General features: G+C 41.6%; 2 protein-coding genes and 1 long non-coding RNA gene across 3 annotated transcripts; 2 read left to right on the forward strand and 1 right to left on the reverse strand.

Annotated features, from left to right (window-relative positions):
* Positions 1-1,700: 1,700 nt before the first annotated feature.
* LOC119264730 (B-cell receptor CD22-like) lies at positions 1,701-9,985 on the forward strand. The gene is made up of 8 exons (XM_037543470.1): positions 1,701-1,807; positions 2,141-2,485; positions 6,153-6,401; positions 6,602-6,862; positions 7,129-7,228; positions 8,731-8,764; positions 9,323-9,409; positions 9,524-9,985. Exons 1-8 carry the CDS (start codon positions 1,753-1,755, stop codon positions 9,662-9,664), a joined length of 1,272 nt encoding a protein of 423 aa, XP_037399367.1. The 5' UTR covers positions 1,701-1,752; the 3' UTR covers positions 9,665-9,985.
* Positions 9,986-14,786: 4,801 nt separating this feature from the next.
* On the forward strand, positions 14,787-39,373 carry LOC119264683 (B-cell receptor CD22-like). The gene is made up of 10 exons (XM_037543310.1): positions 14,787-14,936; positions 15,487-15,553; positions 15,724-16,068; positions 17,278-17,526; positions 17,742-18,002; positions 21,858-21,908; positions 36,508-36,843; positions 38,492-38,740; positions 38,955-39,202; positions 39,308-39,373. Exons 2-10 carry the CDS (start codon positions 15,496-15,498, stop codon positions 39,371-39,373), a joined length of 1,863 nt encoding a protein of 620 aa, XP_037399207.1. The 5' UTR covers positions 14,787-14,936; positions 15,487-15,495.
* A 16,805-nt stretch (positions 39,374-56,178) lies between these two features.
* LOC119264749 lies at positions 56,179-56,497 on the reverse strand. Its single transcript, XR_005131188.1, has 2 exons — positions 56,405-56,497; positions 56,179-56,265 (listed from the first exon to the last, which is right to left on the reverse strand). It is a non-coding gene; the product is annotated as an uncharacterized LOC119264749 (long non-coding RNA).
* Between the last annotated feature and the right edge of the window lie 15,592 nt (positions 56,498-72,089).

The following is a 72,089-nucleotide window of genomic DNA, read 5'->3' on the forward strand; positions in this document are numbered from 1 at the left end:
AATCCACAACGCCTGGGGAGCAACTGGGGGTTGGGTGTCTTGCTCAAGGACTGTCAGCACTGGGGATCTAACCGGCAACCTTCTGGTCACAGGGCCAGTTCCCTAACCTCCAGCCCACGACTGCCCCCTTAGGCCTGCTTTCCTACCTAAGACAGCCTGGGCCTTAATTACAATGACTCTATACTCTGTTTTAATAATTTCGAAATTAATGATTACTGCAAACCTTTTATTAATGATGACTCAAGGATATATTTTATCAATAAACCCCTTCACCCCTTTTGGAGGTGTGGCTCCACCCCTGCCTATACCGACACTTTAACACTGCAGACTCATTGCCTAGTGTACAACTTGACTTTTCAGACTAAGGTAAATAAATTAAGTGAGTTTGTCTTCTTAAGCAATTTAATCAAAAAAAACATAGCATTGCATCATGGTAAGCTAATATGCTAGATAATACATTAATTAAGTAATAAGCAATTATAGACTAGTTATAAACAGGGATAAGCTCTAAGAGAACTATGAACAGGCTACTACTGACTGCAGTCTTACTAATCATTAAAAGTAGAGTATATGGCTTCACTGCACAGCCTACGGCAAGCTGATTAGGACATACAGTCTGTACTTACTGAGCTGAAGGACAGCTGGTTTTCGACTGACCACCTGTTGCACAAGAAGAGAACAAGTGAGTAAAAAGCAGAAGAACAAAATATGAAATAAACCACATTTACTTGAACAGCTTAAAACCCCAGAGGCGTTTCTGCAGTCTTCACTTTCAGTTCTCACAGTGTGGATTACACTCCGTACAGCGAAGTAAGAAAGGCTGATCTTTTAATTATTCATTATTTTAATATTTATATATTTGTTTATTAAACATTTTCTGATGTGTTAAATTATCTGGCAAATATACATCAGTAAATAGATAGATAGATAGATGGACGGACGGACGGACGGACGGACGGATAGATAGATAGATAGATGGATGGATGGATGGACAGATAGATAGATAGATAGATAGATAGATAGATAGATAGATAGATAGATAGATAGATAGATAGATAGATAGATGGATGGACAGATGGATAGATAGATGGATGGATGGACAGATAGATAGATAGATAGATAGATAGATAGATAGATAGATAGATAGATAGATAGATAGATAGATAGACAGATAGATAGATAGATAGATAGATAGATAGATAGATAGATAGATAGATAGATAGATAGATAGATAGATAGATAGACGGATGGATAGATAGATAGATAGATAGATAGATAGATAGATAGATAGATAGATAGATAGATAGATAGATAGATAGATGGATGGACAGATGGATAGATAGATAGATAGATAGATAGATAGATAGATAGATAGATAGATAGATAGATAGATAGATAGATAGATAGATAGACGGATGGATGGACAGATAGATAGATAGATAGATAGATAGATAGATAGATAGATAGATAGATAGATAGATGGACAGATGGATGGACAGATAGATGTATAGATAGATAGATAGATAGATAGATAGATAGATAAACAGACAGACAGACAGACAGACAGACAGACAGACAGACAGATAGATAGATAGATAGATAGATAGATAGATAGATAGATAGATAGATAGATAGATAAGTGTCTGTTTATGTCTTTATCTTTCTCCATCTTTCTTTTCTCTCAGGAACTTTAAACTGTAAATTCATATCTCGTTATTGAAGCTCAGCGAAACTCGGCTGTATTTCACCGTGATGTCACTCAGAATGACTCCTCCTCTTCCTCTGGTCTTCCTGCTCATGATTGTTGGTGAGTCAGCAGATCCTACTGTAACATCGTCACTACAGCAGCACGCTGGATATGTTCTCTACACACGTCTGTGATGTAGAACTGCACTGTTTACTTGATAATGTCTAGAAGTTCCCCATATTCACTGTGTTCAGAGCTGCTGATTAGTGCTTCTCCCCAGCCTCCCTCACTCTGATGAAGCACTTTCAGAGCTCTTCTCAGAATCAGCTCAGTGGTGTAGAGTAGCTGCTGGAGTTGGAGAGGAGAGAAGTGAAGCTGTAAGCTACAGTAACTCTGACTGTCTTATGGGCTCCAGACTCTGTAATCAGCTCTTTCATGCATCATATGTTTCAGGAGCTTTTGGAACAGAGTGGAGTGTGAAGTACAAACAACAGGAAATCTGTGCTTTAAATGGATCCACAGTGTTTATGAACGGAACTTTTACTCACCCAAAACGTCTCACAGTGACAAAGACTTTCTGGACTATAGACCCAGTTCCAGGGGTGGAGCCGACTGATCTGAGTAAAGACCCAGTTTATTCAGGCAGAGTCGAGTTTTTCACTGATGATCAGAAACACTTCTCCCTCAAACTGAGTGATGTAGTGAAGAAGGATGAACATCAGTTCTGCTTCAGAATCAAAACATATGTAGAAAAAGAAAGATGGGCAGGTTTTCCTGGAGTTCATCTCAGAGTTACAGGTGAGTTAATCATCCCATTGTCCAGCTATAAGACACAGCTCTGGATTCAGAGTAATGTTTATTCATGACTGCTCTGAATATTCATGTTGTTTTATCATCACTGATTTTATTAATCTGCTCTAATGATGTTCAGCTTCTGTTCTGATTCACTCCTACATCATTCTATCTGGTCTTACTCCTCATTCAGTTTATCTGCTCTTTTTTGACCCTATACATTGTTTTAAACTGAGGGGCTGGCAACTTATGTTCTAGAACTAGGCTGGTCAATCAGCTAACAACAGCCTAAACAATCAGCTAACAACAGCCTAAACAACTCTATTATTAATATCACAGGCTTGAATTCAAATACTTACTGTATGATTTGCTGTAAAATGGCAGTAAAAAAGTCTTAAAATGTCACTTGAATGTTTTACATGCAGTACTGTACTTCAAATGTCCGTATTTCAGTCAGAAGTAGTGCCAAACCCAGGCTGAATCCCAAACAGCCCTGGAGGTTGCAAGCTATGAAAGTTTAGAAATTCTTGCCTCTACAGCCAAATAGCACATTATTTACCAAGTGTGGATGTGTCTGAGTCCCAAACGACTATTTCTTAGCCGTGTGTTCCTCTGATGGGTTGAAGGATCCAGTATTTAAATCCCTACATAGTGCACTATGTAGGGAGCAGGGAGCCATTTGAGATTCAGCCCCACTATGGAGATATTTAAACTTCAGCCAGTAGAGGGAGCAGTGGTGAACCTCCTTTTCAATCTGAAACTTACCCAATGGCAGAGGTGCATATCTCCTTCCCAGATCGGTGAATTCACTGCTCAAACACTCCACTAAGCGTCCAGTTTAGTGGGTATATTTGAGTTGAGGAACTGTGCTGGACACCAGCCCTCCATCACCACAGTTGTGTAACTCCAAAGGTTCTAACCGCTGAAGCACATTAATGCGTGTGTCACGGTTGGCTCCTCCCAGTCCTGTCCATGTGTTCTTGTTTTGGTTTGTAACTCCGCCCCTGATTGTTTTCACCTGTCCCTCATTGTTATGTGTATTTAAGCCCTGTGTTTGCCCCTTGTGTTGGCCAGTCATTGTATCTTTGTATCGTTGTACCTGGTCTTTGTTTGTGTTGGTTCTGGTTGTTTTCGTCATGTCTTACCCTCGATCTGTCCGTGTCGGCTCATTGACCCTGGACTGTTCTGACTACGACCCTGGATTTGCCCGTAATAAATCTCGCTTATCTCAGCGTGTGCGTCCGCCTCCTCGCTCCACGTTACAGAATGACTGGCCCACACAGGACGCAGCAGGTAAGCGAGACTCCGGCATGTGGTTGTTCCGTTGGGACGAAACCCCGGCTGTTTCTAAGCAGCCTGAGTTCGCCGTGTCCCAACGCCACCAAGCCGGAGACAGCAAATCCCCTGGCGCTGAGGGAACACGAGCGTCTCGTCGGTCCCGCAAGAAAGCGGAGGACCTTCCCGCCTTGTGTCCGGGCGGCGAGAGCTCAGGTAAGCGCCTTGGGTCTGCCCGTCTTGAGCGCCACTGCAGGGAGGAGCGACCTGCAGTACAAGACGGGGTCAGACAGAAGGAGCATTCAGATGACCCGTTTTTTGGTACTCGGCTCGTTCGCAAGCGTCACTGCGAGCTGCCAATCGCTCGAGTGAGCTTTGGGAACGGCCGAGTGGGTCCAGTATCTGTGTGTTCCTCCAGGTTGGAGCAGAGGTCCCCAGCCCGAAAGCCCAATCCCGTGGCCGCACCCCGCGGCACTTCTGATCCCGTGGCCGCACCCCGCGGCACTTCTGATCCCGTGGCCGCACCCCGCGGCACTCCTGATCCCGTGGCCGCACCCCGCGGCACTCCTGATCCCGTGGCCGCACCCCGCGGCACTCCTGATCCCGTGGCCGCACCCCGCGGCACTTCTGATCCCGTGGCCGCACCCCGCGGCACTTCTGATCCCGTGGCCGCACCCCGCGGCACTTCTGATCCCGTGGCCGCACCCCGCGGCAAGCCTGCGCCTCCGGACCCGCCGCCAGTCGCCGCGCCTCCGGACCCGCCGCCAGTCGCCGCGCCTCCGGACCCGCCGCCAGTCGCCGCGCCTCCGGACCAGTCGCCGCGCCTCCGGACCCGCCGCCAGTCGCCTCGGACGTCGCAGCAGGCCCCGCGCCTGCCTCCGCTGACGTCGCAGCAGGCCCCGCGCCTGCCTCCGTGGACGTCGCAGCAGGCCCCGCGCCTGCCTCCGTGGACGTTACATCCCCTTTGTTCCCTCCCATCCCGCCCTCGTCGGTGTCTGTTCCCCCTGGGCCCTCCGTTTCTGTCCCTGTTCCCTGTGGTCCTTCTGTGCCTCCTGTGTCTGTTTCCGTTCCTTTGTTTCTGCCTTGTTCAGTCCCTGGTTTTGTCCTGTTCCCTACTGTTGTGTCTGTCTCGGTTCCCGTTCCTGTTGTGGTTCCCGTTCCTGTGTCTCCTTTTGTTTCTGTTCCTGTTTCTGTTTCCGTGCCCGTTTCCGTTCCTGTGTCTGTCTTGGTGCCTGTTCCCCTGTCTTTTGCGTGGTCTGTTGTTCGTTCTTGTTTTCCTCGTCCTGTGTCTCCGGTCGTCTCTCGGTCGGCGTCGTTTTGTGTTGTGCCTCCTCGTCCTCCCTCCGTTTTTTGTCCTCGTTCTGTTTCGTCTGTTTCTGTGTCTGGTCCTGCCTCTTGTGTCCCTGCCTCTGTGCCCGTTTCTGCCTCTGCTCCTGAGTCTGTGCCTGTGGTTTCGTGTTCTCTTGCTCCTGTGTCTTTGCCTGTCTCTGTGTAGTTTGTTTCGGTTTTTGGTCTCCTGTGTCTTTGCCTGTCTCTGTGTAGTTTGTTTCGGTTTTTGGTCTCCTGTGTCTTTTTGTTTTGGTTCTGTTTTTGGTTGGCACGCCTCGGTGTGCGTGCCTTTGGGGAGGGGTACTGTCACGGTTGGCTCCTCCCAGTCCTGTCCATGTGTTCTTGTTTTGGTTTGTAACTCCGCCCCTGATTGTTTTCACCTGTCCCTCATTGTTATGTGTATTTAAGCCCTGTGTTTGCCCCTTGTGTTGGCCAGTCATTGTATCTTTGTATCGTTGTACCTGGTCTTTGTTTGTGTTGGTTCTGGTTGTTTTCGTCATGTCTTACCCTCGATCTGTCCGTGTCGGCTCATTGACCCTGGACTGTTCTGACTACGACCCTGGATTTGCCCGTAATAAATCTCGCTTATCTCAGCGTGTGCGTCCGCCTCCTCGCTCCACGTTACAGCGTGTAGTTATGAAGACATAAAAATATTAGTGATACAAATGCAAACTTAATAGTAAGTATCACATCAAATGTTTATCTTATGAACATTGTCATTATTAATTGAAATCTTCAAATAAAATTACTTCAGGAGTTGATAAATATCACCACTCTGAGACCATTCTACACGCAGAAGGTTGACTAGCCCCAGATGAAGAAACTTCTTAGGAAGGATGTTCTTGTTTGGTGTGGACCTATAAAATGTTTTTTTCTTGGTATTTTCCTTGATTTTGGCACATGGATCTCAGAATGTATTTTCGGCCACACTTCAGCAGTTATTATTGCACAGCACCAAAGTACTGCTTGATGTATCAGAGTATGGAAGTTTCGTGAATCAGTTTTCTGAGTATTTTTAAACATTTTACAGCTTTTCCCTTCTAATCTGATGTTCCTCTTATTGTCTTAGAGCTCCATGTAGAAGCTCCTGAAGAAGTGACAGAGGGACAAACAGCAGATCTGACATGTAAGACCACCTGCAGTCTGACTGACCCAACATTCATCTGGTACAAAAATGGACGTCCTTTAACCACAAAGACCATCAAGATCAACCAGCTCCACCTGCAGACAGTCAGCAGTGAGGATGCAGGCAGTTATAGCTGTGCTGTAGGAGGATCTCAACACCTCCGCTCTACTGCTCACAGCCTCAGAGTCAGATGTGAGTTTAACTGTTTATTTTTCATTTTTTCTTGAAAAAATTGAAGATGACACATCACTCAGCAATACTTACAGAAAATGAATGAGAGATAAATGTCAATTAGACCTTCTTTCATGCTGACTATATATAAAAGAAACCTTTAATTACTTGTTTGCCAAGGACTACTGACTTTTAAGAAACCCTGTCATTTCTATCTGTAGATCCTCCAAAGAACGTCTCAGTGTCCATCTGTTCCTCTGGTGAAATAGTGGAGGGCAGTTCAGTGACTCTGACCTGCAGCAGTGATGGAAACCCACCTGTGAAGATCTACACCTGGTTTAAAGAAGGTGGAACCTCACCTGTAGGATCTGGACACAGTTACAGCATCATCAGCCTCACTGCTGACCACACTGGACTGCACTACTGTGAAGCTCAGAATGATCATGGAGCTCTGAATGGAACTGTGATGGTCACTGTTAAGAGTAGGTGGTGAATAATTAGAGAAATACATTTCTAATTATTCTTTAGTGCTTTATTATTGTTCATATTCTTTCAATAGTTATTAAAATCATTATGCCATTTTTAGTATCTGTTAACTCAATTACAATGTAACACTTCATTGTGTATGTCTGTGTGTGTGTGTGTGTGTGTGTGTGTGTGTGTGTGTGTGTGTGTGTGTGTGTGTGTGTGTGTGTGTGTGTGTGTGTATCTGTGTGTGTGTGTGTGTGTGTGTGTGTGTGTGTCCCAGCATGTGGTTCAGTGGTTCTGTATTCAGTGGTTCTGTATGTCATTGTTGGAGTCAGTCTCTGTGGAAATGCAGCTCTGCTCACTGTGGTTTTCTGGAGGAGGTGAGGTTCATATTATTTACTTCTTCTTTCCTTTAATCTTTACTTTACTTGCTAATACTATCAATCAATCAATCAATCAACCTTTATTTTGACTCGGAAGTACATTGAGGGCAACCCTCATTTTCAATGTAGCCGAGCATTTACAAAAACAGGGATTGACATGACTACAAAATAATAACTACATTTAATCATTTTAAATTAAAAGAAAATTTAAAATAACAGTGAATAAAAGATAAAAGTAGATAAAAATAGAACTTGAGATTTTAAATGGTAAGAAATTAAGATCGAAATAGATAAGAAATTAGTAAAGTAATAGTACAATATCACAAATTAAAAAAGTAATCATAAAAACTTAAAATAAAATGAGAGGAAATAAATAAATAAATAAAAAGAGATAAAAACTAAGGAGAACTAACACAAAAATAAAAGTTACGAATAAATATAATTAAGTAAAACAGGTGCAGGCTGTCTGTAGGTGGTTTGATATTAAAAGTTTAAAATGACTGAGTGACACCAGTGAGCTGAGTTTTAGTGTTTCCTGTAGTGAATTCCAGCTGGTGCTGTAACTAAAAGCAGATTTTCCCAGTTCAGTAAAAACTCTTGGTACCTGGCAGCTGATCCAATTACTAGAGCGAGTCTGATAATTACTGTTATATGTAATCATCAATGAGGTGATGTATTCTGGCAAATGACCGGAGAGTGTCTTATAAATAAAAATCAACCAGTGTGTTTCCCTTCGTACCGTTAAAGAGGGCCACCCAACTTTCGCATGCAGCTCACAGTGGTGAGTTCTGTACGGATCTCCAGTGATGACCCTCAGGGCAGAGCGATACACTGGGTCCAGTAATTTGAGAGAGCTGGAGGGAGCATATTTATAGATAACGTCGCCATAGTCCAGCACTGATAGTAAAGTTGATTCAACTAGTCTTTTTCTGGCGTGCATGGGGAAACAGGACTTATGTCTATAAAAATAACCCAGCTTCTGTCGGCATTTACTGACTAGTTTATTTATGTGTGGTTTAAAACTGAGTTTATCATCCAGCCATATGCCAAGGTATTTATATTCTGTGACTCTCTCAATAGTGGATCCTGCCAGGGTAGTAATATTTACAGTACTAAAATCAGTATTAAAAGATCTGGAAAACAGCATGAACTTAGTTTTCGTGGCATGTAAAACTAGTTTGTGCTTATATAACGCCACCTGCAGAGCATTAAATGAGCTCTGTAATTTTCTTGTTGCAGCATGAATAGAATCAGCTGAGCAATATAAAATTGTATCATCTGCATAAATGTGAATTTTGCAGTCTGAGGTTGAAGCAGAGGTAGCTATATCATTTACTATACCCTTTATCAAATGCAACCATGATTCTTTTCATTAATTTATTACCCAAATGTATCTTGTCTGAAAGACAAGCTCTGTATAAAACTATATGTATGGATTTTTCACTCTGCATGAGTAAAGTCAGTAATGAACATATTCATACAGATTTTCTTTTCTTTAGGGGCAAAAGAAACCTGAAAGAGCGAGATGATGAGGTGAGCTTCAACAGATTCATAAACACACTGGTCTTAATGCACAAATTGTTAATGACTGGTTAATAAAATGGTATTAAAGTGGTAATATTGTGGTAGTAAGGTGTATAAACTAAAAATCACATTCACTTTGTTGTGTTTAATGAATATTACATTATTAATTGTAATAGCAACAAATAACAATTAAATAATTAGTTACCAGATAACAATAATACAATTTGCATGCAATTTTTAGATTAGTTGCCTGGTAACCTGTTTATAATCAAATCATTACCCACATATGACTGAACAGTGAAGGAAAATCTAGTAAAATTTGTATGTAATTACAAATCATTTGCACAAGATGGCTCAATAAGACTGAGACAATAAGAATGAGGTTTGTGTGATGCAGCTGTGAGGAGGTGCTGGTGCTGTTTAAAGCTACAGAGCTTCAGTTCTTAGTCAGTAAATCATGATGAGGTTTATTTTCTCTATTCAGTAAAAGTTCTTACAGTAAACTTATTTAATGACCCCTGAACTCCTTCAGTCTCTCTACACCTTCTCTACCCATCCTCTGTCCAGAACGCTGACCCTAATGCTCAGGACAACACATACACAGCTCTTCATCCCTCAGCCAGGTCCTCTGATGATGTGTACCACACACTTGCAGTAAGTGTCTCCTCACAAATCCTCCCTCTATATCCGTGAAGAACTCTTACCTCAGAAAATAAATGGAGTCTTTATTTCTCCTCCTCTGCTTCATTCCCTCTTTCCCTCACACAGGCTGTTCAGTCCAGCTCTCCTGATGACACGTACGCAGCTCTGGACCTTCAATCCTGTTCTCCTGAAGACCCGTACACAGCTCTGGACCCTCAGTCCAGGTCTCCTGAGTATGACACTCTAGCAGTGAGTTCTACACGTTAAACTGTGATCCTCAGTAACAGAGAAGGTGATAAACTCCATATACCATGGATTCACTTTAGATCGCTGCATCATGATCCAGGGTGAGGGAACAAGGTGGATTAGCACTAAGATTAAGGATGTTGTAATGAACTGTGTTTGTGGATGTTTGTTCTGAGTTTGTCTGTTTCTTTGTTGTTCATGTTTCTCTATATCTGTGAGCTCAGTGTTTCAGGATCTCTAATTATTTGGAGATACACTTAAATGTCAGATTGTATCATTTGTTAATGTTCAACACATGAAGATATCTCTATTTTAGCTTTTAAATTAAAAAAAATCCTGCTAACAAGCAAAACTACAACTGGTCTTTTCTGTATCTGTACTTATTTATAATAATATTTAATGGCTATTAAATAAAATACAAATAAATTAAATAAAAGCTTCACATTTTAACTGTCTTTCTTAATTTCTGTAAATCCAAATATCTGATTTAATATATACACCGCCTGTTTCCAAAAAATTCCATGCACAACAGACACAGTCATGTACCCTGCCCGGGAGAGGGTCACTGGGACCTACCTCTTGAGCCAGGCCTAGTGGTAGTGTTCTTATACGAACTCCTGAACTCCTGGAGGCTCGGCAGCCCATGTAACCGAGCTGAGCTCAGCCCGAAGAGGCAACATGGGGAGAACATGTGGGCCCACCACCAACACAGTCCAGCATGGGGGAGGAGTGCAGTGCCATATATGCAGTGGGAGATTGCAGGGAGGCACTTGGTGGCCTAGGCCCATGTGGCAGAAACTGGTATGTGGAATGTAACCTCACTGGGGGGGAAGCCGGAGCTTGTGCAGGAGGTTGAGCGGTACCAACTAGATATAGTTGGGCTCACCTCCACCCACAGTGTCAGATCTGGAACCAAACTCCTGGATAGGGGTTAGTCCCTCTCCTACACAGGGTTGTACAGGGTGAGAGGCGCTGGCAGGTGTGGGGATATTCACGAGTCCCCGAGTGCGACCATGCAGTTGGAGTCACCTCAATGAGAATTAAAATCGCGAAGAAATCTTTGAATGTTGTCTGTGCTTATGCACCTAACAACAGGTCAGAGTATTCGGCCTTCTTGTAGCAATTGGGCGGGGTTCCACCATAGTCTAACTGGGAGAATTCAATGCTCATGTTGGCAATGACTGGGAGACCTGGAGAGGTTTGATTGAGAAGAACGACCTGCCTGATCTAAACCTGAATGCTGAATTGTTATTGGACTTCTGTGCCAGGCATGGATTGTCCATAACAAACACTAAGTTTGAACACAATGATGCTCTTAAGTGTACATGGTACCAGAGTTCCTTGGGTCAAAAGTCAGGGATCGACTTTGTTGTCATTTCATCTGACTTGGGACCATATGTTTTGGACACTCGGGTGAAGAGAGGTGCTGAGCTGTCAACTGATCACCATTCAGTGGTGAGTTGGATCAGATGGCAGGTAAGACTGATGGTCAGACCCAGTAGGCCCAAGCGAATATTTAGGGTGTGCTGGGAATGACTGTCAGATGCCCCTGTTCGGAATGATTTCAAATCCCACCTCCGGGAGAGCTTTCTCATATCCTGGAGGAGGTAAGGGACATGGAGTCTGAATGAACCCTGCTCAAAATCTTCATTGTGGAATCTGCCAGGTGTAGCTGTGACCAAAACCTTGTATGTGCCTGTCAGGTCCCAAAAACCTCCTGGTGGACAGCAGTGGTAAGGGAGGCTGTCAAGTTGAATAAAGAGGTATTTAGGGACTGGATGGCCTGAAGGACTCCTGACTCAGCAGATAGGTGCTAAAAGCTAAAAAAGGTGGCAGCCACAATGGTGGCAAAAGCAAAATCCAGGGCATGGGAGGAGTTTGGTGAGGCCATGGAATAAGACTTTTGTTCAGCCTCAAGGAGGTTCTGAACAACTGTCCGGCGACTTCAAATGAGGATATTGTCAGTCAGTGGAAGGAGCACTTTGAGCAACTCCTTAATCTGGGAGACCTGCCTCCCTCATGGGAGTCAGAGCCAGAGGTTTCTGGTGTGTCAAGTTCCATTTCCTTGGTGGAGGTCACTGTGGTAGGTGGCAAGTTGGCAAAGGGGTGGATGAGATTTGTCCAGAGATGCTTAAGGCTGTGGATATTGTGGGGCTGTTGTGGCTAACACGCCTTTGCAATATTCCATGGACCTCAGGAACAGTACCCTTGGACTGGCAGACTGGGGTGGTGGTCCCTATTTTTATGAAGGGGGACATGAGGGTGTGTGCCAACTATTGGGGTATCACACTGCTTTCCTTGGGAAAGTCTGTGCCAAGATGCTGGAAAGGAGACTTCATCCCAGCTGTGAAAAGATGGACAAGCTTTTTACCCTCTCACATATTGTTGGGGGACATAAGAGTTTGCCAACCCAGTCTACATGTGTTTTGTGGACTTGGATGACCAACAGGTCAAAACCAGCTCTAAACAAAGTGACCGCTGGGCCCTGATTGGTGCTCTGGCTTTGCGCTTCTCTCGTTTTGACATATTATGTTTTTATACACACAGAAACCAAAAGGAACAACAGATTTCTCAAAATGTAGGAGGAAAAAGTCGGATATTAGACTCTGAAATGTAGTGGAGTGAAAGTAAATACTTCAGTAAAGTATAGATACATGAAAAAAACTACGTACTACATACAGTAACAAATTAACAGATAAACAGGTGTGCACCTTTCCAAATCATGTCCAATCAACTGGATTTACCACAGGTGGACTCCAATCAAGTTGTTAGAACAACTGAGGGATGATCAGTGGAAACAGGAGGCACCTGAGCTCAATTTTGAGTGTCATGGCAAAGGCTGTGAATACTTATATACGTGTGATTTTTTTGTTTTTTATTTTTAATAAATTTGCAAAACATTCAAACTTTTTTCACTTTGCCATTATGGGATATTGTGTGTAGAAATTTCAGGGGAAAATAAATTTAATCAATTTTGGGATAAGCCTGTAACATAAGAAAATGTAGAAAAAGTGCAGCACTGTGAAAACTTTCCAGATCCACTGTACATCAACAACCTGCTTACATAAAACTAAAAGTTAAACATTTTTACTTTTTTATTTTTATTTTATTTATTTATTTATTTATTTATTTATTTTATTTTAAAGGAGTGTATTTGTTATAGGAGTGTTTTTTTTTCACATGTATTCATCAGCATTTTAGTCCTCTGTGTTGTTTTATCTCCACTGAAGTGACTGCATTAGAACAGCAACACAGTTTAAGGCCTTAATTTCACATAGCAGATAAAACAGCGCCCTCTTCCTGTTAATTTACAAACTGCAGACAGACAGTCCAGAGACCAGTGATGATGTCAAGCCCTATTGTCTCTTAAAGTGACAGCACAGACACTGAACAGACTCCTGAATGGAGGAACTGGTAAAAGAGGAACAGAGATCAGATGTGAGGGAGAAGAGAGGCTGTATGTACCTACTGTGAATCACTGCTTTGTATGAATAACCTCCTTTTTCTTTAGATCTGTGGTGTAATGAAGCTTCAGCAGTCAGTTTTTACAGACGGACACAGCAGATTAAATGTTTTGGTTTTGAAATATTAAGAATTCTATTATGTTGACGTGGATTATAAGCAGCTTTATCTACCTCTTTCTTAAGGAAATGCATCAGGTTACTGGACAAATTCTGGACAAATGATGAAGCTGAAGTTGATACTTGTGTTCGGTCTGTCTTTTGTCCATCTGAGGTCTCATCTAATTAACTTCACTTGGCCTTATATAGTGATGATGAGATGTCGACATGCAGGACATCGTATACCTGTGTTGAAGAGGGTATCAATGATTCTTTGGTGTGTTCAGATCAGTCACTGTGTTCTTCAGATGATCTGATGGTGTTTATTCTATCAGCTGGGTAACACTGTACTGAGATCAGCTCTGATAAACACACCAATGATACATACAGTATACAGATACATACATACAGTATACAGATACATACAGAAGAGGAACTGGTCCTGCATCGTTACATGTTTAATATAAAATAAATGTAATATTGTGCATGAAAAGAAAACGACATTACTCAGAGAAACTCCAGTTGCAGAAGCTTAAAGTTAAGTTCATGTCTTGCTGCAGCTAAGAAAGTCACATGCATCCTGTAAGAGGAAACATCATTTAAATGAAGCTGGCCATTTCTGTTCAGAGCAGCAATTTACAGTTAAACGTGTATAACCACATGTTTAACATCTCTGTTCTGTCCACTTATCATTTGCCTGTTGGAGTCCTGAGTCACATGAGGGAGTGAGGGATTCTGGGAAATGCAGTCCTAAGCAATAAGGCTGTAGCTAAGGCTGTAGTTCCAGATGAGCTGGAAGCAGTTGTGGCACTTTAGAACTGTGGTGTAATGTGTATATTTTTGTTTTCTGTAGCTGTTTAAACTTTAGTTTATTAACTATCAGGCTGGCAGAGTAAAGTAATGAAGCTGCATCATCACTCAGTTTTAACAGATTAGTTTAAGAGTAGTTTTATACATGAATCTCAATGTGAACAGAGCAAAGCTAAATGTATGACTTTGACATATTAAAGATTCTGTTTTATTTCTGTTGTTAATGAACAGGTTTGTTAGTATTTACAGGCTGAAAAGTGAAATATATCAAGTTACAGTGACGTCTAGACAAAAGTTTACTCTTTACTGATAAAGTAAACAGTTGGGGTAACTTGATCCCTCACCTGTCGTCTCATTTAAATCTTAATTTATGTTAATGTAGTGATTACACGGCCATAAAGAAGGGTTCTGAGATTCTGCCCCAGCCTACAGTGCATGACCAAGTTAAGAGGGTGAGTTTGCAATGATAATAGAACATCCAGCAGATCAGTCACTGTGTTCTTCAGATGATCTGATGGTGTTTATTCTATCAGCTGGGTAACACTGTACTGAGATCAGCTCTGATAAACACACCAGTGATCATTACTGCTTCATACAGCAGCAGGAGGAGAGGAGGAGCTGGTCCTACATCAGTTCATGTCTAATTTAAATAACTGTAATACTAGACGTGAATAACAGACGTCACAGTTTCAGTGAGAGAAAATTCAGACGGTGCAGAAGTTTAAGATAAAGATCTCTGGCTGCAGCTCAGAAGATCACGTGTTCCCAATTAGAGGAAGATGCATATTAATAACTGAGCATTTCAACTGAGCGCAGTAGCTTACAGTTAAACGTGTGAACCACACCCAGTTCATGATCTCAGTGCTGACTCTGTTCTCACCATTTATCGTCTGGACGCTGGAGACGAGCCTCGTTACTGAACGGTAAGATGTTTTAATTCTTTTAATAGTTTTGAGAAAGATTCCGTTCACATTTGGTTGTTGCTGTTTAGACTAATATTCTCAATTTCAACAAACATTTGGGATTGTTTTTGGGGAAAGCATGGAGGACATTCTGTAAGTTCACATGATACTCAAGAAAAAGCAAATACATGGTAAATAAAATGCATATTTAGTCCTGTTATTGCCCGAGGAATGAAATGCGATGCATTAAATCTGCACTGTGGGTGAAGAATAGCTCTAAATACAGAAGGTGATCCATGTTGCTCAGTATAGACCTTCCCTTGTGAAGAACCTGCTGGTCACAAATACTCAGAAATGTCTCTTTCATCGCTGTTCTCATTGTACAATGAGCCTTTGCTCTTCACAGTCAGGTTACTATAACGCAGAGTTATGAAAAAACATTAAGAAATGTTGAAATAAAACACAGATTTCATTACAATATAAACATTTAGATTTTTTACTTCTTAAGGACTTTTTATCAAGATCTGGAAATGTTTCATGTAACTGTCATTACTTTATAAATACCCTCCAGGCTGCTGTGATGAGGTCATTGAGAATGGCTCCTCCTCTTCCTCTGGTCTTTCTGCTCATGACTGCTGGTGAGTCAGTGTTTTTTGTGGTTTGTGGTTTCTCTCAGAATCAGCTCAGTGGTGAAGAGTAGCTGCTGGAGTTGGAGAGGAGAGAAGTGAAGCTGTAAGCTACAGTTACTCTGACTGTCTTATGGGCTCCAGACTCTGTAATCAGCTCTTTCATGCATCATATGTTTCAGGAGCTTTTGGAACAGAGTGGAGTGTGAAGTACAACCAACAGGAAATCTGTGCTTTAAAAGGATCCACAGTGTTTATGAACGGAACTTTTACTCACCCAGAACATCTCACAGTGACAGCGAAGTTCTGGTTCATACACGCAGATCCAGGGGTGGAGCCGACTGACCTGCGTAAAGACCCAGTTTATTCAGTCAGAGTCGAGTGTTTAACTGATGATCAGAAACACTTCTCCCTCAAACTGAGTGATGTGATGAAGAAGGATGAACATCAGTTCCGCTTCAGAATCATAACAAATGAAGAAAAAGGAAGATGGACAGGTGAACCTGGAGTTCAGCTCAGAGTTACAGGTGAGTTAATCATCCCATTGTCCAGCTATAAGACACAGCTCTGGATTCAGAGTCAGTTTCTTTCTGACCTTTGGTAATGCTTTATTTGGAGTGGTCCCTCCAAAATTAAGATGCCCATAATTCTAATCCTAACCTTAACCTCAACACAAAACCTAATCCTAACCCTCAAACATTTTTGACTTGTTACTGAGAGTTTATTTTATTATTTTTTTATTATTATTACATTTTCTTATTAATCTAAAAAATCCCTCTCAAAAAGTATCTTTTGACCTTATATAAGTCAAATCATGGAACATATGAATTATTTATATTACTGTCTTACTATTTACTTTTTGATTTAAAGAACGTTCCTTAAGTTATGAACATTAAGAAGAATTATTCAGCAAAGGTTATAAATAACACACACACATATGGTCAGTGTTGGACCAAAGCCTGTTTAAAAAAAGGAAAGAACTTTTTCTGCTCATCATGAACATGTAAATATTACATAATGCACAATATAACTTTCAAATTTTTGCAAAAATAAATAAAAACACCTGCAAAAAGGAAATATATTGACAGTATATCAATAATTCCAGATCAAGATGTGATGAACATTTTCTACTTTGTAGGTATAACAAATAACTTCCTGCTAAAGGACAAAATACAGCTAATGTAGTACAGTAGAAGCTCATGTACTGGAGTTTTGTCATTCAAGCAGCGAATGTTTCATTAATAATTAATCACACAACAGAGTTACATCACTTTCACAATCATTTTCACATCACACAGGGCTACATTGTGTTAACTTCACACTTTATTCATCTGAATCGTTGTATTTTAAACACTATAAAGATATTTAAGGCTCCGCTACTCGACCACAAACTTACAGTTCATGAGCTGCTAAATAAATATATGTGACACATTGGCTCTTTATTATTAGACCTGCAAGGCACATTTTAATGATATGAATATGATTGCAAATTGCAAATTATGTGTGAATGAGGTCCTCAGTGTTTCTGTGCACTGAAGCTGATTTATGAGCTGCACCCAAATCACTGCTTGTTTTGATGTACAACAGTTTCCTGAATGAGAAGCAGAGAAGATCAAACATCACTCAGTTTAGTTTCATCTGCTCTGGTTTCTACACTCATTGCTGACTTCCATGAATGAGGTTCACTGACTTTACAGCTTTTCCCTTCTAATCAGATGGTCCTCTTATTGTCTTAGAGCTCCGTGTAGAAGCTCCTGAAGAAGTGACCGAGGGAGAAACAGCAGATCTGACATGTAAGACCACCTGCAGTCTGACTGACCCAACATTCATCTGGTACAAAAATGGACGTCGTTTAACCACAAAGACCATCAAGAACAACCAGCTCCACCTGCAGACAGTCAGCAGTGAGGATGCAGGCAGTTATAGCTGTGCTGTAGGAGGATCTCAACACCTCCGCTCTACTGCTCACAGCCTCAGAGTCAGATGTGAGTTTAACTCATTTCTTTTAGTTTTTTCCTCAAGGTAAATAAATGTAGGACTTTAAAAATGTATCCTGGCTTTCTGGGCTTGTTTACAGTTTGTGGTCTTATTTAATAGCATTGTTTGCATAAATTAAGCAAGATATTAAATATTTAATAAATGTTTCAGTTTAATATTCAAACCTTCAAATACAAATCATGTAATTATTATAATCATCTAGATCCTCCAAAGAGGGTTTCAGTGTCCATCAGTCCCTCTGGTGAAATAGTGGAGGGCAGTTCAGTGACTCTGTCCTGCAGCAGTGATGGAAACCCACCTGTGAAGAACTACACCTGGTTTAAAGAAGGTGGAACCTCACCTGTAGGATCTGGACAGAATTACAGCATCATCAACATCACTGCTGACCACACTGGACTGTACTACTGTGAAGCTCAGAATGACCATGGAGCTCTGAATGGAACTGTGACGGTCACTGTTACGAGTAGGTGGTGAATAATGAGAGAAATACTGTGTTTCACTGCTCCATTTTAAAATAAGGACAGATTAAAGTGCTTTAAATTTTCTTTTCTGCAGGTTCAAATTTGTCTACGATTTGGATCGCAGTGGGAGGAGGAATGTTTCTTCTTCTGCTTGTTACTGTCTTAATCTGCATTTGCAGGTCAGTAAAATCCTGCAGAAATCTTCCTACACTGTGACAATGGAGCTTGTTTGGTACTTGTTTTGTAACAATGGGTTAGCATATCAAACAGAGATTTTGCTCCTAATGAAGACTAATTGGAACGTATTCATTATTTTGTGCCGTTTTCACAGAATGAAGAAAAGAACAGCTGGAACCAGCTGCAGTAAACCAAAACAGGTACAGTCAGATTCATGTAATTTAGTAGACATTCTTATCCAGCGTGACTTATGAAGCTGCTTTGTTGTGCCCTTATTATTTTTCCCAGCTAGGCAAGAGTCCAAACTACTCTTGAATTCAGACACTGCCGAAAGTCAGTGCTGATAATTAGACAGAAGAACACAGTATTACGAGATGTAGTTAGGTTATGACTGAAGTTCCGGTGGAGGAATTTGCCCTAAACCCTGGCTTCTTCCAGTACAACACCCTTTAAATCCACAACCTCACCTTTTCTTCCTGTGATGAAGTGTTCTCAATCAGTTGGGAGATGCCACTACAGCTACAAGCCACTCTGCCGTAGACCTCGACTCTCTCTCCTGAATCCACTTGTTTTTTTTTCTTACAGTAGATGAGCTCCATCTCAGATCAGATCCAATATGCCTCTGCTCTGCAACTCATTTCTGTTTCAAGCTCCATCATGGATCAGCTCCATCTTGAGCCCCATTTCCTTCTTTTTCCCTCTGACTAATTTAATATTTGTTTGTTTGGGGAGGTGTGGCCTATAACCTGCCCCTCCCATCATTTCAGCCATTCTTTGCCTACTGCTGATTTGATTTTGCTCATGTTGTTGCTTTTACTCTCTCATCCCATTGAGCTCTCTTTCCCTGGGAGACATGTCCTTTCGCCATCAAGAGCCTTTTGGGGTCTTTAATTCCAAGCATGTGATTCTCATCCAGTGTCATAACTGAATAACCATGCTCTTGCCAGCAGGATTTTCCATTCTAAACATACTTTCCCTTCTGTCATCATATCCATCGACTCCTATGTGGACCAAGTACCTTCTAACAGCCTTTCCTGCACAATGTTCATTTCATTCAGGAGGACATAATCTGCTTTACTCTCATCCATCCCCTTTGTCTGCCACATTTAATACAATCTTCACAATCTGGTCTCGACCAGAGGAGAATGGGTTCCCCAGTCAAGTCCTAGTTCCTCTCAAAAGTTCTTCATCACTGGCAGTTTTTCCTTGCCACTGTCATTCTTGGCTTGTTCATTAGAGGTTCAGACCCAGATGTCTGTTAAGCAGCATGCCACCATGTCACACTGAATAAAATTCATTTAAATCAATTTTACTTCTCATCTTGCACCTTTAATAGCAAAAGTACTTACTCCAAGCACAAGGTACATGGCCAGTGTAACTAGACCTAAATAGTACTTTTCTGCCTTGTAACCAGAGTTTCTGCCTTGATCTGTAACCATGACCATAAGGATGGTTGGTTATTGTAGTGAGTAACACCTCTGCATTCTACGTTGTAGCCTAGGGTTCAATCCCCCACCTGGGTAAGCACTCTTCACTATACAAATAAGATTCCTAACGCTACCTTCACCTACTTGTGTAAAATGATCAAACTGTAAGTCGCTCTGGATAAGAGCGTCAGCCAAATGCCGTAAATGTAAATAACCATACTAACCATATTGTGCCTCAGATATATAAATGCTAGACTGTCTGACTAACCTGATTCTGAATCCAGCTCCTCCATATTCCACTGGCATACAGTTATATCAAATTCTCTACCCAAGCTGCTACAGATTTTGTCACTTCTGGCATTTTCATCATGTGGAGATCATTCAGTCCTAGACTTCAAAAGTTTCAAAAGAGTTCATCCTGGAGTTTTTGGGGTGTGGCTTTCTGGTTACAGGTAAAGCTATAACTGTCACTGCTTTCTGGGAAGCTGCCCAGAAATCCAGCCTCAGAGCTCTTCCCCTCCATGAACTCACAAAACAATGTTAATACAGTAGAGTACAATTCAGGTAAGTTGGCCATAATCCAAAGGATGGCACGTTCTATCCAGTAGTAGGAGGTAGTTTCCTTTGTAGCTTGTATTTGTTTATTATTTCAGAACCACAGAAAATAGCATTTAAATTTGGGACACCGCAAGAAAGTGTTAGACAAGATAATCCCTTATTAGTCCCACAACAGGGAATGTTTGTAGGATAGTAATCTTTTCTGTAACAGTTTCAGAATATTCAACTATTCTCAATGAATGCTTCACTTTCAGGATGATGTCCTCTACACCACCGATACACACAGCAGATCCAGACCTGTACAGGCTGCTGCTTCTGCTGACTCTGGAGCTGCTGATGTTATGTACGCTACAGTCAATGTTCGGAATGATGAAGTGACCAGTACTGACCAGCAGGGGGAGCCCCAATATGCCAGTGTTAAATTCCACCACCACGCTGCTGCCACTGGGTGAGTTTCACTGAGCTTTATATAACCATCCCCAGAGAAACTGTTTTCAGGTATTTTCTTGAGAAGACATTCTAAAGTAAAATGATGTGCACTTGATTATGGTGAGTTATACACAAAGGTATTGTAAAAGTTTGATTCTTGCTAGTTATTGCTTAACCCTTGAGTGGTGTTCAGGTCCGTGGGGCCATTTTCACTGTTTAACAAAAGAAATAAATCCATAAGGTCGTTGTAGCAGTTGGGAGAGCAGAGAATCTCAGATGACCCTTTCGCCCACAACTTCCTCCAGCTTGTTCCCAGGGAGCCCAAGTCGCTCCCAGGCCAACTGGGAGATGTAATCCCTCCAGTGGGTCCTAGGACGACCCCGGGGTCTTATCCTGGTAGGCTGTGCCTGTTACATGCCCAACGGGAGGCATCCAGGGGCATCCTGGTCAGATGCCTGAACCACCTCAGTTGGCTCCTCTCAAAGTGGAAGAGTAGCGGCTCTACTCCGAGCTCCTCCTGGATGACCAAGTTCCAGTGAAGCTCATTTCCATGTTTTTTGCAATCTCATTCTTTCTGTAATTACCCACAGCTCATGACCATAGGTGAAGGTCAGGATGTAGATCGACTGGTAAATAGAGAGCTTCACCTTTTGGCTCAGCTCCCTCTTCACCACTACAGTCCAGTACAATGACTGCATTACTGCTGCTGCCTGTCTGCAGCCAATCTCAAGATCCCTCTTCCTATCACTAATGAACACCACCCCAAGATGCTTAAACTCCTCCACCTGGGGCAAGTCCTTTCCCATTACCTGGAGTAGGCATGCCATCCTTTTCTGGGCTAAAACCATGGACTCAGATTTGGAGGTGCTGTTCCGCATACCAATCGCTTCGATCACTGACTTTTGACCCAGGGAGCTCTGGTACCATGAACACATGAACATCCTTATGTTTGAACTTGGTGTTCATTTTGGACAATCCACGCCTGGCACAGAAGTCCAATAACAATTCAGCATTCGGGTTTAGATCGGGCAGGCCATTCTTCCCAATCTCGCCTCTCCAGGTCTCCCAGCCATTGCCAACATGAGCATTGAAGTCTCCTAGCAAGACTATGGACTCTGTAGGCGGAACCCTTTCCAGAACCCCACCCACTTGCTCCAAGAAGGCCAAATTCTCTGACCTGTTGTTTGGTGCATAAGCACATACAACAGTCAGAGGACTTGTGTGTATCTCCACACCTGCCTCTCACCCTGTGCAACCCCTGAGTAGGAGAGGTACCAACCCCTATGCAGGAGTTTGGTTCCAGAGCCGACACTAGAGGTAAGCCCAACTGTATCTAGTTGGTATCTCTCAACCTCCCGCACAAGCTCGGGCTCCTTCGCCTCCAGTGAGGTTACATTCCATGTACCAAGAGCGAGTTTCTGCCACAGGGGCCAAAGCCACAAATGGCCCCTTGCAATCTCCCACTGCCTATATGGCACTGCACTGCTCCCCCATGCTATACCTTGCGGGTGGTGGGCCACATGGTCTCCCCACATTGCCTCTTCGGGCTGAGCCTGGCCGGGTTACGTGTGCTGCCCGGCCACCAGGAGCTCACTGAGGAATGCTTCCCCCAGGCCTGGCTCCAGGGGAAGGTCCTAGTGACCCTCTCTCAGGCACGGTACACGATTTTCAGTGTCCATTTTTCATGGTGGGGTTTTGGGAACAATTATGTGATTTCTTATTATTTCAATCTCAGATTTTTGGCCTTTGCTCATTTTCTGTGAGCAACATATGGAAGAATCCATTTTCAGTGCCTTCAGTCTGTTCACCCCCCTCACATTTATATTAAACATGTGGTGCTGGGCTGAACCTGCAGAGAGTAAATTTGTGGAGGTGCTGTGTCCTTCACTCTGTTCTCCTCCTACATGGCCTGCTGTTAGTGTGTGTGTGTGTGTGAGAGAGAGAGGGGGGACTACATGGACAGGCTGCTGACTGGCTACATCTGCTAAACCCTACACTGGACACTTGTGATATTTTAAATATCTGGTATTTTACATGAATTGTTATGGCTGTATTGATTTAAAAAAAAGCAATAATGTGGTGGGTCCACCAGACCACTGAGTAACAAACACATCAACACCACACAAGGGTAAATATCAGCAGAGCTGAACTCAGCACTGTGAGCAGGTTCACAGAGTTTCAGTGAAATTTCAGAGGCAGAACTTTGTTTTAGGTGCAGCTGCTGTTTTATCTCTAGTCTCTGGACTGTTTGACTAATTCAGTTCTCATCTCAGCATCATCTGCTGGATCAACACTGAGTGTGTTAAATAAATGGAGAGTAGTGGAGATCATGTTCATTAAAGATGGGAAAGAGTCAAGCTGTGGTTTCAGTTTTTCTTTCTGTTCTTTCTTTGTTTCGTAGGTCAACAACTCAGAATGTGGAAGATCCCTCAGTGATTTACAGCACAGTCAGAAAAGACTAGATCTGCTATACAGAGAGAGAGCGAGAGAGCGAGAGCGAGAGAGCGAGAGCGAGAGAGAGAGAGCAAGAGAGAGAGAGCATTGGTCTGGATGGAAGAGTTGAGCTGTTTTTTTGTTTTTATGGAGAATTAAATCTTTTCATTTGAATGTTTCATTTTTTAAATAAATATCAAATCAGTAGTTTGATTAGATGTATTTGAAACACAAATCTCTCTCTTTGTCTCTGACTTTCTGTTTTATCTTTTGTTAATGAAATTTCATCTGTGTGTTTAAAATTATGCAGTACACATTGTTTCTATTCATTTATTATATATTTTAGTGACTTTTTTATTGCTGTGGCTTATTGGGAACTTATTTCTCTGTAGATATATTAAATCCTGATTTGACTGTTTTGACATCTCAGACATTGTGCTATTCAACAATTTCTGTGAATAAAATTATTTTGCTTATTCAGAAAAATGTATCAGTTCATTGATTTCCATTTTGTAAACATTGCCAGACTGAGTGTACAGCAAAATGATTCCCACAGAGCACTGAGACAAGCAAATGTGCTTCATGTGATTTTTTCCTCAATGTAAGTAAAAATAATGAAATGGAAAATATAGGATGTAAAAATAATGCTGAAGGTCCCTGAAGCTCTACAGAAGACTGGATGAGGTGCTGTACAGTGGAACTGGGCTCTGCAGGTTCTGCAGTGCTCTGGGTGGAGGTGGTAACTGCTGCATTAGCATTAGAGAGAGTTGGAGAGTTGGAGTTCATTACCCGAGTGATCGATGTTCTGAACACACAGCAACTTCTGAACAATGAGACCATCAACAATGAGCTTCACTCATTAGGAAACGTACAGCTTTACATCCAACACAGTCTGGATGGTGGATGTGTGAAGTAATAAAGCCCTAAGATTTCCATGGATATGATCTCTACTATGCTGTAATTACTAACCTCCACCTCTAGAGGGCAGGAATAATCTGAATATGAATGAAAGAATGAAAATGTATGAATTTGTGTTGTGATTTTAGTAGAGATTGAGTATCAGTGTTGGTGAGTTGATCTGGGATACTGGATGAAAGAAAGAGAAAGTCTGATGAAATCCTGTAACACAGCTAGAAAGAAATAACACTCACTTTCTGTGGCGTCATGTCATTAACTGTGTATTTCTTTATTATTAAGAACAGTGCATCTTTTATTGGAAATGTTTACTCAACACACCATGTGAACATTAAACTGCTGAGAGATTTACTGTGATTTACTACGTGAAAAACAGACAAAATGTACAAAAAGCAGTAGAAATGAAGTAGAAATCAATGCTTACTGAAGGTTTCAGTGAGAGTTATATCAAGCAAATTGTGCCACACTGACAAATTAAAATATTGGACATTTGGGAACCTCAAACTAATTAAAAAGCTGGAAAAAAGCTTAATTCCCAGCTTTAGACTGGCACTGATGTCCTCAGAAAAATGTATAGAATGACACAACCTTCAACTTCAAGTGAATTTATCACATCCAGATTTATTAATTTATTAATAATGTATTAATTATTTATTAAGATCTATTAATATTATTATTAATTTATTAAGGTTTGAGATTAGGGTTTATTTGTTCGTGACAGGTTTAGGTTCAGGTAGAATGATTCTGATTTGGTGTTGGGGTTTAGGCTCTGGTAGACTGAATCTGATTGGTTGGTGTTGGGGTTTAGGCTCTGCTAGACTGAATCTGATTGGTTGGTGTTGGGGTTTAGGCTCTGGTAGACTGAATCTGACTGGTTGGTGTTGGGGTTTAGGCTCTGGTAGACTGAATCTGACTGGTTGGTGCTGGGGTTTAGGCTCTGGTAGACTGAATCTGATTGGTTGGTGTTGGGTTTAGGCTCTGGTAGACTGAATCTGATTGGTTGGTGTTGGGGTTTAGGCTCTGGTAGACTGAATCTGATTGATTGGTGTTGGAGTTTAGGCTCTGGTAGACTGAATCTGATTGGTTGGTGTTTAGGCTCTGGTAGACTGAATCTGACTGGTTGGTGCTGGGGTTTAGGCTCTGGTAGACTGAATCTGACTGGTTGGTGTTGGGGTTTAGGCTCTGGTAGACTGAATCTGACTGGTTGGTGTTGGGGTTTAGGCTCTGGTAGACTGAATCTGACTGGTTGGTGTTGGGGTTTAGGCTCTGGTAGACTGAATCTGATTGGTTGGTGTTGGGGTTTAGGCTCTGGTAGACTGAATCTGACTGGTTGGTGTTGGGGTTTAGGCTCTGGTAGACTGAATCTGACTGGTTGGTGCTGGGGTTTAGGCTCTGGTAGACTGTCATGAATTGTTGATTTCCAGGTGCATCATTTTCATAATCAGTTACATCCTATAAAAAGAACCAAATATTATCACCAGTATAATGATTACATATGCTGTGTATTTCATATATTCATGTTTGACTTACCACATCTCTTCTGGAATTTCTCTGAGTTATAATTGAGCTTTGAATATCTGAACAGAAAAGAAACATGGAAAAAAGTTATTGTTACCATTGTCATTGTTGTGGTGTGCTTAGTTTTCATGTAGGGAAGGAGTAGAATACATCACAGTGCTATTTTCTAAGAATATCATGGAATCATCAATCCTGAAATAACACTTATCACTGACATGTTTCATGACAAAGAGAGCTTAATAGCAGAGCATGTAAAATAGTGAACATTCAAATGTAGCAGATGAGAAACTGGCTGATGTACCTTGGCGCTTCCTCCAGTTACAGAATAAGACCAACACACCAAGAGCGATTCCAGAGACCAGCAGTGAAACACAGACATACAGAATCATGAAACCTGGAATCAGAGATTAAACAGAGTTTAAGCATCGAAGATTATAGATATTTAACTGATGTCCATGGGGGTCTCCCATGGGTTAACAACAGGCTAACAGTTTGGACCCCTTTAGGCAACAAAGTTGGGCCCTACAGTGATTTATTCATATGAAACCTTGTACATATTAACCCATGTGGGCCACTAATGGAGCCAAGTTGGCTGCAAGAGAGGCTCTTAAGGGGCAAGATGGGCTGTAAACCAGGGCCCCAGATATAATTACATCGGCAAACTTGCAAATATCTTATCTTTAGATGATATTTAAATGGCCCCAGCCCTTCCACAATGTCTATTTGTCAACAGGCATAACTTTCCAAACACAAAATGTCAAGTTTCATTAGTGCACTTCACTAAAAATACAGAGGTAATCTTGTGATACTTCCATCGTAATAACAGTATAGTAACCTATGAGTCTTCTGTTTCACAAGTTGATTGAATTTCTCAGAGCTAGTATGTTAATGAAGCTTTTATCTTTTTGTCTTATGAATTTTTAATTGTGGCAAATACAAATAATATGACATGTTAAATACAGATGACACTTTCTTGGTTAGCTGGCTGTTTTAAATTGTTTCAAGGTTCAATAGTTTTAGAATCTTTAGCAGTGGATAAGTTTTTAAACGTGGGGGCTTCTATAATGTTCTATGAAATTGAATGAAGCAGGTGGGACAGACACAACAAATAAATCCAGTATTGTAGCCTGTTATTGTTCTAAATATATACATATATATGAAAGTAAATAAATTATTGTTTAAAAAAGAAAATATGAAAAATAAAGCAAATAAAAAAAAAATAAATAAAGAAAAAACAGACAGGAATGGGAGGCTAAACCAGGGATCACTGTAACCCAACTGAGGTCCATGACTGTAGCCTATATGTTTAGAACCCTCTACAAGGTTCAGGCTCAACAGGCCTGAAACCCTCTACAGGCTCAGGTGAAAGACTCACAACCCAGTTCAAACTCACATCAGTCGCACATCGACAGGCTGGCTGAGTTAAACTTCTTAGCATTCTTCAGACTAAAGAACCTTTTGACTCATTTTATTTGTGTCAGAAACTTTGAACGTTCATAAAATGCTGCTAGTAAATAAAGTGTCTAACATGACTGTGTTCTGCCAAGAATAAAGGGGTAGAAATGAATCTGACAGGGTCAGTAGAAAAGACCCTGATGAGAGTTTTATAAACCTACTTGTATCAGGAGAAGGAGACAGTTGAGTGGGCCTGGAACTCACATATGTACTGATGGGGAATGATGGAGTGGAGTGGACGAGAACACGGTCAGCAGAATTTCCTGTGGGACAGAAAACAGAGACACTCTAAAGCTCAGTTATTCTTATACTTCAAGCAGACTCTCATCATTAGAGTTCACAACCATGTGTCTCTGTGTTTGCACACTGTGGAATTAGACCTCTGCATTTAACCCATCTGTGCAGGGAAACACCCACACTAGTGAACACACACACTAGGGGGCAGTGAGCACACTTGCCCGCAGCAGTGGGCAGCCCGATCCAACGGGATCAACTGGCACAGGGCTGTTTCCCTAACCTCCAGCTGTGGCTGCACCAGTGGGGAACACTGTTGTTGCCACCACCGAAGAGGCTCCTGGACCGAGGTTCGAACCGTCGCGTTGAATAGAAAGCATCTAGTGCCTCTGATCAAATGAGCTGATATTATTATTATTTTTATTGTTATTATTATTATTAGTAGTAGTAGTAGTGGTAGTAGTAGTATTAGCAGAACAGAAGGGGAAACCAATGTTTTTGTATAGTTAATAAAGGGATTATATTTGTGTTGGACGCTTTGCAATCCCTGGTTTCTCTCATCACCACTCTGAAGGAATCCTTGTATACGTTTCTGTATAATGAACCATTTCAAACCAAGACACTTTGACTTTCTTCTTGATTAATGATGTAAATTAAAGATTCTCAAAATTAAAATGCCATGTATTATGCAGGATAAACCATAAATAAAGGCCTGGCACATCCACAAAGAAATCTTCACCTAGGTGAAAGGTGCCACAGAGGGGAGAACCTCCACCATCGATGGCGAACATCTGAAGGAAGTGCTTCCTGGCGACTTCGTGTACGTCAAAACCTTTAAGACAGGCTGGAGTGAACCAAGACATGAAGTACCATTTGAGGTGATCCTAGCTATGCCCACAGCTGTCAAGGTAAAAAGTCGTAAGGTTTGGATACATCTTAACCACTGTTCCAGAGCTCCAGATCTGCTGAGACCTGTGACATCAGCGGGACCAGATCAGCAGCAGCCACACATCGCTGAAGACTCAGGAGCAGGGGACGTAGCAGGACCGAGTAGTGTTTCACGGCCGATCACAAGGAGCATCACCAGAGCAACGCCACTAGATGATGATGACTCTGAGTAACATAAGTTGAGAGTCTGGCCTACGGTTGGTAAACAGCCCTCCAGACCGACTATTTTCCTGTCTCACAATTGAAGTGTGAGCCTAGCGCCGCCTCTACAGAGCAGGTATTGACACTATTGAATACAATCACAGATCGAACAAGCGACTTTGACCAAACACCGAACAAACTAACAAAATGTCGGTTTGGCACCCATTCCGACATCCAGGACTCTGTGGACTGAGAGGAACCACATGTGTGCTAATGTTGTTGTCTGTCATCATTGTGACAATAATTTTGTCTGCAACCATTTCACACACTGACAATCCAAAAGAGATAATAAACTGCACCGACACATCCACAACACAGGAGACACCCACACTTGACACAGGCAGAGCCACAGAACCAGATCCCTTTTCGTACAGAAGACAAAAAATATTCCGGTGTTCCAACTGATATTCCAGTTGAGCATTTGGCAATGTCTCATAGTAGTATTGAGAATTGGGTTGTATTCCTTCCATGGTTTCAAAATTATAAGAATGCTCAGTGGATCAACTACATTTGGTACAACCAACAAAGATTTATGAATTACACAATCGCTGCCATGGAAGTCTTGGGACAACTAGATGCTACGTCCAGGATGGCAATGCAAAACAGGTTCGCTATTGATTCCATAAGAGCCCCAGATGATGGTGTGTGTGTCTTGTTTGGTGATGAGTGTTGTACATACATTCCAATGCACACAGCAGAAAAGGGTAATTTCACTAAAATTATGAGACAGCTAAGAAATTTACGAGATGAGCATGTATCCAACACAAAAGGCCAGGACCCTGGGGAGGGATGGTTTAATTGGATATTTTCAGGTCAATGGAAAGCTATTTTAATAAGGCTCGGGATGGTATTGTTGATTTTCCTTGTGATTTTGTGTGTGTTGGGTTGTTGTGTGGTACCATTCGTTTGCAGCATGGTGGAAAAAATCTTTTCCAACCTTACTGGACAGTTCACTATGATCCGTGCCGAACTGCCTCTCGAACTACCTGAGACTGTTCGTTTGACTTGCTGCGTTCAACCTGTCATCCATAGCAACCCGTCGTAACCGACCAAGGTGATGTGCTAGTAACCTCTCCCTTGTGCCAGCAACGTGCCCATCTACGTGGTGTAATATCACAATGGGCAGAAGAGGACAACGCCTGGACAATCATTTAATGGACAATCATTTAATCACGAACTTATCTTACTCCCATGTTATTCATATGTTTTCCACATGTATTCATTTTCATGTTATTCATATGTTTTCCATATGTATTCATTTTCATCTTTTTTTTTTTGTAATGCCATTTGCCAGTACCATTTCTGTTTTTTAGAAACAGGGGTTGTTAAGCTTTGCTGAAATATTTACACCATATACATTTGTACTCATAGAGATCTGTGTTGTATGATAGATGATAGGAAGCCCTATTTGGTTTAATATTGTTGTTTAACACTAAAAGACTGGTTAACGGGTGTGAAGAAAAGGCTACAGGCCTGAGCAGTTTGACATGAGCCTGTGGGCTCGGGCGACTGACAATTCGGCTGAAGCATGCCATCTGCCCCTGAGACTGAGTTCTGTATATGCTATCCTTGTGAGGACTAGCGTGGGACGAGTGTTTGGCTAAAGCACATGCTGTGCCGGTCACCCTCCTGACTGTCTCTTTAAGTCACCCAGGACTGGATGTCCATCACCAGCTATTCCAAATTTGTTATTGCCATCCTATTTGGATTGTGTACTGACATATTACTACTGGCTTCCTGTAATATCAGACAATATATTGATCTTTTTCCCTTTTTAGCAGACTTGGGAAGGTAGATGTATTTGGGAGGAATTATGTAAGCAGTAGTAAACAGTATTTAGAAACAGAAACATTTATCCAATGATCACTTGATAGCTACTATAAGCACATAGAAACACAGAAGATGTATGGTTTGCGACTATTTGTCGCGAAAGGGGGAATGATGTAAATTGAAGATTCTCTAAATTAAAATGGCATTTATTATGCAGGATAGACCATAAATAAAGGCCTAGCACATTGGAGCAAGTGCCCTAAAACAAGCTTCCTCAGTAGGGAGTAAGAGAGAAGACAGACACTTTATAGGGAGTGAGTGAACTTGTGAACTTCTCAAGGCCAAAAGCCGAGATGGAGAAGTTCCAGCACGCGCCTGGCACAATGTTTTTTTAAAAAAAGGATTCAGACTAGACTTGGAGATAATGGTTCACACAAGACCCCATATGATAGACGTATGAAGGTCAATTTGGGTATAATGGTGGTTTTATGAAATCAGGAGATGACAAAAAGAGGTGGGGCGATGTCACTCCACCTTCACAGAGGGTACAAAACATGTACAAACCATGTATATGTGTGAGTGTCGCCCCAGGGCCCACTGGGAAACACTCTCCATGCTCAAAGGGAATAAAGGACCTGCACTTCTGAATTCTGAAGAGTCTTCTAGCATTTCTTAGTTCGTTCAATTCTTTTTATTTTCTTTCAAAAAACTATTGAATTCATTTTATTTTACAAACCATAAATAGTACTTAGGCTTGGTGGTCAAACAAGTGTCGAGCCACGACATTAAGTTCTACAGAAATGTAGAAAAATCATTTGAACAGATGAAATCTCTGTGATGCATGAGCTCTAGCTGGTACTTTGTGTCATTGTCTTTACATTAGTTACATACTTTACTCACATTTACATAAAGCAGTTACACTCCACTGTACTACATTAACGTCTAATGAAGACTGTTTGAATAGAACTGCACAGAATAGCACTAATTAATAAATGTGTGTTATATTAAACATGACACTGTCTGTCACTTTGTTTGTACATAATACCTGATAACTGAACGGGTTTATACTTCAGAAATGTGTGAGAGCAGAACTGTGAGCTCAGATCAGGTGCCTTGAGTCAATCACCATTGTTTTGATGTTCTTACATTAATTGTGTCTGCACTGATGGAGGAGAATATGTGGAGTGAGGAGGAGCATTAGAAAGAAAGTAGATACAGCATGAATTCACCTCTTAGCACTAATACCTCACTGAACACACAGGAATATTTATCTGATTGTTTATTAAACACTGATATCAGTCTGAACCGTCAGTCACTCACCCTGTTCAACTAGTAATAGGATCTCTGTGTAAAGGTCAGGAAGTGGTTTAGGCCTCTTTACCACACACCAGTATTTTCCTCCATCCTCTGGTCTCAGGTCAGTGATGGTGATGGTGAAGACTCTGGCTGCTGTGTCGTCATCCAGAGAGAATCTCTGATCTTCAGCAGATCCAGACTGAACTGGAATGACTTTAGTTCTCCATAAAGCAGAACATTCTCCTCTGCAGAGATACTTTATGGAGGTCTTATAGAGACCAATAGAAGCATCTAATCTGGACTGACTGTCCTCTGTGTCCAGTTACAGTAGTTCCAGCGCTGACTCCAGCTGTAAAAGAGAACATGTTGTATAAGGGAGTAATAAACTAACTTTGAGGCTGAGACGTCACTCAGGACTGTTTAGTCTGAAAAGCCTGTAGAACACGAGAGCCTGAAACTCTACACAGAAACGTCTCACTAAGACAGTAACAGTGATGAATATGAGTGAGAGGAAGAGGAAGATTCTGTTCTTCATCAGTCACTGATCTAACACACTGTGTGTCTCTGAGTCTGTAAAGATCGTCTTAAACTCAACACAGATGTGAGAGGAACAACTCACCAGGCATCAGAGTGAAGATGATGATCCAGATGATGGTCATGATTCAAACACCTAACAGGTCAGTTACACACGACAAAGTGAGCTGTGTCCTTATACATGACGCTGACCACAAGAGCTTTAAGACTTCCTGAAGTGACAGAGGCCCAACCACCTCTCTCTCTCTCTCTCTCTCTCCCTTTCTCTCTCTCTCTCTCTCTCTCTCTTTGTCTCTTTCTCTCTCTCTCTCTCTCTCTCTCTCTCTCTCACTCACTCTTAAAAATAAAATGCCCTGTATTATTCACTGCATACGCTCAGTTTTGTCTGAGATGCTGTCGTTTGTTTTGTAAATGAAGAAGCTCAGTCACTGCATATTATACAGCTCTGCTGAGTGAGTTCGGTATCTGTCGTCATGGTCGTCATGGTAACGGCAGCTTCCTCTTTCCAGTGGTTTGCTGTTTTTGAGGTTTAACTTCACACATTCTGTGAATTTGTGAAACGGCCTTGTGAGAAACGCTGCAAACCTTTTGCAGATGAGCAAAAGTCATATTGGACTAAACAGTGAGTGGAGCTGACGTGTGAGAGTCGCTTCATCGTGTTGAACAGTTTGTGCTTCTGCTGAATGTTGTAGGGGGTAGACTGGGGAGTGGGGGGGGGCACAGGAACTGAGGATGTATGTCTTTCTCTAAATGAGACTCTACAGGTTCATTAGAGAGAGTTAGAGCTTCCCCTACATGTCACACAGTGACATTAATAAACCTTGTTATTAATCTGTTTTTGTGTTGTAATCGTCTTAAAATCTATAAAAATTCTCAATGACATCAACAGCACATATAAGACACTGATAGACAGTCCCGCAGCTCAAAAGCTCTCAGAAATGTAACAGACTGAAATATCTTATGATGTTTAATGGTGTGTTTTAAAGAAAGTCTACTTTCAGCACAAACTCTGATTTTACACAAAAGCACAACAGGAACCCCCTCATTTAGACTCCCTCAGCAGAGCCCAGTAGCACTGGACAAACCTGGAAGATGTCATTAAGTATCTGTTCTCCAAACTACACGTTCAATAATATCGTCACAAACTAAAAATGAAGTGTTTTCCTGTGGAATTAACCGTCAGCATAGAACACCATACCTACGTGATTTTATAGGAGAACTCAAATATTGGCTTGAACGTGATAAAGACTCATTATGGACCAAGATTAAGCACATAGTCCTCAATAAGCAATTCTATAAAATCTAAAGCTATGTTTATGATTCTAATGGTGAGTAAAAACTTTAACATAAAGAAATGATCTTACTGTCCTTTAACGAGGCTCATCACCAGCGTCTGGTGAGATCACGGGCAGCACTGACCTATTGTAATTTACATGTTGGCACCATTTAACAGCAAGTTCTCCTGCTCAATAAAAATAGCCAGGATCATTATCATGTTACTTCCTCCTACAGGAAGCATGTGACTTCCTTAGCTGCAGCAAAAATGAGCTTCACTTAAAACTCCTGCAAACTGATGTGGTAGTTTTACTGGGTTTTAATGTGCTGGTGTAATTGATCCAGTTCCATTTCGTCTCCTGTTACTGCAGCAAGCAGCGTTCATCACTGGTGGGTTTATCAGTGCTGATCTCAGCACAGCTTTAACAAGTCAATGACACTAAACTTGATCAGATCTGAAGAACAGAGTGGCAGCTGGACCTGCTGTCTGAAAGGTCATCAGCAGGTCATGTTGTTTCTTTAGAATGATGGTGATTTTCTCCTGATATTATACAGGCTCAAAAGAGGGTATTGGACTGTTACCGGGGTGGAGGCTCTCTTGCCCCCGGGGTAGCAACATCAATGGTACAAGCAATGACCTATATACAGGGAGATTCACCTGAAAGAGGCCCTGACTATCTGTACTAACTCTCTCTAGGACAAAGTGATCTAAACAAGACAAGGAGCACTCCGCAGTATATGGACCTTCAAACAAGTTCCAGTGCTTTTATTTTGTGCAGCTCCCATCCTGATCCAGTGCTCCTTTCCCGAGCTGTTGCTGGTCACTGGTGATTCACTGTACAGCTCCTGTTTTCACTCCTCATCCTGATCCAGTGCTGGCTGCTCAAGCTGCTGCTACTCCTGTTGAGGTTCCCTGTGCAGCTCTTTTGCCGGGTTCCAGAGCGGCTGCTGCTCCACTGGTGGCTCCCTGTCCTGTTGCAGTTCCAGCTTTTAGGACTGCTGCTTCTGAGCTCCCAGAGCTGCTCTTTCTGTCCCAGGCCACTAGAGGGCTCCACAGCCAGCTTCCCTGTGTCCCACTCAGACCTGACCTGCGCCTGACTCCCCTGTTGACCCAGTTGATGGATTGCCCTAAAGTCTGGTCTTTCCGACCGTTGTTGCCATGACTCCTCACTGTCTGGGTCCACCTTCTGTCTTGCACTTAAGGAGCCACACCTTAATAGGAGGCTGTGTCAGATTTTCTCCCCCTTTGGGAGACTCAACTTGGACTCTCCCTGGCTCTGCCCAGTCACGTCACACTGGCGTACCTGCATGTGATCTAGGACTCATTAACTCCCTTTTATCTGCCCCTTTGCTTTGGTCGTTTAAGAAGTTTCTTTGTTTATCCTGAGCACTAAGCCAGGTTTTCTGTTCGGTACTTTCCTGGTTTGACCCTCCCTTTGTCTTCTGGAAATGGAAATGTCTCTGATGATGCCTGCATGTCAGACTCCCATCATCATGAGTTCAGTTCTAAAAGTAGAATCCTGAATATTTCAGCTACCGCTGCTGTTGTTCATCTCATACTTTCAGAGGAAATGACATCATTCACACCCAGACGTGGCCTCTGAGCTCCTGGCAGGGCTAAAGTCACGACATGTATGAATGTGCTCTCTCAGTAACCTCAGACCTGCTATCAGAGCCTCAGAAGCAGCAGCAGCGATGCTTCACACAAGCTGGGTGTTGACTTCTTATCTGGGAATGCGCTAACTGCAAACTAACATGCTAACTAACATGCTAACCAACAAATGAAGAAAAAATAACAGTGGACGTTCCAATAAAAACACTGAACTATCTGTTTATCAGCCTGAACGAAAGGAGGGAAAAGAAAAGTTTTTCTACCACATGAGCAGACGGAGAATCAGACGTGTTGACTTTACTTCATTAAACCACTTTAACCCGATTGATCTTCACTCAGAGTTAGACTTTCATCACTGCCAGGTCCAAATTCATTCCTACCCAACAAACTCTGACAGTGTTAGTCATTATTAAACTCACCCATCTGAGGTCTCGTCTAAAACACTTCATACTGTAATGAACTATCCCTTAAAAACAGTCCTGGACCATCCAGCAGATCAGTCACTGTGTTCTTCAGATGATCTGATGGTGTTTATTCTATCAGCTGGGTAACACTGTACTGAGATCAGCTCTGATAAACACACCAGTGATCATTACTGCTTCATACAGCAGCAGGAGGAGAGGAGGAGCTGGTCCTACATCAGTTCATGTCTAATTTAAATAACTGTAATACTAGACGTGAATAACTGACGTCACAGTTTCAGTGAGAGAAAATTCAGATGGTGCAGAAGTTTAAGATAAAGATCTCTGGCTGCACCTCAGAAGGTCACATGTTCCCAAATTAGAGGAAGATGCATATTAATAAGTGAGCATTTCAACTGAGCGCAGTAGCTTACGGTTAAACGTGTGAACCACATCTAGTTCATCATCTCAGTGCTGACTCTGTTCTCACCATTTATCGTCTGGACGCTGGAGACGAGCCTCGACACTGAACGGTAAGACTTTCTCTTTAATTCAGAAGATTTTAATAGTTTATGGGAAAAATTCAGTTCTCATTTGGTTGTTTTAGTTTAGATTGATGTTTCTACCATTTCAGTTTAAAACAAGTTCAGATTATCTTTGTCTGATGTGGGATTGTTTTGGGGGGAAACCATATGTATACCAATATCTTCCCATGATGCTTTAGAAATATCCTAAACACACAAACATGGCAAATAAAATGTATTTTATCACCTGAGAAACAAAATGTGGTGTGCTATATCTACACTGTGGGGAGAGAATAGCTCTACGGGTGGGGGTTAGTGAGGGGCTAGTTCTAACTGAAAAAGATGCTCAGCTCAGACCGACTACTGTGAAGAACCTGCTGCTACACAGAAATGACTCTTTAGTGGCCGTTTTCAAAACGTAATGAGTTTTTGTTCTTCAGAGTCGAGTTACCGTAACTTAGTTATGAAGAAAGGATTCAGTAAAACAGACGATATTATAGTGTCAGCACTCAAAGTTCTGGACTTCTGAAGGAGTTTAGATGAAGATCTGGAAACATTTGCAGGCTGCTGTGATGAGGTCATTGAGAACGGCTCCTGCTCTTCCTCTGGTCTTTCTGCTCATGACTGCTGGTGAGTCAGTGTTTGTTGTGGTTTGTGGTTTCTCTCAGAATCAGCTCAGTGGTGTAGAGTAGCTGCTGGAGTTGGAGAGGAGAGAAGTGAAGCTGTAAGCTACAGTAACTCTGACTGTCTTATGGGCTCCAGACTCTGTAATCAGCTCTTTTATGCATCATATGTTTCAGGAGCTTTTGGAACAGAGTGGAGTGTGAAGTACAACCAACAGGAAATCTGTGCTTTAAAAGGATCCACAGTGTTTATGAACGGAACTTTTACTCACCCAGAACATCTCACAGTGAATGAGACTTTCTGGTTCATAAACCCATATGTGATTTTTGATCTGACTAAAGACCCAGATTATTCAGGGAGAGTCGAGTTTTTCATTGATGATCAGAAACGCTTCTCCCTCAAACTGAGTGATGTAGTGAAGAAGGATGAACATTGGTTCTGCTTCAGAATCATAACAGATGTAGAAGAAGAAAGATGGTGGGGTTATCCTGGAGTTCAGCTCAGAGTTACAGGTGAGTTAATCATCCCATTGTCCAGCTATAAGACACAGCTCTGGTTTCAGAGTCATTTTTATTCATGACTGCTCTGAATATTCATGTTGTTTTATCATCACTGATTTTATTAATCTGCTCTAATGATGTTCAGCTTCTGTTCTGATTCACTCCTACATCATTTTATCTGCTCTTACTCCTCATTCAGTTCATCTGCTCAGTTTCTTTCTGATCCTCTCCACGTCAAATCCAGGACTAATTATTAATCCTTTAAATTACTTTCTTATTATTTAATTAATGAATTAAAAGATCTTTCATGTTAAAGTTAAAAATCAATTATTAATCAAATGATATAACTAACACACACATGGTCACTGCTGGAACTGGGTCATGGTAACTTCACTGAAGACGAGTTACACATTTAACATTTTTAATCTGTTTCTGTTTCTCTGTATATAATGAAAATATTACACATTGTGCAGAAGATCATTTTTAACTATTCAGAAAAATAAAAAAATTAAAAAGGAGATGTAAAGATGATTGAGTGTCATGGTTGGCCCCTCACAGTCCTGTCCATGTGTTCGTGTTTCGGTTTTGTAACTCCGCCCCTGATTGTTTTCACCTGTCCCTCATTGTTCCGTGTATTTAAGCCCTGCGTTTGCCAGTCTTTGTATCTTTGTATTGGTCTTTGTTTGATGTGTTGATTCTGGTTTTTGTCATGTCTGTCCCCCGATCTGTCCGTGTCGGCTATATGAACCTGGACTGTTATGACCACGACCCTGGATTTGCCCATAATAAATCTCGCTTATCTCAGCGTGTGCGTCCGCCTCCTCGCTCCCCCTTACATTGAGAAATATGTTCCAGACTTTTATTTTACTTGAGTATTTTACCCAATTTTTCTCCTCCACTTAGTTGTTTCCACTTCCCCCTGCTAGTTAGGACTCCCCCAATCACACGGTACTTTCAATGCTAGGAGGGTGAAGGCAAACACAGGCTTCCTCTGAGAAATCGCCAACCACCAGAGCTGCTACATCAGCTAACAGACACCTGCTCTGACTAGCATTACATTGAGTGAAGGGGGGATAAGAAGGGACCACCCTACCCACCCAGAGAGAGCGAGGCCAATTGTGCTCTCTTGGACTCCCGGCTACTGACGACTGTAGCATCACCAGGCATCGACCTCGTGATCTCCTGATTAAACCAGCACTTACACGATTGTTCCACTCGAGAATCAGATGATCTGAACTGAAAATGAGCTCATTACTGATTAATATTAGAGTAAAATGTACAGAACAGAGTTCACTGAGTACAGTAGAGTCTCATATACTGCAATATTATCACTGTATATTATCAACACTATAAAGATTTCAAAGCTTTCTCTACTCAACCTCAAACTCCACTGATGACTAATGAGCTGCTGAGTATTTTAGTTTGATTGATTCTCCATCATTTCATCTGCAGGACACACTTGGTATTTTATGTAGTTATGGAGCTGATTATGCAAATGATATGTAAATAAGGTGATCACTTGTTTCTATGAAGTGAAGCTGATTTATGAGCTGCACCCAAATCACTGCTCGTTTTGATGTACAACAGTTTCCTGAATGAGAAGCAGAGAAGATCGACTTTCATGAATGAGGTTCACTGACTTTACAGCTTTTTGTCTTAGAGCTCCATGTAGAAGCTCCTGAAGAAGTGACAGAGGGAGAAACAGCAGATCTGACATGTAAGACCACCTGCAGTCTGACTGACCCAACATTCATCTGGTACAAAAATGGACGTCCTTTAACCACAAAGACCATCAAGAACAACCAGCTCCACCTGCAGACGGTCAGCAGTGAGGATGCAGGCAGTTATAGCTGTGCTGTAGGAGGATCTCAACACCTCCACTCTACTGCTCACAGCCTCAGAGTCAGATGTGAGTTTAACTCTTTTTTTTCTTTTTTCCTCAAAGTAAATAAATGTAGGACTTTAAAAATGTATCCTGGCTTTCTGGGCTTGTTTACAGTTTGTGGTCTTATTTAATAGCATTGTTTGCATAAATTAAGCAAGATATTAAATATTTAATAAATGTTTTAGGTTTAATATTAAAACCTTCAAACACAAATCATGTACTTCCCATAATCATCTAGATCCTCCAAAGAACGTCTCAGTGTCCATCTGTTCCTCTGGTGAAATAGTGGAGGGCGGTTCAGTGACTCTGACCTGCAGCAGTGATGGAAACCCACCTGTGAAGATCTACACCTGGTTTAAAGAAGGTGGAACCTCACCTGTAGGATCTGGACACTGTTACAGCATCATCAACATCACTGCTGACCACACTGGACTGTACTACTGTGAAGCTCAGAATGATCGTGGAGCTCTGAATGGAACTGTGATGGTCACTGTTAAGAGTAGGTGGTGAATAATGAGATAAACGCTGTTTCTCTGTGTTCACTTTTACAGTAATGTCAGATTAAAGTGATATTAATGATCTTTTCTGCAGGTCAGAGTTGGTCTGCAGTCTGGTTTGCAGTGGGAGGAGGTGGTTTTCTCCTTATTCCTGTCCTAATCTGCATCTGCTGGTCAGTGAAATGCAGCACAAATCTTCCTACAGTGTAACAAAGTAACTTGTTTGGGGTTATTAGTGATGTGTAAACAGATAAAAGTAGATTATCAGAGTAATTAGAAGTGATTAGAATGGATTTGTTTTGTCCATCAGGATCTCCAGGAAGAAAAGATCTTCAGATACACACGACGATGAGGTGAGAAATGCAGCTTCATATTTGTGCTATATTTGCTGAATTATATTGAATTATATTCTATTTTAAAAACGCTGTATCATCACTCTGTACTGTCATTACATGGAGCTTACTAAAGCGTGGAATGCATCTCAGTAACAACCAATAAAACTCATCCATAATTTTCTTTAGGTAATCAGACTGCTGTTTTCTCCAAGTGTGTAAATACAATGTTATTACAGTATTATAGCTGCTTAATAACACTACTTTAACCACGCTTAACTCCATTTAATCACTTCTACTTTGTACAGGCATCCTTTACATGAGTAATTGGTCTAAACCATGGTGAGGTTTCTCAGCTCATTGGCATCAGTGTAAATAAGGCACTTTAAAAAGTCCCACAGCTGGAGTTACAAAGCATTTTAAACATTGACAGCAGTGCTGGAATATTTTATTCTGTGTTCTGCTGGGAAAACGAGTCCATTTGTCAGAATAAATTAACAGTTTAAACAGTACAACTGTGTTCAAAAGTCCCTTAGAGCTTGGTTTCTGGTGAACCTCCAACATATGACTGTATAAAGTGTCGGTTCTCCTCACTGCACTGATCTCTGATGAAGCCTCTCTTCTGCTAAGAGCTCTGTGGCTCCACCATGATGGACTGACTGACAGAGTAAGGCTCTCCACTCAGCCTCTTTACTGTGGAGCCATTTGGGACATAAACCTGCTTTAGAGGCTTTTGATCGTCAGACAACTGTTAATGTTGTCACCGTGCCCCCCTCCCCCCTTTAGGACATGCCCAATCTGGAATGGCTCATTACAGCTCCAGCTCCTTCCTGGCTCCACACCTCCTTCATTACACACACCTGTAGTTATTTCAGGGAATAATTCAAACCCCTTCATTAACTCCTGTGTTTAGGCTGTTAGACTGTAATGTCTCTGTGTCGGTGGTCTGAGTGCTGAGCCTCTTTTCCTTGTTAGTCCTGTGGTTGAAAAGGTCTTTGCTTGCTGGTTGTTTGCTGTGAATCTTTCTTGTGCTTTCCTGCCTGCACTGTAAAAAATTGCTGTAAATTAACGGCTGATTTTCAACAGTATTATCCTGTTATACATAAAAAACAGCTCTTTACCGTAAAATAAATTGTGGCTGTATATTAACGGCCAGTTTTGACGGTATTATCCAGTTATTTCTTAAAACAGCAATTACCTGTAAAACTAATGTATTTCAGAATATGATATCTAGCTGGTGTGGCTAGCTGGTAGCAATTCCTCGTGTTCAAGCCTTTGATTTTCATCCATCCCCATCTCTTACATTAGTACAAGGCTTTACATTTGGTTTATCAGGTTATATAAAGTTCATATCAAACTTTTCAAACCGACTAGATTATTTTTTTGTAAAGAGGCTGCGTTTTTGGGGGTGCTTTCCTTCAAGCTGGCTTTCTCTCCACCGCAACATTGAAAAAGGTAAGTTTCCTTTTTATTATTATCTATTTATTAGTGAATATATCAAAAGCTTGTCTTTGCTGTATTTTATTTTCAAGCTCAAGAGCTTGTTAACCTTAGTTTGCAGAGAGAGGGGGTGTTTGAAAATTAGCAAGCTAGGTTAGGCTAAGTTGTTTTTAGCCCTTTCGCTCTGCGTTTACTTTTATGGAGTTAGTAGTCTCCCGAATTTCCACATTAGCAAAAATAAGCCAATATTACCCACCTATGGAGCAGAAATGTAATAATATAATCATATTGGTTCATGCTTTTCAATATTTGGAAGTCTGTTTGCTATCTGAACATCTCCGATGCCGTGAGCAGAGAGAGAACTCCTAGGCCATTTGGACGTTTGAATTTTTATGTTTTTCCATTCATGTTTTTTCTTGAGTATTTACAAAATTTGCACAAAAAACCCCCAAAACTGGTGGATAGAAAACCAACTACTGGATGTGATGCTAGTGTAATTCTGCAATTTAAAAAAAAGAACTGTAATTGACAATTTTGCTTGCGACTTAGCTTTAGCGTTGCTTGGTTTTATTTGCCAACATGCTACCTTGTCATATCTGCGGGCATAAATCTAAAGACATAGTGGCTTATGTAAAACATATGAGACTGCACAGCAGTGTCCCTAATGTAGTATTTCAGTGTTGCATGGCTGATTGCAGTAGGACCTTCAGAAAAGTTGCAGCTTTGAAAACACATATTTACAGACATCATAAGGAACAAGTAATGGAGCCTAGATTGAGCCTTGCAGCAAACTTAACTTGCCATGTTGACTTTTGTAGTGCCACATGTGATTCTTTGACACTGTTTTATTCTCATCTTAAAATGCATATCAAAGAGGGACAAACTGTTGCATGTCCTTTTAAGCATTGTGATAAAACATTTACTGTATTATCATCATTTACCTCTCACATGTCTAGGCGACATAAAAAATGTGCAGAAAGAAGTTTAATTGACTCTATTACTACTACAGGAGTGCTATCTGGAGCTGGTGCCTCTCAGAATAGTGACAGCGATTTGCAGTGTAATATGCAGACTGATGCTTGTGACAGTTATGAAGAACTGGACATCAGTCCAGAAAACATTGAAAAGGACTTGTTTTTGAAAAATCTGGCTCTGTTTTATCTTAAATTACAAGCAAAATTATTGCTTCCATCATCTGTCATTCAGACAATCATTGAAGATATGCAGTCAATACACAATGTCAATCAGTCACATTTACTTTTTAAGCTGAATGAAAAGTTAGTTACACTTGGGGTTCCAGAGGCTACCATAAACACTGTGATTAATGATCTGAAAGCAGCAGATCTCTTTGGGGCATGCAATAGTCAAACATTAAAAACGGATCAGCGAAGAAAGACAGTGTTCAAGAATAGCTTTCATTATGTGGAGCCAATTCCAGTTTGTCTAGGAAAGAAAGATGCAGGGAAAGAGTGTTTTGCCCAGTATGTCCCAGTAAAACAAACAATTGAGGCTCTTTTTCAGTGCACATCTGTAAGGGAACAGTATCATAAAGTACATGGACGTAGCCAGTTAAAGGAGGTTATCAAAGATGTGTGGGATGGCGAAAACATTACTGAAAAATTCCTTGAAGTAGGTAAGTCATCATTAGGCTTAATCCTTTATCAGGATGCTTTCGAAGTTGTAAACCCTCTGGGGTCTGCAAGGAAAAAGCATAAAATACTTGCCATATACCTGACACTTGCAGACCTGTTGCCGCACAACAGGTCTAGCACTGATCAGATGCAACTTGTACTTCTCTGTCGAGAGCAAGATTTCAAGTTTTTTGGTCAAAAAGTGGTCTTGAGGTGTTTGGTGAATGACCTTAAAGACCTTGAGAATAATGGCATAGTTTTGCCAGATGGACAAGTCTGCAAAGGAATCTTGCGTGCCATCGCTGGTGACAACCTTGGATCACACAATATTGGAGGTTTTCTTGAAAATTTCAGTGGAAGCACATACTTCTGCAGATACTGTGACATTGACAAAGTTAAATTTCATACGGATCCCCTCTTCAGAGCTACATCTCGCACACCACAGTCATACAAAGAGCATGTTGAGAACCTTGGAGGTGGTTCAGTTCATAGCGGAGGCATCAAATGTGATTCTCTGTTCAATGAGCTGTCTTTCTTCCATGTATGTCAGCCAGGGTTACCTCCATGTCTGGGGCATGATTTGTTTGAAGGTGTTGTTTCCTCTGATCTTGCATTATACATTCAGCATCTTGTCACTGTTGACAAACAGTTTACTTACCTTGAGTTAAACCGAAGAATAACCCAGTTTAAATATCTAGGTTATGATGCAAGTGACAGACCTTGTGAGGTGAACCAAGCGAGTGATAAACTTGGTGGAAATGCTGTACAAAATTGGTGTTTTTTGAGATTGTTACCAGTGCTAATTGGTGATAACATTGAATCTCCTGATGAGTATCAAGTGTGGCAACTAGTTTTACTACTAAGAGAAATTGTTGCACTTGTTTGTGCACCAGCCATTTCCACAGGCCAGATAGGGTATTTGCGAGTTCTTATTGATGAATATTTGCATTTCCGGAAAAATGTTTTTCCTGATCATCGACTGAAACCCAAGCACCACTATCTGAGCCATTATCCAGAGCTCATTATCCATTTCGGACCACTTATTCGTTTGTGGACTCTCAGATTTGAGAGCAAGCACATGTATTTCAAACAATGTGCAAGGAAATTGCATAATTATAAAAACTTGTGCTCAACACTTGCAGAGAGACATCAACTTTTACAGGCATTTCTTAGTGCTGGAAATCTTTTCCCACCTACTTTTGCAGTTGACAGGGCCACAGAGTTTTTTCTAAATGACTACAATGATGCTATCAGGGAATCTGTGTCAAGTTATGATTTTCAGCCTGCAAATACTTTGATTGCTCATGAAGCAAGTGTGAAAGGCACAAAATACAGAAAGAATATGCATGTTATTATTGGTGAGGGCAGTGAGGGGCTTGAGATTGGAAAGATTGTCAAGATAGTACTCCACAATAATTCAGAAGTATATTTCATCACTGAAAAGCATAAGGCATTGTATATCCATAACATGGGTATTTTCTGTTTAACACCAATTCAGAGATGCTATTGTTGTATTAATCTGGACAGTCTACTTGATTATTACCCTTTGCCTGAATACAAAATGCATGGCATGACAATTGTAGTGCTTCATCATTCCTTCCTCTCACCATAGGAACAATGACGACCATGTTTGAAGAGTTGAAGGCGATTATCCTGAGGGCTCTGCCAACTATTGATGAAAACACTGTTCAGAAGTTGATAAACCAGCTACAAACCTCTGGGTTGGAATCAATAGATGACCTTAAATATGTAAGGCAAGAAGACATTGCTGACCTGCTTCCCATCATTCAACAGCGCAAGCTACTGGATGCATTTAAAATGGGTAATTGGTGAGCTTATTTGGTAGAAAATTAAAGTTTGGGATTTATGCAATAAAGTGAATACTGTGAGGAGACCACAAGACTAAATGTAACACTGATTACCAGAAAGGGTCAGATTCTGTAGGTTCTAACTCTACTAAATTTATTGCATGGGCACCAAAAATGTTTGTATGTCTATCATAAAACTGATATAATTAAAAACAGTAATTGTTCATTATACATAGGATATATGTGTGTGTATATCTAAATCTGTCATGTATGCCAATGGAATTTTGCTCCCTAATATCTGATGCATATATTTGTATGACTTTCAGAAACAGAAATCATTACTTTGAATCTCCAGATTGAGCCTACAGCCACCTCCCCAGGAAGCAGCGTTTTGTCTTCACTGCCGTGCTCCACTCAATCCAGTGTAAGGATGAGTACTTCAACAGGGTCCAGTAGCCAAGAAAACTGTGAGCCACCCTCCCTCATAAGAAAGGCATGGACAGAAACCTTCCAGGTTCCATGGAATCTTATGCCTGTCGAGGTTCAAACAGCCATCTCTGAAGGTAAGAGACCTTCACCTGCAGCAAGACGGCAGATGGTTAGAGTGCTGGCAGATGAAATGAGGAAGTATGACTTAAACCCTACACGCTCACAACGTCTCAGTGTTTGCCGAAGCATCATCCATCAGTACCCCAAGAGTTTTGCAGATCAACGTGAAAATGGTCAATTATTAGGTGGTGGCTATACTTCACTTTTAATTCAACTCAAAACCCGAATTGAAAACCTCAATCGTACCAGCAGCTTTAGGCAACACCGTACTTCAGACCTTGGTGGTAAAAGAGGCCCTACTGACATATATGGGTGTACCAGATTCCAGCCTGACCTCCCTCCAAAGGAGACTAATGACACAGTGGAGGTGAAACGACAAAAGTTGGAGGACATATATGGTCAGGAAGGTGTAAAAGGTAGTGAGAGATCAGAAGTAAAGCAGCTTATGGAAACCACATTCTGCCTCCAGCGTCGCCATATAAATGCACTGCCAGCACCAGCTATTGCAGACATAAGGGACAAATGGCCATACCTCTTCACCCAAAAAGGCCTCTATGCGCATTTTGAGCTTTTAACTGATATCAACGTGCTCCGTGCACTTGAATTCAGTATGGAGGAGTGTGGAAAAAATATTGTGGAATTCTTTAAGAGCAAACCCACGAATGACAAAGTTCAAGCAGTTCTGTCTGATGATGACTTGGAGAGCATGCTCACCCTACCGGCAACTCCTCGGTTGCTGCTGCTTGGTATGTTTATAAAGAATTTATATCAACCAACAAAAATTGTATTTTGTCAAAATGATCAAAATATCTCTGCTGCCAGTGGTTAACTCTTTATCTGTTTTGTTTCAGGTGAGAAAACATCCGGCCGTATTGAGCACTGGATGGTCAGTCTTGAGGGACACATCATCTGTGAGGGCATACAGCCAACTTTCTTGACCGGTCTTGCTGCTGTGTTTTCTACATTCTACAGCTTCAATCTTCAATATCAAGAAGAAGCCGCATGTACACTCGAATTCATTCAAAGGTATTGTTTTCACACTTATTTCACAACTATGATTGATAAAACTGGTAAGGCTTAACATAGTCCAGTACTATAAAATATGTGATATGTAAATATGTTGTATAAGAACAAATAGACAGAATGCCTATGCTAGTGGGTCACCATTGTTGCATTGTTACCTGTGCTAGGTTCTTGGTTCACTGAATGAGCAACAAGCTAAAAGTCTCTTCCATTTAACTTTTTCAGTTGTATCCATGTGTTACTCCTGCCATTTCTCACTCAATGGAGGGCCCAAAGTATACAGTTTATTGCAACCTCTTGACCACTCTTGCAACGTGCAATTGTTTTGATTTAATTATTTATAATTAATGATTTATCTATGTTATTTTGTGTTTTAAGTGTTGTTGCAACAACTTAACGAAATGACAATTTTCAAATTTAATTTGGTTTATATTACATGATTTAACTGTATAGGACATGTACACTACATCAAGGCTTAAGTCTTAACAGCAGATCAGGTGTGTTAGATTAGTGTTTGAAATAAATTTGATGAGATCTTAGACAATAGTCACCCTGTTTTAGTTATTAACTGTGTAATCTGGTTAGCATAAACATTTTGATTCCTTCATATGATCTATCAATTGTTATAAGCTTGACATCTTAAGGATAGCAGAACCATTTTTGATGTTATCTGTAATCATTGTCAAAAAGGTTTTATACAGAACCATACACAACAAATTATCCATCAATCTGTGAACAATTTCATTATGCAAAGAACCATCTAAGCGTGCAAATAGTTCTTTGAGTGTTCATGGTTCTATATAGAAACATTGTTTTACTAAAGAATTCTTGAAAAAACATTTGAAGAGTATAATTTTTGTAGCTTAAAACACAGTTGCGTTACAAGATGTTACTTTTGCACAACATCTCAAGCTTACTCTATAATTTTTCAGACGCTTTGTGGGAATAAACCCAGAGAGGGGCACAAAGGCTGGACGGGGCAAAGTGCCGTCGAAGAAAACTGGCAGAGTCATCCATAAGAAAATAACAACAGTCAATCGCAACGTCTCCACTCTCTTGAGGAAGCTTGTGGACTTTGAGTGGGATTTCATATAAGTCAGTGAGCTCACACAGTCACTCACATGACACCCTATTGCTCTCTCACCTACATTCATTACTGTCAACAGCCATTACTGGCTGTTTTGAAGTGTTATACTTGTATACTGCACCATATGCTGTACACTGAATTTACACTGTACACTGTTTACAGTATAATATCCATTTAGCTTATGTGGCACATATGATCGGCTATATAGTCACATGACTCTCAGATAATACCAGTATTAGCAAGGTGAAATTTACAAGTATTTATACTGGCATTCTTTCCTTGATTTTGATAATGTAGCATTTTGGTCATCAATGTCTGTGACACAGCTTGATACCTGAGAACACGAATTTGGTTTTGATAATATGGCAGCTACAGTTTTTAGTTTGTTTTCTTCATTTATTTATGTTTTTTTTATTTGCTGTAAGTTCTATAAGCTGAATATTTTGTCACAGACTGATTATAGAAAATGGGGAAAAAAATTTGTTTATGCTGATATTGTATTCAAAGAGAAACTTGAGAATACTTGCTGTATGTTCTTATGCCTAAATGCTTTTCTTTGTTGAAATTATATTTTCTTGTGTGAAAAATATTCAAATATATCACAAGTGGAATCAAAACTTTATTTACAATAAACGAACAAGTGTTTTGCAAGACATACCGTTTTTGTTTTATTGCTAAAGTCACATGATTGAAAATGCCATGTTAACTGTCTTCACTATGATAGAACAAATTGCTGTTTTGGAAAGACAAGCAGTAAAAAAATGTTGTTTACATTACAGGAAATATCTGTAGCTATACCTGTCATGAAAGGTAATGAACTACATTTTTACAACAGTATAATACCGTTAATTTAAGGATATCACACTGTAAAAGTACAAAATTACAGTTATTTATAAAAAACAGTATTTAACCGTACATTTTTACTACAGTATGATACCGTTAATTTAACAGTAAGTTCCTGGCAACCCTGCTGCCAGTTCTTTACCGTTTTTTTACAGTGAAATTTTTTACAGTGTGGTTGACTCCTGCCTGTGATGACTGAGGTTTGGGTTGACCCTATTAAACCTTCTATGTATGTGTGTCCAGCCTACACGCCCCATACATTATGGAGTTTTCTAACAGTATCACTGTAGACTGAACGGCCGGTCAAGATAGATTTGAGTTCATTGAAATACAAGATTTCAAAATAATTCTGAACTGAAGACTTAAGAAAAGTAATTAACCTTAAAACCTAAACATATAACTATCCTAAAAGCATTGGTGTTTCGGTTTTAGAACAGGTACAATAGAGTAAAATAAAGAATAGCACATAAAAACATTATAATCTTTAAAACATGACAACAAAACTGTCCGAGGCTCTCGTCTTGATCTTGTCTTGTAATGTGACTCAATGTAACTGCATGTCAGAACAGCAGTGATATTCATAATCTGAACCATGTAACTGCTCTTTGTTCATTGGAGTTGCACTGTTTTCATAAAAAGTCACTGGAAGATAAAGTGCTACCCAAAGCTCTTCCTCTAGATGACAGTGTAGGACTGAGTGTTTTAGTATGGAGCTGTGAGAAGGTGAGGGTGCTGTCCAAGGTGCTGTTAAGAGCTCCTTACCTTTTGGTTTCAGCCAGTAAATCATGATGGAGATGATTTGTTTCAAACAGTAAATTATTAAAGCAGTGATGATTCCTAAACTCCTTCAGTGTCTCTACCCCTTCTCTTCCCATCCTCTGTCCAGAACGCTGACCCTAATGCTCAGGACGACACGTACACAGCTCTTCAGCCCACAGCCAGGTCCTCTGATGATGTGTACCACACACTTGCAGTAAGTGTCTCCTCACAATTCCTCCCTCTAGATCTTTGAAGAACTCTTACCTGAGAAATTAAATGGAGTCTTCATTTCTCCTCCTCTGCTTCATTCTCTCTTTCCCTCACACACTCTGTTCAGTCCAGCTCTCCTGATGACCCATACACAGCTCTGGACCCTCAGTCCAGCTCTCCTGATGACACGTACGCAGCTCTGGATCCTCGGTCCAGGTCTCCTTATGACACGTACACAGCTCTGGATCCTCGGTGCAGGTCTCCTGAGTACGACACTCTAGCAGTGAGTTCAACACATTAAACTGTGATCCTCAGTAACAGAGAAGGTGATAAACTCCATATACAGTGGATTTGAATGTTTGAGTCTGTATCAGTTCTTCATCTACACAACATGATGATCTCTCTACTTTAGCTTTTAAACTTGGCTCCTGCCAAGATGTGTTATGGAAACTGTATTAATTCCATGTATTTGCTTTATTACTTACAGAGTGTAAGACTATGTACAGGCCAAAGTTCATGGACAAAACACTCTGTCCTCTGACTGATAGACGTGCTTAGCTGCCTAGATACAAAAAGCAGGATCCTCATATAGCGATTGACCTCGGTCACCTGTCCTACACCCCCAGAACTTCTGCTTTCATAAGATATCCAGTCAGGGCAGCACTGGTCATGCATGTACAGCCTGACCAGAAGATGCTGCATGTCTTCATAACCTGCTGAAGATGGATAACAACAGCGGTCAAACCTCCCCTTATTTGGTATCTCGTCAACACCTAGTTTAGGGTATAAAGCCCTCTGTAAGGATGACCGCTTCAGAGCGCACTCTCATCTCTTCACTCTCTGGTCTGTCACACTTTCATTTCCTACATAAATACTATCGCTTATTCAACACCTGTGATTTGTTCTGCTGTCAGGATTTCCATGACAGACACAAAATTACAGATGTCATTTTGCATCTCTATTTTAGTCATTATTCTGTGTAGATTCTTCTTATTTTTTTTTTCTATTGCAATGAATTTCTTTCCTTATGATGCCAAATATTTATATTAATGCCTCATATTGTAACCTCATTTTTTACTTTTTATAAATATCTGCTAGAATGTGAAAAGCTTTTCCTACTTTGTAAATATAATCATCTCTATGTGATTTAGTGCAGAGTGTTTTCTCTATGTAGAGTATGAAATGCTAAGAGCTGAAATCATTCTGATATAAATGTTGTGTATCAGCTATTATTCTCAGTATGTTGAGCTCAGTGTGAGGCTATTAGTGATCTGCATTGTGTTCTCACCACATTCACATGCTGGGTGGACCTCAGCTCTGCATCTCTGTCTGTTCATGATTGTGCATTTTTGTTTAATAAAATATACTAAAATATGCAGCCTTGTAAAAATGGTTTCATGTATTCAGCTCATTTTCTGCAGTTTTAACTGATTTCTTGTTCAATCCTCAAAAGGTTTTGCATTTACACAAACTCTTCCCAGTAGAGCCCATTAAACACATGAACTTTAAAAAGATAACACTGAGTCACTGCTTGGATTTCCTGAGACAGAGTTGTTGACAATATCAGCTTAATTTCAATACTACATGCATTTGTGGCGAACCTGATGGCAGCTTTCCGATTCTTGCTGCTCTCAGATCTTCCCTTTTACCAGATAAGAAGGCTGCTTTGTTCAAACCTGCAGCTAATCAATCCTCAGAACTGTCTAATCAACACCCCTGACTTAACTAGCCATCTAAATTATATCAGTAAGGTCTAAATACAAGCAGAATACTTTAATATTAATAAAATGAAAATAAGTAAAGGTTTATTAATAAGTGAAAACAAAGTCTGGAGCTGCTGATGTTTAACAGGCTACAGTCAGGTATAGGGAATGATGTAGTGACCCGTACTGATCAGCAAAGGGAGGTCAGTTAGTGTTACATTCCCCCAACACATTGCTGCCAATTGGTGAGTATCATGGAGCTTTTATATAAAACTGACCAGAGAAAGCTTCCTTAAGCATTTCCAATGCGTCATTAGCACCAATCTAGCAGTATTCCACACTTTACATGTGCATATTGTGTGCCCACAAGATAACAAACAGTTTAAAGAGCACCCAAACCTTAATGTCGCCTGAGGCTTTAATTCACCAATTACAGGTTTGGATTTACAGTGCTTGGTTTGTAATATTGTTCAGCTAAAGAGCTAAACATTAAAAATGTATATTGTAAGAGTTTACAATTTACAATTAAGTTAAATTTAAATTAAGTGCTGATTTTCTAGTGATATCTTAATAAAAATCATAAGAAAACACTAAACCTGTGTTTTGTTAAGCAAATCTGATCAAATTCAATGTTGATTTAGATGCTTTCCATAAACAATAACCTTGACTTTACAGTAAGGAATCAGTTCCTCTCAATGCCCAGTTAAGGGCTGAGCACAATACATTGTTAGAAATAAAGGGACCATGCAGGAACAGGATTCGTTCATCAAGGTACAAACAGTGTAAGTGTTCCCTCAAAAGGTACAACAGTGGTTTTAAGGTCCAGTTGTGTTCTATAAATAAACATTTCCTAGTGGAAAAGTAAACATTTGTATCTTTTTATAAACTATTTTTAAAACAGCACCGTTTAATAAAAAGCCTGGAGGCGAGGCGGGAGGTGTGGAGTCAGTACATCTTCTAAAATATAATTTCAATGGATAATGTTACAGTTATGTTCCCTGAGTAAAGGTACTGGGATGTACCCCCGAGGGTACCACCACAGTGACAAGAAGGGTACTGCCCCAGTCACAGTGTCATACCTTTTTTTCTGAGGGTGAATTATGAGGCATAATATATAAATAAAAGTGCTCTTGAAGTTCATAACTCACTTTATTTCCTGCTTAGTAATGAGCAGCCAGTGAATTAGCCAGTTATTAGATTGACACATTGGAGGTTTGATAAGATCAAAATGGAAATGTAGAACGACGTACAGGATTATGATGGAATATACAGGGATGGACTGAGTGCTGAGCTGCTTTCAGTTGTTACTGTACATGAATCTGAACTGTCAGTAGTGAAGAGGATTAAAGCTTTACAGTTTAATATTTCATTTTTCACATTTAGTAGACATCGTTTCATTAGATGGATTAGATGTATTGAGTTTCATCTTAATTTGTTGAATTGTCCTATTTAGAAATCTTTTTCTTCACTTTATTAGGAACTTGTTTTTGACAGAAATTCAGTTCCTTGGGGAAACATTCATATTCAGTAATTCATTTTTATTTGGACAGTTCTGAGATTTGATTACAGACATTGTGTTATTTGAAGTCTGACTTCATGGTATTTGAACATTTGATTTCTGTGAACAAAAACTTTTAATTGAAAAAAATATCACATTTTATATTTTTCAGTTCATTTATTTACATTTTAAACAATCAAATTAATCACAGCAATTTACAATATTCAGTTTCATTAATACCCATTGACATCAATTCTTTCTGAAAGATTGAAACCAATGAGTTACCAATTTGTGCAATGAAGAACAAAATGATGCCAACAGAGCACCGAGTGTTGAGACATGCTAATCAGCTTCATGTGATCTTTTTAAATAGGAGCTAATATCAAATTTAAGATGTCAAAGTGTAAAAATAATGCTGAAGGTCCCTGAAGCTCTACAGAAGACTGTATGAGGTGCTGTACAGTGGAACTGGGCTCTGCAGGGCTCTGGGTGGAGGTGGTAACTGCTGCATTAGCATTAGAGAGAGTGGAGAGTTGGAGTTCATTACCCGAGTGATCGATGTTCTGAACACACAGCAACTTCTGAACAATGAGACAATCAACAATGAGCTTCACTCACTAGGAAACTTACAGCTTTACATCCAACACAGTCCGGATGGTAGATTGTGAAGCCGTGAAGATTTCTATGGATTTCATCTTTTCTTTTCTGTCATTACAATTCTCCACCTCTAGAGGGCAGAAAGAAATTGAATTTGAATAAAACACTACAACAAAGTGTTGTTCTGTGTCCTGTTTTAGTAAATATCATTATTGATTTGTGTCAGCACTGGACACAATGTCAGATAATGATCCTGGATTTGTTTAAGGATGGCAGTGAGGCGGACCCAAGTGCAAAGATGAAAACACATGAGAAAGGATGTTAAATACATTTATAGAGGCATTGGAGTGTGAATTTGGCAGGTTTGGGTTGAGGTGACCCAGAGCCAGGTTCAAACACCAATGTACTGATTGACGGCTCGTGGAGTTTCCACTATGCCACTGGGAAGCTCAGGGAACCACGGGTAAAACAGAACTGGAAATAAGAATGTCAAACAAAGAGAAGCTGAAAACAGTTCAAACAGACACTCAACGAGAAACTTGAAATAAAAGATCAGGAGAAAACAAACGACACTTCCACTGTAATTATGAAGGGAAGTCTTTCACTTATTTGCTCTTAGTGGAGCAAACACCTTTTGCATGTCTTGGAACTGTTTGTAGATCAAGCCTTCCTGTGTTTATTTCTATGTTTTGAGTAGTTTTGGGGCGATTTCTCTCTTTTTGTTTAAATACCCACCTGGGCTAAGTATCATAACGGTCACCCCTCTACAAAGGTGTGACAAAGGGCTGCTGTTTGCTACAGCCTTAAGTAGAGGAGTCCACAGGTGTATCAGGTTGGACCTAATCAGCCCCAGTAGTCTGCTGCTGTCACCTTCTGCTGACTTAACACATTAGAAAACATAAGTAAATGAAAATGGCCATAGAAATGGTGTACAATTTCAGATTTACAGTGACACTTTATTTTGAGCCGTCCTTTAAAGATAAAATAAGTTTTTCACTTTGTCTGGAGTCCAAGTTCATATCTGTAGATGTTTAACCTGAGAGGAACTGAACATTAACAGGATTAATACAGACCATCAACATCTCAACCAGCTGTTATAGACACACTGACACCATCCTGTACCTGGAGCTTCAATGGATTAGGATTTAGTTAAAGTTAGGGTAAGGACTAGGGCAACAATTAAATAAACGCAATAAAGTAACAAAATAAAATCAACCTTGTCTATCTTTTGCAGCTGAGAGGGTACTGCTAACCTCCCTTACTTTTTCAGGGGTTCAAATGACCAATAACAATTTACACAACACCCTTTAACACAAATAGATTTTACAACAGTGAACACACCCCAACGTTTCCAAAGGATAAATACAGCAGGAAGGAAAAGAAACCCTTGGTGCTCTTGATTCAGTCTATTCAGTGAATTACACTCCCCTTAATATTTTGTTCAAGCTCTCAGGACAGTCCTGTCCATAAATGTTCCAGGTTTTTTAAAAAAAGGAAAAGATGTCTCTCCTTGAGATTAATGGAGTCTCTCGCCTTTTTCCGATACTCTAATTGTTCTGTTCAAAACTTTCAGAAACTCAAGCAATCCAGGTCCGACCGTACAGGAGGAACCGGTTCAGCCTTTAGCTGTTAATAGGCCCAAAATCCGGGTCGGCTCACCATCTAGTGTCCGCTGCACTCACACTAGCTCCAGTGCACGATGCCCACACAGCTGTAACTCAGAGAAACTGGATTTCAGAGAAGGAGAAAACCCCGACCTGTTTTACAGGTCAAAGGGCACAAAATTCTTCAAAATACTCCAGTTAATGTCCATTTGATACGATATTAGAAGAAATTCACCAGCTACAGCGCCGCAGGCTCCACAGCAGCAACACCATGGAGACAGGACAGCAGGCTGCTAGCTGTAGGCTAGCACTGACCTAGCTCCTTAACAAGCTCCCTTCACAAACCTCCACACAGCTAAACACAACAGACTCAGCCTCATTTAACAGCAGCACAGCACCACAGTGCACCATGTTAATGTAGCCATTAGTTACACCTTAAAGTCTTTAATTCAGCCACATACAGCAGCTAAACTGAGCTCTAACTCACCAAACCAGCCTGTTTTACTCTAAATCAGGGAAAGGTATCGTCCTCTGTGGGTCCTGGACTGGGAAACACAGGTAGAGCGGGTTTGTAGTGTCTGTAGTTCAGTAGTTTGAGAGAAACAGGCTGTATCTCACAGCTTCAGCGCTCTCTCTTCTCCCCTCTCCCTTCTGCTTCCACCGGGCGCTCTCGAACTTTCCGCTCAGCGCTGTGGGGTTTTAGCTGCAGGGTCTTAAAGGGGCAGCGCACTTTTACTGCGGTGGATTCAACTGAGTGAATGTTTTAATATTTTAACTGTTTTAAGGAATTATAATATGAATGAGTTCCTGTTCTCTGTTTATTAATGACTATTTCTGTAGTAATCTGTGTACTAATAGTTCAATATTTTGGAGTTTGTAATATCATATTTCAATGTGGGTTACACTGGCCAACTCTATCCCAGAGATACCCAATACCCACCCCCTCCATACAGGAGGTGCATGACCCAACTAATTTACCTGCCCTGCCCTGCCCCTGTCACGATTGGCTCCTCCCACTCCGTGTGCTTTTTTTGTTTTGGTCTTCCATCTGTGTTTGTTTTGATTCATGCCCCTTGTTTTGAGACTCCGCCCCTGATTTTCACCTGTCCCTCGTCTTCCCGGTGTGTATTTAAGCCCTGTGTTTGCTGGTCTTTGTTTTGGTCTTTGCTTGAATCTTTGTTTGTTATTTGCTGTGTTGTATGTTCTGCTTGTTCTGTTGCATTCTGGTGTCTGTCATGTCTGCCCCCCAATCTATCCGTGTTGGCTCTGTGAACCTGGACCGTTATCACTGTGACCCTGGATTTGGCCTTAATAAATCTCGCTTATCTCCGCATATGCGTCTGCCTCCTTGCTCCTCGTTACAGTCCCACTCTGCCCTGCCCTTTCCCCGGCCTTGCCCCACTCCAGGGCAAGCAACCTCCAATAACCACAGCGCACAATCCAAACACTTATCACCCACACTTAAGCACTCCCCTCAGATTATACCCCTTAATACGGCTGCTACAGAAAACCAGGCCACTGGAAGAACAGAAAAAACGTAGAAGAATTTTTGAAGTTTTGGTTTGAGGTAAAGGTTAGGGTTAGGACTAGGGCCAGGGTGAGGGTTAGGACTAGGGCCAGGGTGAGGTTTTGAAATTTGAATATTTAAATTTCTGTATAATGAACCATTTCATATTCCATAATTATTAAAAGGATTATTATACTGAAACAATTTAGAGAGATTAAACACAAACTGACACTTTTTTACTAAGCTATTTTTGAGGATGAATAAATCTTGAGTTGTCACAGTGCAGAAATAAGAGATCAACAGGCACTAATGGTGTGATGGATGATCTGATGAATATGCAAATTTAAAAAACAGACTGAGTAGAGAGCTCATACCTGTAGATGGAAAACTGGAGAGAGGTGTGGTTTGTGTCTGCACTGACGGAGGAGAATATGTGGAGGGAGAGACGGCAGGAGGGTCACCTAAAGAAAAGAAACAGAGACAATATAAAATTAATTCATCTTTCAGCATAAACATCTCACTGACCACACAGGACAAGTCATCATATCTGTTTCTCCGTTTATTAAACACTGATATCAGTCTGAACCAACGGTCACTCACCCTGTTCAACCAGTAATAGGATCTCTGTGTAAAGGTCAGGAAGTGGTTTAGGCCTCTTTACCCTACACCAGTATCTTCCTCTATCCTCTGCTCTCAGGTCATTGATGGTGATGGTGAAGACTCTGGCTGCTGTGTCGTCATCCAGAGAGAATGTCTGATCTTCAGCAGATCCAGACTGAACTGGAATGACTTTAGTTCTCCATAAAGCGGAACATTCTCCTCTGCAGAGATACTTTATGGAGGTCTTATAGAGACCAATAGGAGCATCTAATCTGGACTGTCCTCTGTGTCCAGTTACAGCAGTTCCAGCGCTGACTCCAGCTGTAAAAGACAACATGTTGTATAAGGGAGTAATAAACTAACTCTGAGGCTGAGACGTCACTCAGGACTGTTTAGTCTGAAAAGCCTGTAGAGCACGAGAGCCTGAAACTCTACACAGAAACGTCTCACTAAGACAGTAACAGTGATGAATATGAGTGAGAGGAAGAGGAATATTCTGTTCTTCATCAGTCACTGATCTAACACACTGTGTGTCTCTGAGTCTGTAAATATCATCTTAAACTCAACACAGATGTGAGAGGAACAACTCACCAGGCGTGAAGATGATGATCCAGATGATGGTCATGATTCAAACACCTAACAGGTCAGTTACACACGACAAAGTGAGCTGTGTCCATATACATGACGCTGACCACAAGACTTCCTGAAGTGACAGAGGCCCAACCACCTCTCTCTCTCTCTCTTCCTCTCTCTCTCTCTCTCTCTCTCTCTCTCTCTCTGTCTCTCTCACTCAGTCAATCAATCAGTCTCTCTCTCTCTACCCCCCTCACTTGCCACCCCCACCCCCACCCCTCTCTGGCCCGTCTTGGAAACCACAGAATTTAACACCATCTTAGTCACCAGTCAGCCACTTCCTCCTGACTGCTTTTGTCATTGTGGGTAGAAAATGATGTTCATGATTCTAATAGTGAATAAAATCTTATTAATATAAAGAAATAATCTGACCAACATTTAACGAGGCTCATCATCATGGGCAATCGCAGTTTTTTATTAAGACAGATGATGATTTCCTCCTTATACTCTACACACTGAAAAGGTACTGAACTGACACTGGGGTGGAGGCCCTCCTGTCTCTGGGGTGGCACCATCAAGGGTAAAAGCAATGGTCCATAGACATCTGCCCTCATCGTACCACCCCAAGTTACCTTGCCTGTAATGGCTCCCAGAACCTCCTCTGTTGTGGTGGCTCCTCTAGGTGCCTCCTCTGGGGTGCTAACTACAACTGGAGCTGGCTCTCATATTTGGCTCCCTGATTGGCTCCAGTTCCTGGTTGGCTCCAGTTCCTGGTCCTTGGACAGATCCTCTTCCAGCTCCCAGGCTGGCTCCCATTTCTCCTTCTTGAGTCACTTCAGTTCATGTATCCTGGGCCACTCCAGTGCTTGACCCTGGTCTCGCTCCATGTAGGGTTCCAGAGCCTGCTGCTTACACACGGCTCCTGTTTCAGTTCTCCAGGTTGCTCCAGTGCTGGACCTTGTGTAGCTCCCCATCCTGATCCAGTGTTTGCTTCCTGAGCTGTTGCTTGACCACTGGTGATTCACCATATAGCTCCTATTTTGACTCCCTATCCTGATCCAGTGCTGGCTGCTTTAGCTCCTGTTTCTCCTGTGGGGGTTCCCTGTGCAGCTCCTGTGCCAGCTTTCAGAACAGCTGCAGCCCCAGAGGTGCGTCCTACCCTTTTTCAGTGCTTTTAGGACCGCACTTTCTGTGCTGGTTCCCAGAGCTGCTCTTTGTGTGACAGGCCACTGGAGGGCTCCACAGCCAGCTTCGAGTGTGTCCCACTCAGACAACCAAACTATTATTATTATTATTATTTTTATTATTATTACTACTACTACAGGACAATATAGCAAAGTTCTAATCCATGTATTCAAGGCCTCCAGGAGCATCTTGTGGTCAGAGCCAAGTGCCCTGAAATTAAACTGAACTGGTGGTGGATTTCCAGGAACAGGGTTGTGATCCTACTTACCAGCTTAAACTATGTCCAGAAAAAAGACCCCCTTTGAAAGTCAGTAACTATAGGCAACAGTGATTCATCAAGTTAATCATCATATCAGACTCCCATCATCATGAGTTCAGTTCTAAAAGTAGAAGCCTGAAAACATGAGCTACTGCTGCTGTTGTCATTTCCTCTGAAAGTATGAGATGAACATCATTCACACCCAGACGTGGCCTCTGAGCTCTTGGCAGGGCTAAAGTCACGACATGTATGAATGCTGCAGGTCAAGCTTCACACTACAAACAGGCCCCAGGAACATACAGACACACATCCACTGTTTAAATACACAGATCCACTGGTTTAATGTTACTAATGTAAAAGTTATTCTCCAGGCCACACGGAGCATCACAGACCAGCAGCACATGACACACGACTACAGAAAGCACAGATACACACTGACCAGCCACAACATCATGACCACCTCCTTGTTTCTGCGCTCATCGTCCACTTTATCAGCTCCACTTACTGTATAGCTGCACTCTGTAGTTCTACAGTTACAGACTGTAGTCCATCTGTTTCTCTGATACTCTGTTACCCTGTTCTTCAGTGGTCAGGACCCCCATGGACCCTCACAGAGCAGGTACTATATGGGTGGTGCATCATTCTCAGCACTGCAGTAACACTGACGTGGTGGTAGTGTGTCATTGTCTGTTGTGCTGGTATGAGTGGATCAGACACAGCAGTGCTGCTGGAGTTTTTACTCACTGTGTCCACTCACTGTCCACTCTATTAGACACTCCCACCTTGTCGGTCCACCTTGTAGATGTAAAGTCAGAGACGACAGCTCATCTGCTGCTGCACAGTTTGTGTCCGTCATCCTCTAGTCCTTAATCAGAGGTCACAGGATGCTGCCCACAGGATGTTGTCCACATGACGTGGCCCGCTGGCCTGTTCCTCGGCTTCTGTCTGGGCAGCCCGCTGGCTTGTTCCTCGCCTTCTGTCTGGGCAGCCCGCTGGCCTGTTCCTCGGCTTGTGTCTGGGCGGCCCGCAGGCCTGTTCCTCGGCTTCTGTCTGGGCGGTCCGCTGGCCTGTTCCTCGGCTTCTGTCCGGGCGGTCCGCTGGCCTGTTCCTCGGCTTCTGTCCGGGCGGTCCGCTGGCCTGTTCCTCGGGTTCTGTCCGGGAGGTCCGCTGGCCTGTTCCTTGGGTTCTGTCTGGGCGATCCGCTGGCCTGTTCCTCGGCTTCTGTCTGGGCGGTCCGCTGGCTATTTGGCGTACAGTCAGCTGGTTGTTGCCTTCTTATCTGGGAACGTGCTAACTGCAAACAAACGTGCTAGCTTACATTTTGGATCTTGCAGAAGTTTGAGGTAAAGTTCATCTCTTGCTGCAGCTCAGACGACCACACATATTCTATAAGAGGAATGAGTGTATTAATAACTCTTTGAGTTTCATCTGTCTACTTATCTCTAACCACATCTAGTTCATCCTCTCAGCGCCGTCTCTGTTCTCACCATTTCTCATCTGGACGTGTAAGAGGAGCCTCGTTACAGAACGGTAAGATGATTTCTTTACTTCAGAAGATTTTAATACTTCATGAAAAATGATACAGAGCAAATTTAGGTCTTTGTGTTTAGACCGCTGTTTCAACCATTTCAGCTTCAAAGAAGTTTAGTTCATCTTTATTAACTCAGGTGGGACTGTTTTGGGGGAAAGTCAGGAGAACATATTTGATCTGATGCTGAGGAAGTAAAATAAAACAAATATATTGGGAAGAAAATGTTTGCTAAGTCCTTTTTTTGACTGAGGAACAAATTGTGATGCCTTAAATCTCCACTGTGGGGGAGAATAGCTCTGAATGAAGGTGATCTAGGTTGATCAGTATAGATCTTCCCTTGTGAAGAACCTGGTGGTCATAGATGCTCAGAAATGTCACTTTAATCATGATTTTCAAAATATAAGAAGTTCTAGTTCTTTACAATCAGATTACCACGACACACATTTATGAAAAACTGAAATGATTACATGAAACACAGACTTCATTACACAGTCAGCATTTAAAGTTCTGGACTTTTGCAGGACTTTAGATGAAGATGTAGAAACATGTCATTTAACTGTCATTAACTAAAAATCTCCTCCAGGCTGCTGTGATGAGGTCATTGAGAATGGCTCCTCCTCTTCCTCTGGTCTTTCTGCTCATGACTGCTGGTGAGTCATTGTTTGTTGTGGTTGGACCTAATCAGCCCCAGGGCTTCTGGGAATTGGAGTTTCCTTAAGTTGTGGTAGTCTGCTGCCGTCGCCCTCTGATGGCAGCCGGCAGTGCAGGCTGGGCACCTTGCTGCCGTCGCCTTCTGCTGATGGCTGGGGTCTTAGGCTGGAGCCCTACAATCAGAGCAAAGGAAGTTACAGAGTCACCCAATAGGCAGGTTCCACATCTGTAATGAACAACTTTCAGCTCTTAACTAACTCCAACATTCAAAATGAAAGAAAGGAAAACTTTTAAGACTGAAACCGATGTCTGAGAAAATTATACAAGCTACAACTTTAAATGATCACATTCAGGTTCAACAGTGCTTCAGTATGAGGTCTGAGTGGTGTTGAGGTTTACACTTGACAGACTGGATTAAATTGGTTGGTCTTAGGGTTTAGGCTCTGGTAGACTGAATGGCATTAGTTGGTTTTGGGGTTTAGGCTCTGGTAGACTGATACTGATTAGTTGGTGTTAGGGTTAAGGCTGTGGTAGACTGATTTTGGTTGGTTGTTGTTGGGATTTAGGCTCTGGTAGGCTGACTCCGATTGGTTATTGTTGGGGTTTTGGCTCTGGTGGACTCATTTTGATTGGTTGTTGTTGGGGTTTAGGGTCTGGTAGGCTGACTCCGATTGGTTGGTGTTGGGGTTTAGGCTCTGGTACTCATTGCCATAGACTGTTGATTTCTAGGTGCATCATTTTCATAATCAGGTATATCCTATAAATATAGCCATAATGATAATAGAAGTACAATAGTTTCATATTTTATATTTTCAGTTTTCACTTACCTCATCTCTTCGGGCAATTAACTGAGCTTTGAACATCCATCCATCCATTTTCTAAGCCGCTTCTCCGTCAGGGTCACAGGTGGGGGGTGGAGGGGGGGGTGCTGGAGCCTATCCCAGCAGTCTTCGGGCGGAAGGCAGGATACACCCTGGACAGGTCACCAGTCCATCTCAGGGACAACACAAACAGCCACTCTTCCCCAGGGGCAATTTAGCATGTCCAATCAGCCTGACTGCATGTCTTTGGACTGTGGGAGGAAACCAGAGAAAACCCACGCAGACACGGGGAGAACATGCAAACTCCACACAGAGAGGACCCCAGTCACCCGGCCAGGGAATCGAACCCAGGCCCTCCTCGCTGTGAGGCGACAGCGCTACCCACCACGCCACCATGCCGCCCTGAACATTGAACATCTGGAGGGAAAAAGCACAATGTTCTTGCTGATGTTGTCGCTGTTGGTGGTGTTTTTCTGTTGATTTTTACGTTTGATTAGTGGAGAGCCAAAATACTGTAGCATCAGTGTAAAAAAAGACGTGAAAACCATGTGTCTATGGGCAAATGCCCTTTTATTGTGAACAGGCACTTCAACAGCCATCAAGAAAAGCCCAGCCCAGTGTTACTGACTCACAGGGAAAACAGCAGATATGGTCATCAACAGCCACTGATGATGACCACTAAAACCACACTTATTAGCCCAAAGCAAAACACAATAAAACAATCAATATGTAAATACATTTCAATTAAATTAATAACAACAATAACAACAAGTGTCTTTATGCCAGTAGTGAGGCGGCTCCTGAGAGCCACTTTGCATGGCCACACCCCTAAGCTCCCCATGACATTGTGGCCCATGTCAGATGCCACACAGCATCCACTAAAGGGTTAGCCCTAATAAAATCCACTGTCCTGCACCAGGTGGCCCTCCGGTCCGCCACCTCCTGCTTTCTCCATTGTCCTCTGAGTTGTTAGCACTGGTGTGGTGGACGTGAAGACTCTGATGTTAAGCTGCAGTTTAGTTCTCAGTTTGAGTCTCAGTTTAGTTTCAAGTTCTTCACTTTGTTTGAATACGTGTTCATGCATTTCTGTTCCCTGAGCTGGGAGAGCGGCTCTGAGACCGACTCTCAGGGCTGATTATGTTCAGGGGTCATAAAGGCTGACTAGAGTCCATTTAGAAATCAGTGAGTGACATAAACTGTCATAACATCAGACATTACGGCGTCTGTCATGATAATTACCAGAATGAACATAACAATATTTTATAATGTTACACTGAAGAGAATCTGTCATGACACATAATCACAGCATGTTCTATGACATGTTTATGGATGGTTATGACAGTGATAAGTAGCAGGGTTCTAGTAAAGCGCTACCAGTGGACTATAAAACACTAAATATGAGCCCTGTGTTAACCAGGACACCTGTGTTTATACAGTATTCATGTGATTCTTATCTCCACCACATTTGTCTGACAGACGTAAACAAACCCATCCACTCTGACTGATCCTCACCTGCATTCCCACAATTCCTTGAGATGAAGACTAGGACCAGTCAGAGTGGATGGGTTTGTTTACAGCTGTCAGTCCAACGTGGTGGAGAGGAAGACAGTTGGCTGGGAGTTAAAATCCAGATATAATCTGTAGGAATTTCACCAGTTACAGTACATGCATAGTCTGTGTATCACACCAGCCTGTCCAAATACTTTTAAACCTGCTGACCTCGAGGTCCCTCAGCCTGCACGTCTGGATGTGGCTGACCTCACTAAAGTGAAACACACTATGGAAGCTCAACGTGTTCAGAAAGATGGAAGAAACAGCGAGCGAAGGTTATTTCCACCTCGCTGTATCTACTCAGATATCTTTGGATGTGTGTGTAAGAGTTTGGTCATTTTCCTCACAAAGCTGTTTCACACAGTCACAGAAAGTGTGTGATAAAGCTCCATTTATAAAGAAGGATGGGTTTCTTCCAGCTTTCATCCATTTTCACCCCAGTTTAAAATAAAATGCCCTGTATTATTCACTGCATACGCTCAGTTTTGTCTGAGATGCTGTCGTTTGTTTTGTAAATGAAGAAGCTCAGTCACTGCATATTATACAGCTCTGCTGACTGAGTTCAGTATCTGTCGTCATGGTGACGGCAGCTTCCTCTGTCCAGTGGTTTGCTGTTTTTCACACATTCTGTGAATTTGTGAAACGGCCTCGTGAGAAACGCTGCAAACATTTTGCACATGAACAAAAGTCATATTGGACTAAACAGTGAGTGGATCTGACGTGTGAGAGTCGCTTCATCGTGTTAAACAGTTTGTGCTTCTGCTGAATGTTGTAGGGGGTAGACTGGGGAGTTGGGGGGGGGGGGGGGGGGGGCACAGGAACTGAGGATGTATGTCTTTCTTTAAATGAGACTCTACAGGTTCATTAGAGGAAGTTAGAGCTCCCCCTACATGTCACACAGTGACATTAATAAACCTTCTTATTAATCTGTTTGTGTTGTAATCACATCAAAATCTAACAATAATAATCTAAATGAAATCTGTGATATAGCCTGGGTTCGATTCCCCGGCTGGGTGACCGGGGTCCTCTCTGTGTGGAGTTTGCATGTTCTTCCTGTGTCTGCGTGGGTTTCCTCCGGGTTCTCCGGTTTCCTCCCACAGTCCAAAGACATGCAGTCAGGCCAATTGGACATGCTAAACTGCCCCTAGGTGTGAGTGACTGTCTGTGTCTGTCTGTCTGCCCTGCGATGGACTGGCGACCTGTCCAGGGTGTATCCTGCCTTCCGCCCGAAGACTGCTGGGATAGGCTCCAGCACCCCCCCTCCACCCCCCACCCGCGACCCTGACAGAGAAGCGGCTTAGAAAATGGATGGATGTTCAAAGCTCAGTTAATTGCCCATGACAAAACACCAGAGGCTGCCTGTGAGCAAAATTACTGCTACTGAGTGCTGATTGGTTGAAATTATGGCTACCGAGTGCTGATTGGTTGGGATTACTGCTACCGAGTGCTGATTGGTTGGGATTACTGCTACTAAGTGCTGATTGGTTGGGATTACTGCTACTAAGTGCTGATTGGTTGGGATTACGGCTACCGAGTGCTGATTGGTTGGGCTGACTGCTACTGAGTGCTGATTGGTTGGGATTACTGCTACTGAGTGCTGATTGGTTGGGATTACTGCTACTGAGTGCTGATTGGTTGTTAAGCTGATCTGCTCACTGGCTGAGTAAAGAAATGGATCCTCAATGACATCAACAACAACACATATGACAGCCGTTCAGTTCAAAAGCTCTCAGAAACATCACACACACACACACACACACACACACACTTTCTAAGACACTTCTCCCTCTGGGTCGTGGGGAGGGGCGGTGGGGGGTTGGAGCCTATCCTAGCGGTCATTGGGCGGAAGGCAGGATACACCCTGGACAGGTTGCCAGTCCATCTCAGGGCAGACAGACAGACACCCCCCCCCCACACACACCCACACACACCCAGGGGAAATGTAACATGTCCACTTGGCCTAGCCGCATGTCTTTGGTCTGTGGGAGGGAACCGGAAAACCCGGAGGAAACCCACGCAGACACGGGGAGAACATGTAAACTCCAGAAACATAACAGACTGAAATATCTTATGATGTTTAATGGTGTGTTTTAAAGAAAGTCTACTTTCAGCACAAACTCTGATTTTACACAAAAACACAACAGGAACCCCCTCATTTAGACTCCCTCAGCAGAGCCCAGTAGCACTGGACAAACCCGGAAGATGTCATTAAGTACCTGTTCTCCAAACTACACGTTCAATAATATCGTCACAAACTAAAAATGAAGTGTTTTCCTGTGGAATTAACCATCAGCATAGAACACCATACCTACGTAATTTTATAGGAGAACTCAAATATTGGCTTGAACGTGATAAAGACTCATTATGGACCAAGAAAAACTCCTTCCTGACTGAAATGGCTTTGAATCTAAAAACATTTATTAGTACTAAATAAGCAATTCTATAAAATCTAAAGCTATGTTTATGATTCTAATGGCGAGTAAAATCTTTAACATAAAGAAATGATCTTACCGTCCTTTAACGAGGCTCATCACCAGCGTCTGGTGAGATCACGGGCAGCACTGACCTATTTTAATTGAATTGCCACTATTGGCCCACCGATGTTAAATATGGCAGGCCGCTGGCTTGTTCCTCAGCTTTTGTCCAGCTGGCCCACTGGTGATTAAGCAGAATATCATATCAAGTCTAAACTTTGTGTGGGTGTGGACAAGTAGTGGCGTACAGTCAGCTGGGTGTTTACTTCTTATCTGGGAATGTGTTAAGTGCAAACGAATGTGCTAGCTTACATGCTAACACACAAAACATCACAGTAATTATCCAGCTAACATGCTAACCAACATGCTAACCAACAAACTAAGAAGAAATAACAGTGGAAATTCCAATAAAAACACTGGACTCTGTTTATCAGCCTGAAAGAAAGGAGGGAAAAGAAAAGTCCAGAGTTTTTCTACCACATGAGCAGACGGAGAATCAGACGTGTTGACTTTACTTCATTAAACCACTTTAACCCGATTGATCTTCACTCAGAGTTAGACTTTCATCACTTCCAGGTCCAAATTCATTCCTACCCAACAAACTCTGACAGTGTTATTCATTATTAAACTCACCCATCTGAGGTCTCATCTAAAACACTTCAGACAGTAATGAAATATCCCTTAAAAACAGTCCTGGACCATCCAGCAGATCAGGCACTGTGTTCTTCAGATGATCTGATGGTGTTTATTCTATCAGCTGGGTAACACTGTACTGAGATCAGCTCTGATAAACACACCAGTGATCATTACTGCTTCATACAGTAGCAGGAGGAGAGGAGGAGCTGGTCCTACATCAGTTCATGTCTAATTTAAATAACTGTAATCCTAGACGTGAATAACAGACGTCACAGTTTCAGTGAGAGAAAATTCAGACGGTGCAGAAGTTTAAGATTAAGATCTCTGGCTGCAGCTCAGAAGGTCACGTGTTCCCAATTAGAGGAAGATGCATATTAATAACTGAGCATTTCAACTGAGCGCAGTAGCTTACAGTTAAACGTGTGAACCACATCTAGTTCATGATCTCAGTGCTGACTCTGTTCTCACCATTTATCGTCTGGACGCTGGAGACGAGCCTCGACACTGAACGGTAAGACTTTCTCTTTAATTCAGAAGATTTTAATAGGGGGGGCAGCTCTAACTGAAAAACATGCTCAGCTCAGACCGACTACTGTGAAGAACCTGCTGATACACAGAAATGACTCTTTAGTGGCCGTTTTCAAAACGTAATGAGTTTTTGTTCTTCAGACTTGAGTTACCGTAACTTAGTTATGAAGAAAGGATTCAGTAAGACAGACGATATTATAGTGTCAGCACTCAAAGTTCTGGACTTTTGAAGGACTTTAGATGAAGATCTGGAAACATTTTGATGAAAATGTCATTATGTTAAAGATCCTCCAGGCTGCTGTGATGAGGTCATTGAGAACGGCTCCTCCTCTTCCTCTGGTCTTTCTGCTCATGACTGCTGGTGAGTCAGTGTTTGTTGTGGTTAGTGGTTTCTCTCAGAATCAGCTCAGTGGTGTAGAGTAGCTGCTGGAGTTGGAGAGGAGAGAAGTGAAGCTGTAAGCTACAGTAACTCTGACTGTCTTATGGGCTCCAGACTCTGTAATCAGCTCTTTCATGCATCATATGTTTCAGGAGCTTTTGGAACAGAGTGGAGTGTGAAGTACAACCAACAGGAAATCTGTGCTTTAAATGGATCCACAGTGTTTATGAACGCAACTTTTACTCTCCCAGAACATCTCACAGTGAATAAGACTTTATGGGTCATAGACCCAGTTAAGGGTGTGAAGAAGACTGACCTGCGTAAAGACCCAGTTCATTCAGTCAGAGCCGAATATTTAACTGATGATCAGAAACACTTCTCCCTCAAACTGAGTGATGTGATGAAGAAGGATGAACATCAGTTCTGCTTCAGAATCAGAACAAATGTAGATAAAGAAAGATGGACAGGTGAACCTGGAGTTCATCTCAGAGTTACAGGTGAGTTAATCATCCCATTGTCCAGCTATAAGACACAGCTCTGGATTCAGAGTCATGTTTATTCATGACTGCTCTGAATATTCATGTTGTTTTATCATCACTGATTTTATTAATCTGCTCTAATGATGTTCAGCTTCTGTTCTGATTCACTCCTACATCATTTTATCTGGTCTTACTCCTCATTCACTTCATCTGCTCAGTTTCTTTCTGATCCTCTCCACGTCAAATCCAGGACTAATTATTAATCATTTAAATTACAGTCTTATTATTTAGTTATTAATCTAAAGATCTTTCATGTTAAAGTTAAAATCAATTATTCATCAAATGTTATAAACAACACACACATGGTCACTGCTGGAACTGGGTCATGGTAACTTCACTGAAGACGAGTTACACATTTAACATTTTTAAATCTATTTCTGTTTCTGTTTATAACGTGTGATGAGTCCTGTTCTTGGCTCAGAAACCAACACCGGACACAACAACCTTATTTTGAGGGTTTATTCTGACTGCTACACATATGTAAGAGTAGCGGTCGAAAAAGGGCTGCAAAACTGAGTGTTCACTTTTTCTGACAGAGTGGAAAAGTGAGTGGACAATCTAAAGGAACAAAACAAAATAAAATACAATCAGAGGAAATACGGCAGGGGTCTGGACGAGACCACCACCACACCCATGAGCACTGTACAAGAGTATTCAGTAATACATAGTACAGTGCACATATTAGCTATTAGCACAATACAGCCTCTATACTTACTTCTATCCCTAGACAACCGATGGCCCCTCCCTCTGGCGGGGGGCCACTTACACCACCAAGCTGTGTGAAACTATACAGCGGTGGATAACATCAGAAACACGTACACACAGTCTCAAAAGACTGGACTAACAATTAGACATTATTCACGTACACATGAAGACAATAAGAAACACTAAATACAGGTTTAGTCTTTGCTCCACTACCTGAAACAACTTCCCAGAGCTCAAGATGGAAATAACTACCCACATATGGGACACACCACATAACGAAACCTTGGCCAATATCATCCGCGGAAATCTACACTGTTAAGGTAACAGCCGATCTCCAAACACATAAGATGGTGCTCAGCGTGTCGTAATATATATATAACTGCTGAACATCTCCATCAGGATTCTTTAATATTACCTGGATGATGCACAAAAGGAGCTCTATATTACCCCGCTGCACCCGCCCTCGTTCTCCATACTATCACATCGCACTGCTCAACTCGCGCCAGTACCAACCACTGAAAGGGGGTGTGTCTAAATAAAAGCCCCTATTGCCGTCTGCACCGAAGGGAACAAAATAGAAGTCATTTTCCACTTGGCCACAAATGAAAGTATCACACAGAGCAAAAGCTCATTTTTAAATTATTGGGAAAAAGTAAAATTAAAAGGAGATGTAAGGATGATGTATAAATATGTTCCAGACTAGATGAGGATTTTATGAAGACGTTCCTTTTTTGTTTTCCTGTTTTTTATTGGTATTAATCATCTTTCCGTGCTCCGTTGTAAGTGCGCTGGTGCTGCTGCTTTACATCAGATTTCTGTTAGTTTTGTATTGTTTATGTGTTTTTGTTGGTGTTTGCTTGAGAAGGCAACCTGAGCCATCACATCCGCTGAGATACAGACCGAGAACGGCTTTCAAACTGTAGCTCGGTGGCTTACTGGACCGGCCGCTTGGATGATGCTGCGGCGCGGCTGCGGATCTCTCTGGAACAGTGACGTCCATTACGTGACATCGCATCACCTGGGCTTGGTTGATGGTGGATTACAGCTGTGAGGCTGCCTTGACTGGTGGGGTTCAGCTTCATAGTGAAGGACATCTTCAGTTGAGGCTTCCCGGTTCGGCCTCCTGTGTGATGCTGTAGTTGCAGCATAAGACTTTCCCTCAGTGCTAAGGACTCATTCCAGACTAGCTGAGTGACTCAGTGCTGTGGTCACTGAAATGTCTTTCTCTAGCTGTGGGAACTGTGGAGTGTGTGTGTGTGTGTGTGTGGGGGGGGGGGGTTGATGATGATGAAATATGTGTGAGTTCTCAACTGAAGATGAGCTCATTAAATATTTGAGTAAAATGCACCTCCAGTCAATACAGAACAGAGTTCATCATTACATCTGCAGGACACACAGAAGATCAAACATCACTCAATTTATTTTCATCTGCTCTGGTTTCTACACTCATTGCTGACTTTCATGAATGAGGTTCACTGACTTTACAGCTTTTCCCTTCTAATCTGATGGTCCTCTTATTGTCTTAGAGCTCCATGTAGAAGCTCCTGAAGAAGTGACAGAGGGACAAACAGCAGATCTGACATGTAAGACCACCTGCAGTCTGACTGACCCAACATTCATCTGGTACAAAAATGGACGTCCTTTAACCACAAAGACCATCAAGAACAACCAGCTCCACCTGCAGACGGTCAGCAGTGAGGATGCAGGCAGTTATAGCTGTGCTGTAGGAGGATCTCAACACCTCCACTCTACTGCTCACAGCCTCAGAGTCAGATGTGAGTTTAACTCAATTTTTTTAGTTTTTTCCTCAAAGTAAATAAATGTAGGACTTTAAAAATGTTTCCTGGCTTTCTGGGCTTGGTTACAGTTTGTGGTCTTATTTAATAGCATTGTTTGCATAAATTAAGCAAGATATTAAATATTTAATAAATGTTTCAGTTTTAATATTCAAACCTTCAAATACAAATCAAAGAGCGTCGCAGTGTCCATCCATCCCTCTGGTGAAATAGTGGAGGGCAGTTCAGTGATTCTGACCTGCAGCAGTGATGGAAACCCACCTGTGAAGATCTACACCTGGTTTAAAGAAGGTGGAACCTCACCTGTAGGATCTGGACACACTTACCGCATCATCAACATCACTGCTGACCACACTGGACTGTACTACTGTGAAGCTCAGAATGATCATGGAGCTCTGAATGGAACTGTGATGGTCACTGTTAAGAGTAGGTGGTGAATAATGAGATAAACGCTGTTTCTCTGTGTTCACTTTTACAGTAATGACAGATTAAAGTGATATTAATGATCTTTTCTGCAGGTCAGAGTTGGTCTGCAGTCTGGTTTGCAGTGGGAGGAGGAGGTTTTCTCCTTATGACTGTCCTAATCTGCATCTGCAGGTCAGCAATAATTTCCAAACCTGTTACTACAGTATGAAGAAATGACTTTATTCTTGTTGTAGAAATGGATTAACAGATAAAATGATTTTGTCCTTAAACTAATTAGAATATATTGATTGTTTTGTCCAGTTTTCACAGAATGAAGAAAAGAGCTGCTGGACCTGATCACAGTAAAACAAGACAGGTACATTTATATTCAGTCCATTCAGCAGACGCTCTTATCCAGAGACACTTACAGAGGTACTTTGTTGTCCACTCAGAGAAAGTATCCCAGTAATTACAGTACATTAAAGCTCAGGAACTACCAGAGACCAAAGCCCTGTTGATACCTAGAAAGGAAGATACAGAATTAAGACACAGCATTAGTGCAGTCCAGTAAAGTCCAGGTGAGGTGGCCACAGTCCAAATGACCACATTATGTCCACCAGTCGGTGACAGTTTCACTTGCAGGCTGTATTTGTTTGTGATTTGAGAATCACAGAAAACAGCATTTCAATTTGGAAATCTCCATCAAAGAGTTTTTAAGAGTCTTTTCTGCCTCATTTTCAGAAGATTAGACATTTAAACTGTTCTCCATGAACTCTTCACCCTCAGGATGATGTCCTCTACACCAGCGTTACACACCGCACATCCAGACCTGCACAGGCTGCTGACTCTGCTGATGTTCTGTATCATGAAGTGACCAGCACTGACCAGCAGGGGGAGCCCCAGTATGCCAGTGTTACATTCCACCTCCACACAGCTGCCCCTGGGTGAGTTTCACTGAGCTTTATATAAAGCAGCCCAGAGAAACTTCAGGAAAGAGGAATTTAGGGTTCAGAATCAAATGTTATTTTCTGTGAGCGCCTTTATGGGATTCCCAGTGTTACATTAGCACCAGGCTAGCAGTCGAGTGCAGTGTTCACTGCATTTCCACTCCTGCCTGCAGGCTGCCTGGGGCTTTAATCCACTACTCACCAGTTTGGCTTTACTTTGAGGTTTGGTTTATAATATTAGGTCCCACTTTATATTACCTGTCTCTAATAACTGTGTAGTTACATGTGAACAACATACATTACAGCATTGTAACTACTGATGATTTAGTCAGTGTTACAGGCGGATTACAGAAGTACAGCCGGTGTTACACACGAGTATCAACTTCTCTTTTGCCTCATGTAATTACACAGGTGTGTCTTTATAGATGTAGCAGCTTATTCACTCTCATGTAATTAAACAAGGGTAATAACATTAATGTAATATTTGTAATTAAACTGGAACAGCAGTTTCCCCCCCCAATAGTAAAAGGAAGTGTGTAATAAGTGACATTAAGGCATTATTTACACTGCATCTGCCAGCTTTCCTGACATTTAGCTGGTGTTTATGTTGTTAGTGCTGTGACACTGTAACCAGTTTCAGCTTTAAACCAGTCTGTAATGAGTCAGAACAGCAGACGTCCCTTATATTAACATGTAGCTTCATAA

This window comes from Pygocentrus nattereri, chromosome 12, assembly GCF_015220715.1.
Source record: "Pygocentrus nattereri isolate fPygNat1 chromosome 12, fPygNat1.pri, whole genome shotgun sequence".
NCBI classification, from domain to species: Eukaryota; Metazoa; Chordata; class Actinopteri; order Characiformes; family Serrasalmidae; genus Pygocentrus; species Pygocentrus nattereri.

Excerpts from the sequence above, each read along its gene's own strand:
- LOC119264683 (XM_037543310.1), top strand. The coding sequence starts at position 15,496 with ATGAGGTCATTGAGAATGGCTCCTCCTCTTCCTCTGGTCTTTCTGCTC. Across the intron at positions 18,003-21,857 it reads TGTGACGGTCACTGTTACGA|GAGAGGTACCAACCCCTATG; the intron begins GTAGGTGGTGAA and ends ACCCCTGAGTAG. Across the intron at positions 39,203-39,307 it reads CTCTGAATGGAACTGTGATG|GTCAGAGTTGGTCTGCAGTC; the intron begins GTCACTGTTAAG and ends TCTTTTCTGCAG.
- LOC119264730 (XM_037543470.1), top strand. The coding sequence starts at position 1,753 with ATGTCACTCAGAATGACTCCTCCTCTTCCTCTGGTCTTCCTGCTCATG. Across the intron at positions 2,486-6,152 it reads AGTTCATCTCAGAGTTACAG|AGCTCCATGTAGAAGCTCCT; the intron begins GTGAGTTAATCA and ends TTATTGTCTTAG. Across the intron at positions 9,410-9,523 it reads ATGTGTACCACACACTTGCA|GCTGTTCAGTCCAGCTCTCC; the intron begins GTAAGTGTCTCC and ends TCCCTCACACAG.